At 43.0% G+C, this 72,089-nt stretch overlaps 1 protein-coding gene across 1 annotated transcript; it reads left to right on the plus strand.

The window, feature by feature from the left end:
- Positions 1-13,926: 13,926 nt before the first annotated feature.
- On the plus strand, positions 13,927-49,278 carry LOC142209725 (proton channel OTOP1-like). Its single transcript, XM_075281552.1, has 6 exons — positions 13,927-14,305; positions 20,287-20,423; positions 26,834-26,892; positions 38,977-39,107; positions 41,581-42,452; positions 49,099-49,278. Exons 1-6 carry the CDS (start codon positions 13,927-13,929, stop codon positions 49,276-49,278), a joined length of 1,758 nt encoding a protein of 585 aa, XP_075137653.1.
- Positions 49,279-72,089: the final 22,811 nt, after the last annotated feature.

Below are 72,089 nucleotides of genomic sequence, written 5' to 3' on the forward strand. Positions count from 1 at the left end.
CTTAGTAATGATGCAGTAACGCAGGAGGGAAATAAATTGGACCAGCATTGGGGAATAACAGGGTTTTTTAGGGAGTGATGGTTTGTTTGGGTTTTTGCATTTACAAAATTCACCTTGAGGTATATGTGACATGTTAATGTAATTTGCTGCATTTAGGCATCCAAGCTGCAACCAGCCCCTGGGTAGGCTATTTAACACATTCACAGTCTTTACACTTGTCGGCTCTGGAGATTAAACTTTTTTTTTACCCTCCAGATGGAGGAAGTGCCTCCTTGTCTTTTGAGGATATTTTACACGGAACAGATTTGTATGGGCCATTTATATTTCTATGGGTTAATTATATGGTCATTATAGCGATTGCTACCTCTGCATACATCCCAACCGTCCCAGATTCAGAATCATGTCCCGCAGTCCCGGTCAGTAGGATGTATGTCCCGGTTTCAACTCATCTGTGTCACTCACATTGTGCCCGGAGCTCAGCGCTGAAGCTGAGACTGCAGACAGAATGGCAGGGGATCGAGGAAAGATGAGTATCAGTGTTATAAACTTTGACGACAAATTGAGGAGAAACATTAACCAAGGGGCAGAGATGGAAGGGGAACATTATACTGTGGGCAGAGATGGAGGGGGTGCATTATACTAGAGGCAGCGATGGAGGGGGACATTATACTAGGGGCAGAGATGGAGGGGGACATTATACTGTGGGCAGAGATGGAGGGGGTGCGTTATACTAGAGGCAGAGATGGAGGGGGACATTATACTGTGGGCAAAGATGGAGTGGGGACATTATACTGGGAGCAGAGATAGAGGGGGGCATTATACTGGGGGCAGAGATGGATGGGGGACATGAAACTAAGGGCAGAGATGGAGGGGGGGCATTATACTGGGGACAGAGATGGAGGGGGGGATATTATACTGGGGGTAGAGATGGAGGGGGGACATTAAACTGGGGGCAGATGAAGGTGGCAATTAAACTGGGGGGTTAATAGGGACATTAAAATGAGGACAACTGAAGGTGGACATTAACCCTAGAACGCATACCTGGGGCCTTTTAGGCCTGCATGCTTAACTTATTGCTCCATTATAATAAAAATTTTGCCCACTATTCAGATTTTAATTTACAATTTTGAAATAAACTTGTGAAAGTAATTTAAGTGTGTTTTTCCATAATATTTGCATGGGGGATAAAAGGCCCCCAATACGTTAAAATTTATGTATTTTTAACGTCATGCATTCTAGGGTTAAACAATGGGGGTCACTGGAGAAAGACATTAAACTGTGGGAGTAGATGGAGGGGGATCTGTTTGCCTCTAGTTGCCCCCAGTTTCATGTCCCGCTCCAGCTGCCATTAATTTATTTCCCCCCTCCAACTACCCCCCACTGTTTAATGTCCCCCTCTAGTGTCCGCCAGTTTAAACTGGGGCACCAGGAGAGGAACTGAAAGGGATCCTATCATTAAAACTCAATTTTTTCTGCCTACCATGTAGCAATAGCCTTAAGAAAGGCTATTCTTCTCCTACCTTTAAGCACAGTCAGCTTTGCCCTAGGCCTAGAAGTTTGAAGCCACCTCCGGAAGAAGACACAAAGAAGACCTGTTCCTGAAGAAGATGGAGGCAGCGCTGGAGAGTTCTCTCGCAGCATTGGGGACGCCAGTACTGTTTGAACGCTGGGGACCGCCTCCAGTGCTGCAAGAGAACTCATTTGCATACCGACAAAAACTGGGATTTCTACGGAACGGCGGCGCGGAGAAGATGTCTAAAGGTAGGACAAGAATAGCCTTTCTTAAGGCTATTCCTATGTGGTAGGCAGAAAAAATTGAGTTTTAATGATAGGATCCCATTAATACTGTGGGGCAGTTGGAAGGGAACATTATAATGTGTGGACATATAATTTACAGGTGACTGTAGGAGAATTACACTGTGTGGGGGCACCTGAAGAATGAATGAGAATGGACGGAGTCAATGCAAAAGTGGGCGGAGCTAAATATGCCGCGGAGCGCAACGCACGTCACACATTTTGTTCCTCTTTTAGTTCTTTGAAAGTTGGGAGGTATGCATATAAAGAATGTGATTAGAATGATGTCGTTATAATGTCCCAGTAAAGTACATTTTGTCCCTCTTTCTGTTTTTCAAAAGTTGAACGGTATGCCTCTGTATACACTATAGCTACATCTCTATATAACACCAAGTATCACTTCTGCCTGGAATATTCTATTAATCAAAGATGGAGCTTCGACTATGTTCAGTAGCAAGCCATAGGCTGTCTTTGGCACAAAGGCAACATAATGCAATAAATCTGGCTATATTGTAATGTCCCGGTACTGCTAGTCCAATTCGCTCTACTGCAGACCGAGATAGCATGGACATTTTCATATAAGGTAAATATTTTCCTCCCCCTTCATTCCTTCTATATATTTCTATTCTTCCAGAGCCAGCACACAGGGGGTCTATTAATGCGCCATCTTGTGGATGTTTTTGTGAACTGCACCTGCCTATACTTTGCCATTGTAATTTGAGTTGTTACTGTAAAGGGAGTGTCCATTATGATTAGCTGACCTCCAGGACCAATCAGGCTCCCTTGACTGGCCTGGAGGGAGAGTTGAGTGACCACCCCTCTAGAGGGGGTTGGGGACGTTTTTGGCTGATTTCTTTTGTGTGGGGCTACAAGTCTAAGACATGAGACAGCTAGCAGACTGAACACATGGAGTATGGATGATGGCTGCCCACTATCAGGGTACACCAAGCAGAGATGCCTTCTCCTCTGTCCTCAAGGCCCTTCTCAGAGAGTGTTTTCCTCTGAAGCTCTAATCTTACAAGCGCTGAAGTTGATGGACTTGTCTTATCCGTACATCTGGGACCTCACACGTATATCTCTATCCAAGTAAGTCCTTGGGACAAATCTATAGTAAGAAACCCATAGCTAGTCTGGCAGAAATTGAGGGTCTCCCGCTGCCGAATTGTATCTCCTCTTCTATATACGTGTACCCAGTTTGTGAGGACTAACCCCCTGGATACAGGCCATCTTTACAAGTATATACAAGTTAACTGCCAAGCAACTACTATCCAAAGCATTCTGCCCCATCCTCTGCTAATTGGACACTACCTACAAAGATCGCTGTATTGTATGTGAAGAAGTCCTCCATATGTACATTTGTATTACTTTGTCCTGCTAGTAAAAAGAAAAGCAACGATTACCCCCGAAGCCTGGTTGTCTGTTGTCATTGTCAGATATCACGCAGGGGAGGGTAGTCGGGGACATCAAAAAGGAGAGTTTGTGCACATTTGGGACCCAGGATTAATCCCCTGAAAGCCGGCCACATCGGATATATTACCTGTGATACCAGCCCTGGCCCTCCTGAGTGTTGCAATATCCTGTTTAGAGATGAGCGAATACTGTTCGGATCAGCCGATCCGAACAGCATGCTCCCATAGAAATGAATTACTGTTCACAGGCTGTAGTAGAAAATTTAGTTCCTTGTAGTTTGGATCACGTCTCCAAATATGATGTGCAAATCTAGTGATTTCCACTAGGTGGCAATGTATGCGTTATGTTTGCAGAATACGAAGGTAAACTGGAAGCTGCACTGAATGTGTAAGGTCAACTCTACGTAAGAGGAAACTAAACTGAAAAGAATTTTCCAAAGAAAAATGCATAAATAATACTCATCATCCGAAAAACACAGCTGGTATGACTGACGTCTCACAGCACTTATAACTCACCTTATAGCTCCTAAATAGAGATTGAATTATCATGAATTAAATTTGGATCCAAATTCCACAAAGATTGACGGATTCTCAAGAATCTGAAACTTTTGGATTCATTTAGAAGAAATTTTCTCAAAATGTTGATATTACTCTCGGTCATTGAACTTCTTTCAGTGACCAGATTGCACAGTTTAGTCATCTGGGGCCCAAAAAAAAAGTTTTAAAAAAAAGTTTAAATATCTATAGGAAAAATTAAAACAAAAATTCCCATTTTTGGCATTTAATACAATTTTTTTTAAAAAAGTCATATTTGGTATCACCGTGTTGATAACAAGCTGTAGTACAAAACGAATGCATTAAATATTCTGAAAATGCATTAAAAATGCCTAAAATGTTGTTTTTAGCTACCTTGCCTGTACCACAGAATGGCACCAATAAAAAGTACAGCTTATCCCACAAAAACTATACCCTTAAAAGTAAGGCTTCAGAAGATGTTCATGTGAAAACAAATAATTTTTTCCAAAAAATAGTTTTTATTTTATAAAATTACTAGCTATACCCGCAACTTCGTCCGCGGCCTCCTCACCCCTTTCGTGCCCCACCTGCAGTGCTGCCCCGGCTACCCCGCCTATGCCTTGTGGGCACAGTGGGCCCGTCCAACACCAGTGCGCCCATGGCACCCCACCTTGCGCCCCGCCAGCCCACTTCCTCTCCTCTCGCCTCTGGCCCCCCACTTTTTTCCCTTCTCACTCCCCCATTCCCTCGCTCCCTCTCCCCTTTCCAACCTGTGACCTTGGGCCCCCTTACCACCCCCCTTTCCCAAACCACCCCGGGCCCCCTTTCCTCCCCCCTTCTACATACCCTCCCCCATCCTGTGCCCCGTTTTTGCCCTCCCGAAACCAACCCTCACATGCGAACCTGCGACCCCAGGATCACCACACCCCAACCCAGGCTCCCCATGTGCCAAGGTTACAGGGGTGCATAGGGTTGGGAGACCGTGCAGCGCAGCGGCCATGCACGGCGTGCGGCACAGGTAGATGGCAGTTTGCAGGAGCTCGGCAGAGTTCCATCCACCCCTTCCAACCCCCGGGGCCCCGGTGGACTCACCAGTCCACGCTGTGCGCCGGGCTCCAGCGATGCCAGCATGTGTGGCTCTCGGCTGCCGGCATGCACGATGGCATTTTCTTCATGTCAGTGTGCGGCCAGATTGTGGCTCTATATCTCCGCCCCCGCAGTGGCCTGCTCCAATCAGAGACACACGCCTGACGTGGTGACGTCATCTCAGGTCCTTCAGCCTACACGGACCGTGAATTAGGTGCTCACAGATGGCCAAACCGGCAATATACGGGGATTGTGTGGTGCCTATGTTCTTTTCCGGGTGACATTCTATTTATGTGCGAAATTTCATTGAAATCCGTTTGGCCGTTGCGGCGTGATAGCAGAACTTTCACATTTATAATATTAGTAAGGATCCCCTCCAAAAATACATTGAAAAAAAAAAATTACATAAATTGGGCATCATTACATCCATAACAACCTGTACTAATACATTATATATCCTACACTGTGAAAAACAGGGAAAAAAAGGGTTAAAAAAACATGATCTTTTTTTGGTCATTGTCTCCAAAACGATGAAATAAAAATTTAAGCCCTTAATTGGTTTCATCAATGAGAAAAATTGAAGTCATGGTTTTTAGAAAATGGCAAAGCAAAAACTATTTTTTTTTTTATAGGTTTTTATTGTATAACAGTAAAACATAAATAAACAATATAACTTGGGCATCTCCATAATCCACCTATAGATGACAGGTAACATGTAGAATCGTTGGGGAGAATTTATTAACACTAGAGATGAGCGAGTAGTATTCGATCCAATACAACGCTCCCATAGGAATGCGTGTAAGCGGCCGAACACCAAGGGGTTAAGTGCAGTGAATATTCACTGGTGAGCTTTACTGCTTCTGTCTGACCACGGCTGTCAGAGCAGCAGATGGAGTTGAGCCAAGGAGTCAACCCTGGTTATGGTTTTCAGAACATGACAGTAACAAAATAAGGGTTGGTTCACATCTACTTTTGTATTCCATCCAGGGAGAGTCCGCATGGAGACCCCCCAACGGAATACATACAGAATTGCAAGCACTGTGCTGTAAAAGCACTCGGACCCCATAGACTATAATGGGGTCCGTGTGCTTACCGCCAGATCGTCGCACGAATCATACGGACAGGAAAGTAGATTGGGAACTACTTTCCTGTCTGCATGATCCCTGCGGAGATCTGGCGGTAAGCACACGGACCCCATTACTGCACAGCGCTTGCACTTGCGTTTGGTATTCCATTCAGGGGTCCCCATGCGGACTCTCCCCGGACGGAATCCAAACACTGATGTGAACGAGGGGTGAGTGCTGTAACTTGAAAGCCAAAAGTGCCTGTGTCCTTAAGGTGTTAAATTTCTGCCTATTTTAAGCCTTCAAGGCTTCATTTGTTTTAACAAGTGCAAGATCCTTTTCTCATTTTCCCATTGACAGAGCTGTGTGAGGGCTTTTTTTTTTTTTGCAGAATGAGTTATTTTTATTGGGACCATTTTGGGATATATAAATGTAATTCTGACACTGTATTTTGCAATTATTTTATAGTGGTCACTATGTGGTACAGGTTAACCTCATTCTATGTGTGATTATAGTGATATCAAATAAATATACATTTTTTTAGAATTTGTGTTCAATTAAAACTTTTAGGTTGCCACTTTCTAAGAACAATAATGTTATAATTTGTGTGCCAATGTGTTAAAGTTTGGGAAACATCATTTTTGTGATGAGGAATGTTCCATGCCACCCTGTGGTTTAAATATAGGCCTTGACTCAAGGGATTTTGAGATTGTTTTTTCGTGACACATTGCACTTTATGTTAGTGGTAAACATTGATCAGTATTTTTGTATCTATTTATAAACAAAATTGGAAATTTGGAAAAAAAATAATCACAATTTTCTTTCAAAATGTTCTAGCTTTTAAGTTACAGCACTTTTTCTCCACCGGTACAGGATTCCCTGTTAGTGAGCGATTGCTGCTTTCAGCGGTATGTGCAAATGCACATACCGCTGAAAGCTATCAGTGTAGGCCACGGTCCACGTGACCACGGCCTGCAGTGACTGCAGAGTGTGACTTCTGCCCTGACGCCTGCAGTCAGAAGATGGAGGAGGACGTGTGGCTGCCCTTCGGGAGACTTCAGGTAAGTATAAAACTCGGGGGGAGGGTTGAGGGGGGGGTGGCGGGCCCTATTGTGCACCATAAAATACTGTGTGTGGGGGACCCTACTGTGGTGCATATAATACTGTGGGGGGGGGGGGTCTACTGTGGTGCATATAATACTGTGTGAGGGACCCTACTGTACAGCATATACTGTGTGTGGGGATCCTACTGTGAAGCATATAATACTGTATGAAGGCTCAAAATGGAGCATTTAATACTGCGTGGGGGGCCACTGTGAAACATATAATACTGAAGGGGGGGGGGGCATGAACCTGGGGCAGAGATGATGAGGGAATATTAAATTGGAGGCAGATGAAGAGGGAACATGAAACTGGGGATAGATGTAGGGGGGACATGAATCTGGGAGCAGAGATGGAGGGGGGGGGCATGAAACTGGGGCAGAGATGGAGGGGGACATTAAAAGGGGGGCAGACGAAAGGGGGGCACTTAAACTGGGGGAGACATTAAGACAGACATTAAACTTGCAGATAACTGGAGGGGAACATTAAACAATGGAGGTCACTGGAAGAGGACATTAAACTTTGAGAGTAGCTGGAGGGGGACCAGTCCGCCTCTAGTTGCCCCCAGTTTAATGTCTCCCTCCAGCTATCCCTACGTTTTAATATCCCCCTATAGTTACCCCCAGTTTAATGTCCTGCAGTGAAGGAAGCCAATAGTCTGGGGAACATTTAAAGGGGTTGTACAGGATAACATTTTTTTTTTTTAATTACAGGTGAAAAAAAAAATATATATTTTCTCTCCTGTTCCCAGTGTCTCCCAGTGCGGTTCGGTCATCCAGCTCTCTTTTCTTCCAGCTGAAGTTCCCTCTGCATGTGACTACCTGTGACGTCATGTGACCCCTGAGGCCAATCAGCAGCCTAAGGGAAGGGACCTGGGAAGTCACAGCTTATGAAGACTTCAGAAGACAGCAGAGCTGCAGGACTGGACCGTGCTAGGAGGACACTGGAGCACTAGGAATAGGCGAGTATGTTTAGTACGTTTTTTTTTGGATTTTTTGGGGGGTGAGATGAGATCACCTCCTCCGGACTAATTATAAAGATGAATAAAATTATACTGCACAACCTCTTTAAAGTGCTGTGCATTGGGGGGGGTGGGGGGGTGTTATATGTTATATTAAAGGAGCTGTCCAGGCACAATTTGTTATGGTTTATTCTCAGGATACCCAGTCCCCGGACCGATCAGCTGTACAGAGCCACTTCTGGCATCAGTCCTGTACAAAAAACGGGGCCATAAGCAGAAAGCTCTGTCCACTGTTTATCAGCTGGCACCTTCACTACATCTCGGCACTTATTGAAGTCAGTGGGAGGCACCGGGCGACTAAACAGCAGATGGCGCTTTCTGCTTCCAGGCCTGCGTTGTGTACAGAACAGGGATCCAGAAGTGGCTCCATACAGCTGATGGGGCCATGTGTCAGCCCCCTACTGATCAGGCATTTATGGCCTATCCTGAGCAAAGGCTGTAAAAAAGATTAACCTCGGACAACCCCTTTAATATATATCGCACAGTTTTTATAATCCCCATCAGAACTGAAGTGGTCCCTAAGAAATTAGTTTGGGAAATTTTCTCGTAAGTCTGGAAAATTGCTGTTACACTTGTAAGCCTTGTAACATCCAATCCAATTTATAAATTAAAGGATAATTAAAAGATGATGCCAATATAAAGCAGAGATATGGTAGATAATGTTTATTGATGTATGTGTGTTGTATGTGTGAAAAGCAGAGAATTTCACATTTTTAAAATTGTGAATTTTTCCAAATTTCCTAATTGTTTATAAATATTGATCAATGTTTACCACCAACATGAAGGACAATGGGGCGCGTTTATCAATACTGTTGATCTTTGCCCTGTCTTAAATTACAAATCCTGTTTTAGTTTTAGACTTAATTATGAATCTGATGTTCTGACCTTCATAAGTATGGAGCATTTCTGGAAGCTCCAAAATTCTGACTCACCTTGAGACAAATATTTGGTGCAAGACTTGTACATACAATCTGTAGACAAAAAACTTAACTTGCAGTTACAACCATACAATTTTTGGCACAACATAAGCAAAAATGGTGAAAAAATGAAAGCTATGCTCTGATTGGTTGCTTTGAGCACAAAGACAGTTTCCTTATAACCAGTTTTCAGAAATGTTTCTCATTGTATCCAGTCTAGACAATATATCAGCATCACAAATGTCTTTCCTATTGTAATTGGAGAAGTACAATGTATTAAGCTTCTGGGTATAGTGAGAATGTTCCAGTTCATTGACAGCAAAAGCAGATCTTGGAAAGTGAAGGCTTTACAGTTCTATGAAAGTTCTATGACAATGGTACATTGGAACATTTCAGGATATGGCCTGTTAAGATACCAGTCAGTTTTGGAGTGAAGGACACAGTATGTATTTTGTCTTGCCTCTTCACATTTTAACAATCATAACTTGTTTGTATTTTGTTGACTTTTCTCAATGTGGACTTGTTTTTTGTGGGACAACTTGTTTTTTTAGCAGTATCTTTTAAACTGATTTCCCCTCATTTACTGTACATGAACATCAATATCTCCCTACTCCCATGGACTTTAGTAGCTCCCTCCTTCCATGGTCATTATTATCTACCTTCTTCCATGGTCATCAGTATCTCCCTACGTACATGTTCATAAGTATCTCCCTCCTTCCATGGTCATCAGTATCTCCCTACATACATGTTCATCAGTATCTCCCTAGTCCCATGGTCATTAGTATTTCCCTCCTTCCATGGTCATCATTATTTCTCTCCTTCCATGGTCATCAGTATTTCCCTCCTTCCATGGTCTTTAGTCTCTCTCTACTCCCATGGTTACTAGTATCTCCCTCCTTCCATGGTCATTAGTATCTCCCTCCTTCCATGGTCATCAGTATCTCCCTCCTTCCATGGTCATTAGTATCTCCCTCCTTCCATGGTCATTAGTATCTCCCTCCTTCCATGGTCACCAGTATCTCCCTCCTTCCATGGTCATCAGCATCTCCCTCCTTCCATGGTCATCAGTATCTCCCTCCTTCCATGGTCATCAGTTATCTCCCTCATTTGGCAACATTTGCTAAAGCATCCATTTTATCCTCTGGATATCACAAATGTAATAACTGACGGGTCCCAAATAGAGATGGGTGAATCTGCGAAGATTAATTTTGTTCCAGATTTGGGTGGCTCGGCCCAAAGATTAGTTCTGGGTTGAATAAGATTTCAGACCACAGATGATGACAATTGGAGGCCCAGGGCAGGCGTGGAAAGATAGCGGTTATATTAACCTTCCCTCACCTCTCCTGGGCATCCTGGCTATCCCTTGAGGTCTTCTTCTGGCCTCTTCCAGCCTCCAGGACCTCAGCTGAGGACTGTGATTGGGCCTCAGCAGTCACATGGGGCATGCCAATGTCATTATGTTGTCAAAAGAGCTTGGTTTTTGTGAGGTGACCTGCAGTTTTCTTTAGTAATATTTTAGGGTACATACAAACTTGGGCAATATTTTTCTAAAAGGCAATTAAAACTTTTGAAAATTTTGGTGAAACACAATTCATCCCAAACCGGTTCAGTCATCTATAGTCCCAATGTGTAGTGACCACAGGTGAAAAACGGCGCTGCGATAAATGCAGCCATGCCCCGATCTCATTTGCACGAACAAAAAACTTGATTTTCATGGCAGCAAATTTGCACTTTGACATCAAAAAGTATGTTTACCGTATTTAAGTATCTTTCCTTGTTTAAGACAATGGGATATTATGGAGGTATTAGAATTCGACATCTTTTTATGGGCTTTGCTGCTTCAGCTCTGCTTGCCTAGCATATATTATACAGTATGTACAATCACAAGTCCTAGTTCTAATATCCTTGTTGCAATCTTATCCTATTATAAGTGACGCCTTTCTGCTGACGTCACTCAACAAACCTATTTAAGAGGGATCAAACATAGAAATTGCTCAGAACACCTGAACCAGCCCTGCCACAATAGAGGATTCATTGGGGAGTTCTGAATCACATCAGCCAGGTAAGGGAGATGCATTACTTCGAGCCCAGGACATGATCTGCTGATCTTTTCCCTCGAGTACAAGTTCAAGTGCTGACAGTGATACAATATATCAAATGTCCCTGATAAATGTGTAACCGTAGAAGAGACATAATAGAGCTTGTGTTTGTTAGGACAATTTATTTTTTATTGATCTATTTGGTCCTCAGAATCATTTTCACACCACAAGACGTCTTTAGTGATGGATCACACATTTTCTAATAATGACACCAGGACCAGAATCCAAATCTTTCTTGCAACGTTCTAGGGAATTTTCTTTCAAGGAATGATCCATCATGGACGAAAGATGTTTCATTCCACAAAAGTCAGCTTTTAGACATTTTAGATAACTATTGGCCATCACATGCACATGCTTGGCCGTCTCTATATTACACATGCACCCTACTGAGCTCGGAGAGGGGACAAAGCCACCGCAAGACTCCCTTACAACAAAACAATCAGGCAGATGAGGAGGGTCGGGCAGCCCTCATATACATTAGATGGTCTTCCCAAACCCATTGGTGGGGTTGGCTGCCATCTCATGTGTATAAATTGCTTAAAGGTGAAAAATTTCCCACCAAAATCTTTCTTACAATAAGAACATGAGCTAAGGTGATTAAAATCCTTATTTTCCAGATTCCTCCATTCTTTAAAAAAAAAAAGTCCTAAAATTTTTTTAAAAAATAAAGTAAATTAATATATTTCGGCACCAGTCACGTGCCTGAACCCTAGGAAAATATTGAGATTGTAGTAATCTTGGGAATTTTTCATGTCAGCAAATTACTAGTGCAAATTTATGTCATTTTGTCAACATTTAGTTGAGGCTTCCCAGAATTCTAGAATTTATTTTTTATTCTGATCAGCAAATTGAAATAAAATTTACAAATGGTTAAATATATAAATTGCCCTCAATATGCAATAGTCCATGTAGTAACAAGTCCAATTTCTTTAAGTTTATTTTTGTCCATTAATTTATTTTTTATGGTCTGTCCTTAGGATAGGCTATAAATATCTGATTGATGGGGGGCTGACATGGAGATGCTTCTGATGCCTGTATTATAGACAACACGGGGCCGGAAGCAAATGGCTTTGTACCCTGTATACAGGACAGGAGCCCAGTATTGCAGCTCAGTGCCTGTCCACAATATGGGGATCGGAGCCAACTGCTTCCCGCACTGTGTTGTGTATAGTACAGGAGTCAGAATTGGCCCATATAGTTGTTTCATGGGAGGGCATCCTGTCCCATTGATCAAATATTTATGGCTTATTCTAAGGATAGATCTTAAAGCTAAGGCCCCATGCAGTGGGCTGCAGCCCAAAAGCACTGTGGGAAAAACCGCAGCAGAAACGCATTGCGGTTTTCCCGCAGCGCTTTTCACAGAAAGTCCGGTTTTCCCCTGCGGACTTTCTGCTTCCATTATATCTATATGAAAACTGTCAGTGTTTCTGTAGGTATATTTGACATTCTGTGATTTCCAAAAACGCAGCGCTTTTTTTCCTCTGAGTTTGTCCCACGTGAGATTTCATCCTAAACGTAAATTCTTGGACAACCTCTTTAAAGGGATCCTATCATTGAAACTTATTTTTTTCTCACTAACATGTTGGAATAGCCTTAAGAAAGCCTATTCTTCTCCTACCTCTCAATGTCTTCTCCGCACCACCGTTCGCTTGAGATCCCGGTTTTTGTCGGTGTGCAAATGAGTTCTCTTGCAGCACTGGGGACGGACCACAGCGCTCAAATAGCACTGGGGGCGTCCCCAATGCTGCGAGAGAACTCTCCAGCACCGCCTCCACCAACGGCCTCTTCACGTGTCTTCTTCCGGCGCGCGGGGGAGGGGTCAAAATTCAACGCATGCGCAAGTCGGCTCTGCCACCGGGCCTCGGCAGGGCCGACTTCACATGCAGGCAGCCCTAGAACTACAGGAGCGTAGTCTGCATGCTCGCGTAAGCGGCCATAAAAAAATGGCCACCCGCATGTGAAGTGAGCTCTACCTGAGGCCTGATGTCAGAGCTGACTTGCGCATGCGTTGGATTTTGACCCCCGCGTGTCAGAAGAAGACGTGTGAAGAGGCCGTTGCTGAAGAAGATGGAGGCAGCACTGGAGAGAGTTCTCTCGCAGCATTGGGGACACCCCCACTGCTTTTCCAGTGCTGCGAGAGAACTCATTTTAATACTGACAAAAACGGGATGTCAAGCGAATGGCGGCGCGGAGAAGACATCAAAAGATAGGAGAAGAATAGTCACAATTTGTAGTAAAATCCAGCTTTGACTGTAATTCCATATATCCAAACGTGTATGGTAAAAATTAACTTTTAGGGCCCATTCACACTACGGATACGCTGACTGATTCTGAATGTTAAAACACGTTCAGAATCAGCGCGTATAAAGCAGATCCCATTCATTTCAATAGGAGCCGGCATACGAGCGCTCCTCATTGAAATGAATGGGCTGCTTTTTTCTCTGCGAGCACTCCTATTGAAGTGAATGGGATCTGCTTTATACGCGCTGATTCTGAACGTGTTTTAACGTTCAGAATCAGTCAGCGTATCCGTAGTGTGAATGGGCCCTTATTTCATTTGAAGATAAAAAAGTCACATCTTGACTAGGAAAATCATCATACAGCAAAGGCTACGTGTTTGGGACTATCATGTCATGGGTCATCATGGCATTTGTGTATTAACTAGGAGAAGAATAGCCTTTCTTAAGTCTATTCAGACGTGTTATTGAGAAAAAAATGAACGTAAATATAATATAAATTATGTAAATTATGTAAAGAAGATGTATTAATTCATTGGTGCTGCAATTAAGATAATGAAGTTGTTGCTTTCAGTACTGCAATGATATGATAACAAACACAGCTCTGCCATACTGTCCGGAACACATATATTTAATCCCTATGGTTCATTACAGGTATTTCCTATCGTGAATTTTTCGAAACATGATCGAAAAAAGCGGGCATGCTACATGGAATGGAATCCCTCTGGAAATAATGGATGAAGTAATTCCTCCTCCTCCTCCACCTCCCATAATAACTGACCTTCATATAGGAGCCTTTAGAAAGATATCTAGTAAGCGGCATAAGAACAGCGAGGTTGCCAGCAGTCAGTATGGCATTAATATTTTCATCGTTGGACTTCTTCTTATGTTTGCTACTTACTTAAATATCATCGGCCTGACGGAAAGCGAGCGGCTGTCCTTCCTCATCGCTCTAATGCTCATTCAGGTTCTCTGGATGATTTTTTATATTGCTAAAGGTATTAGAAAGAAATGGGCTCCTGCTGAGAAAGATGGGCACGCTGGCGCCAGGTGGTTAAAATGTAAGTAAAAATATCTCTATTATTTTAGTTGCTACAACATTCCGCATGTCCCACTAGCGCTCACACAGCAGGCTAAGGTTGGACTCACAGAAACGAAAATCCTGTTAGGTAGGGCTAGACACTGGCATAACTAGGAATGGCGGGGTCCCAAGGCGACCCCCGAGTATAATAATAGTGGTAGTGGGATCGCGGCCTGGGCCTATTCACTGCCACCCTCCGTGGCCTATAGTACAAGGGGAAGCGGGGGCAGCAGTGAATGGGTCCGGGGAGGTTGGTAAATAGGCCGCTACCTGCTGGGGATACTCCAGCAGGTAGCGGCCTATTATAAAACAAAAAAAATAGTTATTTTACTTACCGACCTTGCGCTGTTCCTGCTGCCGCCGCCTCCTCTTCTCCCAGCAGTAAGACGTTTGCGTCTCAGCGTAGGCGGTGTGATGACGCCACCTGCGCTGAGACGCAGACATCTGGACCAGCAGAGGAGAGCGGCAGCCTCCTGCATTAATATAGAGAAAAAACGAATAAAAAATAAAATAAATAATAGAGGTACGGGGCTGTCTGGGGTCTCTTCAGACCCAAATGGCTCAGTTTAGTTAAAAACTGAACAACATGTAATATTTGCGTCGAACCCAGCTTGGGCTGAAGTGGTTCGCCTATCTCTAGTTGTTAGTGGAGAGAAGGGAATAAGCCCTTCCAGACACAAAAGGGTAAAGCATTGAAATCGTACATATAGCATCTATCAGGGAAGAGTTGGCCATTCCTGTTAACATCCATGGGTGTAGGCCTCAAATTTTTCCTGGGGGTAAAAAAAATATTAAGGAAGTGTGTAATAGGACAGCTGGAATACTATTCATAACTTATAGATTACACCAAAGCCTGACTCAGTCCTGGTTTTTATAAGAGCATGTGAGTAAGATCTTGAGGTTTCTTTCTCGCATGAACAAAGGCAGAAGATCTTTATATTTTCTCTTAGATCTTTTCATGGCAGTCAGACGTGAGAAACAAATGACAGTGAAACATCTCCTAAAAATCACCTCTTTTAGAAGACCATCCCCTTACCCAGATTTTCTTTTTTTTTTTTTTTTTTTTTAAATGTAGATTGTGAGCCCCACATAGAGCTCACAATGTACATTTTTCCCTATCAGTATGTCTTTTTTGGAATATGGGATGGAAATCCATGCAAACACGGGGAGAACATACAAACGCCTTGCAGATGGTTTTTTGCCCTTGGCGGGATTTGAACACCAGGACTCCAGCGCTGCAAGGCTGCAGTACTAACCACTGAGCCACCGTGTGGCCCCTTCTAGATCACATTTTCTGATACAAAGTTCTCCATACTAGCCATCTTCTTTGAGACCACCCCCTAGAAGACCTCTTTTTAAGGCAATTTTGGGTGGTCGTCTCAAAGAGTTTTCACTTCATAAGGTAGATGGTATCCAGTCTTTCAAATAGACTCAAGAAGTTGTATTCTCCTAATTGTTGTGGAGGGTACAGAAGCCACCAATGGTTGGTGTTTGGGTAAAATTATGCGAATGGAAGATTTAAAGGGATTCTACCATTAAAAACTTTTTTTTTCTAGTTGACACGTCGTAATAGCCTTAAGAAAGGCTATTCTTCTCCTACCTTTAGATGTCTTTTTCACCCTGCCGTTCGGTTAAAAATCTGTTTTTCGGCGATATGCAAATTAGTTTTCTCGCACTCGTCCCCAGTGCTGCCAGAGAACTCTCCAGCGCCGCCTCCATCTTCTTCTGGAACATTGTCTTCATGCATCTTCTTTTGGCGGCGAAGGCGGTGAAACTTGTAGGCCTCAGGAAGAGCCGACTGTGGCATTTTTACAATATCCAAGTTTCCAGACTGAAAATATTTGGGATGGGAAGAAGCATCAGATGAGTTTTTTTATTTTGTAATCCAGGTTTTAGGTTTTTATTACAGCTGTGAAAATTGTCAGTGTAAAAGTTAAAAAATACTAGAGATCTAGAGAAAGTAATGGAGAACAGAAAACACTACACAGTCTGTATATCAAATATTTCCTAACCCATTGTATTAATTCAATACAATATTGTTTCTCCACATTAGATCATATAACACCATAATTGTTGGCAGCTCTCCATATTTCCTAGTATTTCATGTAGTAAAGACAGGGGGAGGTCCAAGGTAACAGACATACCCAATTCAGGGTTGCTTATGCTTGCCCATTAATAGCTATTGGCACTACAGTCACCAGCAGGTCAGTAAAGCATTGACCAGGTGGGTGTTGAATACATTGTCCACTTGAATGGGAGCTGAATAGCAATAGTCCAGCTCAGCCACTACACAGACCCCTACTAATCTGATCATATGGAGAAGCCATCAAATCGATCAATTTCTTGTGCCCGACACTTGTTTCTCCGACATTGGTAGAGCAGAGAGACCAACAAACCCATTAGATGGTTGTCCATTTTTCTAGAGATTGGCAAGTTTACCCTAGATTCATCTTGTGTGTATGACCATTCAAAAACAGCTGAGGGACAGTTATTGGTCCCTTGCTTACCCAATATCACAGAATAGAGTTCCCCATTACATTTAGCATTCTCCCAGTAAATGTTACCCATGAAGTTCACTAGCTTAGTCATTTACTTGCAATTTAATGAAGACTTTTCACCACTTACTCCAACTTTTTGCATCTTTCAATAGAGACCCCACCATTATATTCCAGCACAGTTGGATTTTTTTTTCTCTAGCCCCCACTGTTCCACTGTGCACTGTTGCACTGATTGCTGGTTCAGCACTATAGACTGCAATACACATGAATTGCAGATGCATAGGCGGACTTCCTCACTTCTGGGCATGATCAACCAGGTACCCGGGGCTACTAGCAGTCTGGGTCACTGGTCAGACCCCAGGCTGCAGAAGATGCATATCGGCGCCCTCTGGTTGAGATCGGGGGGACATGTAGCATGGCAGAACCCCTTGGATGCTTCAGTCATGTTTGACCGCGTCATCCAAGGGATTAAAATACCCAATCGGAGCTGTTGGGGTTATGGAGCAGGATGTTAGTTGTCAGTTACAGCTCCCGATGCCGTGGGCAGTCGCAAAGGGACTAAAGGGCTGTGACATCACAGGGCTGCTGATTGGCTGCATGGATGGCATTGTGGGTGATCCCGCGTTACCATAGTTCATTGCCCCATGTTCTAACATGTGCAGCAGCCATTTTCAGAAAAAATTAGATTGGTTTCCAGGAAGCGTGAGAAAATCCGGATTCAATGGAAATCGGATCGAATTCCACTTTGCCAGCTTTGATTCGTTCATTTCTATTCCTGGGTAATAATTCATATTAAATTAATCTAATACTATACTATTATTTTACATTATATTATTAATATTAATATTTTGTGTTAGCTTCAGCTCCCAATATGCTAGTTAGGCTCTCTTCTGTCAGGTAGGCGGTCCCAGAATTTGTGTTCCAGCCTAGGACTGCCCACCTGACAGTAGAGAGCAGAAAAGAGAGTGCCTATTGGAGGATGCAAAGAGTCAGGGTTAAGGTGATAGGGTTCCCCCTGACCCACAGCACCAATGGTATGTCCATCCCCGGTGTGGAGTCATCCTATTATAAAGATACTCCCGTTTCTTTTTTTTCTTATATGTGCTATTTTGTGACTTTTATTGGTCAAGATCACACCAAACAAAAACTCTCAAAACCAGCACCAGTAAATACACTGTATACTTAGCCAGTAGTTTTGGCTAGGTAAAGGTGGGGGTGTGTTAGTACACAGGAAATTTATATGCAACAAAACACATTGTGACATTGTGTGAATTTAGCCCAACAAAGGTACTGCCTGAACACGCACCTGTCCCAGGAGACCAAAACCTGATCTAGTCTGATGGAAAAATCTATAAAGCACTGAACTCAAGAAAGGAAGCTTAGGTGGTGGCCTGGCCTCTGGGCAAATGTGACCAGTATTAAATGTACACGATGAATGCTACACCTCTCCGCTTCTATTTCCACCAATTTGGCTTCGTATCTATAAATAACAGCTACAATTGTAGGCTATATCTTGTATATTTTTTGTGAGGAACATTATATGTGAGCCAAGTGAAAACTGATCTGTAGTGACATTAGGTGTTAGCTCTGTACAGATATAGCAGAGATGAATATGATTCTTAATACATTGTGTAATAAAACAATACAACCATGGATCAAACATGAAGCTGTGCCCAGTGACCAACTTGGCTCTGCTGCGTTTATAGTTTTTGGTTTTGTAGGATACAATGATCACATCCTTCTAATACAGACAATGAAGGGTTAGGAGGAGGCGGCAGGCAATATGATGCTACCAGTGGGATCATTGTGTCGCTGGCGTTAATAAGGGCGACACCGTATGACTGGCCTAAGACTTATTTCCAATAACATGGTGGCACTGTGTCACTATTTTAATTTGACTAGTGGATTGCCCCTCACTTGACCATGGCAGTTTGTTAGTGAAGTCGGTCACGTCCTTGGTTAGTATCTCTGTCAATAAATCTCTTGAAAATTCTCCAAGGTTGAAGATAAGATCTGCAAAATTGCATCTCAGGTAGCACGAGATTAAGATCAAATATAATGAATCCACTATGGCCCTCATCAATAAAGACTGCCCTGTGGAATACAGAATAGTGCCAGTGTTCAGTGTCACCAACCAATAAGAACTTCCTAAAATGAGAGAAGAAATACTGACATCTTTCTTGGGGTCATCTTTTGTGCAGGAGGCATAGTTGGGACCTTGTTAAAACTGACTTTATAAACCCATTGTAATTGGAATACAACATTTATCTGACATTACTTACATGTTTCACTTTTCAGAACAATGCCCCCCCCCCAATAGTGTTAGTAGAGAGTACCCAATAAATATCACTACCAGCATAGTGTCTCCCAATAAACACCACCAGCAGAGTGTGCCACAATAAATAACACCGCCAACAGTGTCCCCAATAAACACCACCAAGAGAGTATCAAATAAACAACACCACCAGCAGAATGTCCCACAATTAACAATACCACCAGCAGAGTGTCCTACAGTAGAGTGACCCATAAAAACAATGCCACCAATAGAGTGTCCACAATAATCAACACCACCAGAAGAGTATCCGCCAATAAACAACACCACTAGCCGTGTCCCCAATAAACAATACCGCCGGCAGATTCTCCCAAGAAACATTACCATCAGAAGAGTGTCCCCTATAGACAATACCACCAGAAAGGTGTCCCCAATAAACAATACTATCAGAAGAGTGTCCCAAATAGACAATACCACCAGAAGAGTGTCCCCAATAGACAATACCACCAGAAGAGTGTTCCCAATAAACAATACCACCAGAAGAGTGTCCCATATAGAAAATACCACCAGAAGAGGGTCATCAATATACAATACCACCAGAAGAGTGTCCCCAATAGACAATACCACCAGAAGAGTGTCATCAATAAACAATACCACCAGAAGAGTGCCCTCAATAGACAATACCACCAGAAGAGTGTCATCAATAAACAATACCACCAGAAGAGTGCCCTCAATAGACAATACCACCAGAAGAGTGTCATCAATAAACAATACCACCAGAAGAGTGTCCTCAATAGACAATACCACCAGAAGAGTGTCCCCAATAGACAATACCACAAGCAGAGTGTCCCCAGTAGACAATACCACCAGAAGAGTGTCATCAATAGACAATACCACAAGTAGAGTGTCCCCAGTAGACAATACCACCAGAAGAGTGTCCCCAGTAGACAATACCACCAGAAGAGTGTTGCCTATAGACAATACCACCAGTAGAGTGTCTCCAGTAGACAATACCAGCAGTAGAGTGTCCCCAGTAGATAATACCACAGGCAGAGTGTCTTGCATCTCTTCTCTTTACCGGAGAGTAGACAAGCATGAAATAAAGTAATTTTCGATTGTGCTGTTTTCTACAAACACATTCCTGTATATTCCAGTATATTAAACCTGTCTGTCTCTGGCTCCTGTGTCTAGGTGGCATAGGACTCTTTGCAGGAACCACGATAGGTATGCATGCACTGAAAATAGGATACTATGTTGGATTTGGAGAATGCAAGCCGGTAATCGAAGGAATATACCCGGTCACCCACATCATTCACACAATTTTCCAGGTAGGCTATAAGAAAGAATTGTCTTGTATTTGCTGTATTAGTTAAACCATGTACATAAATGTCAGAAAATGTTCATAAGTAGTCTAATAAGTAGTCTAAACCTATGGAAAGATATTGATTCACACGGCAAGATTTTCATGGCAAGAATCTTTCTGTATATGTACTTATAGACAAATAAATGCAGCCATATAGAAATGTCGGGTTGCTGCAAAACGTGGCCTGCAGTTATGTCTCAGGCAGTACCGATAACAGACCGTTCTGGCCTATCTGTTGGGAGTTGTTGGGAGCAGTGGTAATATGAGGGCAGGTATACACAGTGACCAGGTTCAGGACAGCCCAGACAGATCAGTTGAGAAGATCTGACCACGAGCAGATCCCACACTTTCCTTGTCCACAATCTAGATCCAGGAGACATCTTCATTGCACACCCCTGTCTCTGCCCGGACCATTCCTTAGCTGAAGGAAATTTGATGTTATGGCATGGATTATATGTCCTGCCATTTGTCGTAAATAAGAAACCTGGACTGATACGGATTGGAACGATATTGTCTTTAGTGACATATTTGGGTGGCTGACAATCGGCCACAAGTAGCCAATCTTTTGAGTGGCAGTAAAATTTCCAGCATGGCTGATCTGGCTAATCTGCCTTTGGCCAGTCAAAAACGACCATTCGAGGTATCTACTTGTCAAATTTCCAGCAGTTCATTGGCCGAAGTGAATGGTTTTGGTCATTTCAGCCAATGAAAAATGAATGTGTATGGCTGGCTTAAGTGGTGGAACTGTTAGGCTACATGCACACAACTGTGGTGAAAATGTTTCACGGTCATTTTGCACTTGAAGGGAAGTCTGTGAAAATAGGCAAAATTAGAGAATTACCTATATTTTCACAGTCCATGACAATGGACCATCAAGATATTGGTCAGTCCGGGCCGCAACATATAGGACTGGTCCTATCTTTGCAACCGGTCATAGTGTGGGTTCTACACAGTCTGATTTTTATGTCTTAAAACTAATACCATGAAATAAATGAGAGAATTATCGCCAGTTCTCTATAGTTTTGCTCCTTTTTTGACACACACCTGATTGTGGGCTTTGAAAACTTCATGTGAAAATTGGAATGTGTGAATTTACCCTTACAATGATATAGTGTTAGGCTCAGTCGTACCAGTCTATGATATCATGTTATCAGTACGTGTTTGCCAGGAAGACATATAAATGGGCTGATGGTAAATGGGATTAGAATCATGCAAGTAATAGGGCCTTTAGAGACTGCCAAGTACCCAGGAGTGAACATTAAAAAAAGTACTGGGAACTACGGTACATATTCCAGAAACAAAGAAGACTTTGGAACAAGAACATTACTGGGGAGTCAGTCACAGGCTAGCTATGGTCCCAGGTGGAATGGTTGGATCACAATGGAAAAGGGAAGAGAAGAAGAGAGGTTTGATGGAAAAATACGGTAAATGCTGCTCCTCCTAGACACTGCGCCCTCAGTTATTTCTGCAGACATAACACCTACCCAGTTACTCAAAGAATACATAAAGTATATTGAAAAGAATATTAAGTAACATAAAATAATTCTATTCTAATTCTATATTCTAGTCTTGGGATAAGTTCACACGGGGATTTCTGGTCCGGAACCTGAGGCGTAGGCTGACTCAGATTCCGGACCAAAAAACGGGTAGCCGAGACTGAATACCATTACACTGCACCGGCATCCAGTCATGCACTCCACTCCGGATTAGGCCCAGTGAATGGGCCTAGTCGGGAGGGAATGTCTTCAGGCCGAATCATGAGGTGAAATGGCCTGAAGAATGAGCATCTTGCTTCTTTTTCCAGGAGCAGGAACAAAGAACTCCCGGAAAAAAGAACTGACCGGTTCCCATTGATTTCAATAGGAGCCATCTTTTTGGTCAGGATTTAGAGGCAGATACGGCCTCAAAATCCTGACCAAAAAACTCTGTGTGGACTTACACTTAGGCTACATTCACACAACAGTGAATAAGGGCCATGTGATGTCCGTTTGTTTATAATGGATGTCACACGGCAACATTAATTTCAGTATCAGTGAATGGGGCCTGTTGTAATGGACTATCAAAATATAGGCCATGCCCAGTAAAAGCTATGGGTGCTTCTCGGGTGCAGAGCAGCCATGAAAAATTTACTTTTTTCACCGTTATTTTACACCTCTTTTATGTGAATCTAATCATACAATTACTAGAATAAAAATTGAAAAAAAATAAATGTGATAAACGTAATATTTGTAGGAAGCCAGAAACAACTCAGCTGCACCATTTTCTTATGGATGTTGTTATCTCAGAACGAAAATTTTTTTTGCATTCTGACCCCTACATTTTCTAATATTTCAATCTACAAAGCAGTGCCAGGTTTCTTTTGCTCCCGTATTGCAGTATATTGTATATATACCACATTTCTATTACACCCTGCTAGGGTGTAATACAGGCTCCATAATGACAAGCTTAGGAGACTTTGATAGAATTCCAGCTGTCATGATAACCAATCACCAAACCCCAGGATTTTATAAGCGACAATAATCCATTCCAACATGGTGATGTTCACACTGTAATGTCTTGAATGTTGCAATTGCAATTGACTGTAGTGTCAAAGATGTTAACAGTGGTTAACATCAGTGCTGACACCATTCATAGTTCTTATGCTAGGTTCACTCTTGCATTCAGGTTGACATTCCTGGGATCTGCTTGGGGACGAATGGATATTTAATCTGCCTTAAAAAGTGGTTACGTGCGGACACCTGCAGACCCCATAGGTGATAATGTGGTCCGCCGACCCTCCGCCCAGTTTCTGCCTGAAAGCGATGGAAAAATGCAGAGAGAAAAATCCTGATTCACAATTTTTAGGGGGCATTCATATGGAGTAAAGTGACTCTGATTCTGGCACGATAACTCGCAGCAGAATCAGCACTGATAAAAAGACTCCCATTGAGTTCAATGTGTTCCGCACGTAAGACAGAACCCATTGAACTCAATGGGAGTCTTTTTATCAGTGCTGATTCTGCTGCCAGTTATCGTGCCAGAATCAGCGCCACTTTACTTCGTGTGAATGCCCCCTGTGGCCAGGGTCCACGGACCGGAAACGCCGCGATTTGCCCGCAGCGGAGACACTGTGGGAAAAATCGCGGCGTTGTACAGTGTACGCAAAGTGGATGGGATTCATGTGAATCCCATCCCCATTTTTCCAGAAAAGATTGCAGCATGTCAATTATATCTACGGAAACGCCGGCGGCTTTCCTGTAGATATAATGTTAAGAGAAAGTCTGCAGAGGAAATCTCTGTGAACTTTCTCTTAAAAGCGCTGCAGAAAGAACCACAATTCGTTCATACAGCGGTTCTTCCCGCAGCGCTTTAGTGCTTAGCCTTATAGAGGAATGGGGAACAGATTCCCTGACCGGAGACCGGCCACAGGTGTGAACCTAGCCTTAGTGGTGTCTGCTGCCTGTATAATATTAGCACCCATTGTATATGGAAAGGGCTCAGTCTCTTCATACCTCCTGCCCCATATTATGATGTGAAAGGACAAAAACAAGTGGAGAAATCAAAAATTGCAGGTACATATTTACATTGTCTCAGCAGTTGTAGATTTTATTCCAACTCCCATCCTGCAGCTGCTGTGGTGGTTGCACCTTCTTGGCCCAAGACTCGGCCTTACCTCACTTTATAGTTTCTTTTAGACCACACACAAATTTAGATTCTTTTGTGTATATACCTTTTATCCCCGGAACTGTTGAAGGTGAGACTGGGTTGGGCTTGTGAAAGTTGTGTTAGGCATGTACAAGTTGCTCCCTGGTAATTCTGCTCCTTTATACGTGATTATATTTCACTTGCAACACAATTACATTGGTGAGACAATGCTGCCATAGACTATAGCGAGCTTCAATGCCTGCTCTATGTTTAGATTCCTCTTACTTTGTAAGGAGGAGATGCTTGGAATAATAGGGAAAAAAAGAATCGACTGTAATTCTAAACTTTTCAATAGGACAGACTAAGTTAGGCAAATCTTATGAAAGAAACTTTAAAGTTCATTATATAAAACATGGCTGATGTCATTCGGTATGTTAAAGCAGAGACTATTTTTTTTTTGATCGGGTCATTTTTAGGACTCTATGGGCTGAATTATTTCTTAATATATAATTAAAGGAGTGCGGCCAGGGCCCCACGTGATGTAAATGCTGCACCAAAAAACGCAACGCTTTAAAGTCCCTGCAAAGTGGATGGGATTCTAGAGAATTTTTGGCAACCAGTATGTTCTTACTTAAAGGGAAGTTCCAGTCTTTCTTTTTTAACAGCATAAGAAGGCTTAAAATAGCAAAAACTTCATAAGTTCCTCTCTGTTTGGCTGAGGATCTAGCAGAGAGTCTCCATTGAGGTCCCCGATCTCCCTGACCTTTAGTTGAGCAAGGAAAATGTTTGTTTTTGTACCGTGTTAGCCAGTGGGTATGAAATATATATATAAAAAACAAAAAAACTTGCAAGTCTTCAGTAGGTGATACCTTTTTTAATGGCTAACTCATAATGATGACAGAATATGATGTTTCAAAGCTTCTAGGCTTCTTCTTCAGATATATCTAAAAACACTTTCTGAAGGCTGCATATTTATGTACAACTGGACACATAGGGACAGGATTTCAGGAGGGAGGGGGGGAAGAGGCTTATTACTATATACATATAAAACAAATAATCAATTCCCAGGTTCTTTATCTTTATGGCTGTCTTAGTTCAGTGATTTGTATAGAATGACATGAACCCATGTGAAACATTCATTCCATTATCCAGAGTGTTAAGTAGGGTCATGCACTTGTATTCTTGAATCAGTCGCTGTTTCCTTGATTTAAAATTCTCTCTTAAAATCAAAATTTTCATGTCATTGGTGATATTATGATCTTCCTGACAGAAATGTTTTGGCATGGGAAGGTCCATTCTCTGTCCTCTAATTGTATGGCGATGTGCGTTCATTCTCATTCTGAGTTTCTGGCCGGTCTCTCCAACATACAGATTTTCAGTGGAACATTTGGTGCACATGATCAAATACACTACATTAGGTGTGTTACAGGTGAACGTATCTGGGATTTTATATTCCCTGTTAGAGTTTGGTATCTCTATCCTGTCAGTGGTCAGTATGTGACGGCAGGTTTTGCACCTTTTCTGTCTGCATGGAAATGTTCCTGTGTTAGTTGGAGGTGACAGTTAGCTGCTCACAACCATATTCCTGAGGTTTGGTGGCTGTCTATAGCACAGGAGAGGGGGGTCTGGAAATATGGATTTTAGACGGTCGTCTTTTTGCAGTAGTGGATGTAATTTGTGTGTGATTCCTCTCAGCGTCTCCAGGTGTGGGTTACATGTGACGACCAGGGGCACCCGATTGTTCTCCTGTTTGATATTGTATTTTAATAAATCCGATCTTGATATTCTGGTGGCCCTGGTGATTTGGTTATCAACTGTTCTTGGATGGTAACCCTGCCTTTAGTTGAGCAGTGATGGTCTGTTCGAATGGAGAATCAATGGTCGGCCACTTATTGGCTGACATACTCATGCATGGACACAAGGTAAACATGGACTTGAATGGAGACTTTCCACTGGAGCCCCAGCCAAATGGACAGGCAAGTATATAGTGTTTATGAGAACTACAAGTCATCCAGCAAAAAAATAAATCTTCACACAGCTCCATCAATGGAAATTAAAATGACCTGCAATATAAAATCAAGGTGGCATTTACAGCATTTTATTTCCTTTGTGGAAGCGCTAAATGGAAATTAGACTTTTCCTGCGTAGTATAGCTGATGCTGGGGGTGGAAGCAATGGCATATATTGTGATCATTTTATTGTTGAAATTGTCTAAAATGAAGAACACCTTCAAGGGTGTGTTCACACTCGCATTCTATAAAAACAAATTAAAGAAAACCTTTCACCATTTCCACGACCTCCAACTTTTTGCATCCCTTAACAGGAGGTGCTCCACTGATTCTGGGACAGTTGGAATTTTTTCTCTAGCCCCTACTGTACCTGAGCAATAGTTTCTGTTACTTTCAGCACAGTTATGTGGTTTATTGTCAGGTGGGCAGCCTGGGACTGCCCACCTGACAGTTAAGAGCCTAATTAGCATATTGAGTACTGAAACTAACAGCAGTGATTTCTCAGGCTTGGCAAGGGCTAGAGAAAAAATTCCAACTGCATCTGAATCAGTGGAGCAGCGCCTATTGAGGAGTTGGAGTTGGCAGAAGCAGTGATATGTTCTCTATACAGTGTTTTTTTTGGGCTTCTTGTCTATATAGAGCTTAAGTTAATTACGTGTTAAAGTATAATTTTATTTTTCCAGAATGATTTTAAGGTCCATTTTCCAAACATAAACCATTTGTCCATGTTTATGGGTTACAGGTATATTTTCTTTGGCGGCATTCAAAAGACATTATCAGATCCTTCAAAACAGTGGAAAGGTAAGAGTATTCGCTTTCATGTTAATGCTCTTCGCGGGAGGGTTTTCTTTAATCTGTTTTGATTTTCTGATTTCAGATTGTTTTTTGTTCTATTTTGTTTTTGTTCTATGATTATGAGGGCGGCCATATTCTCTGCACTGCAGATAAGGTATGAACAGCACTTCAGAACTTTGCTTTACAGCAGTGACATGGAGAAACGAAACCTCAGTCAGAAACAGTGGCGTAACTAGAGTCTTGTGGGCCCAGTGCAATCTTTTGTCCGGGGACCCCTACCTCATCCCTACAGCGAATTCTTGATACTGATGGTTACGGATGCTAAGGAGTTTAATCCACCTTAGTGTGGTTAGGGTAATCTGTAGGTCTCCTTGGTTTATGGGCCAGATGGAAGCTGCAATCTCAATACTGATGTCAGTGCTTATGGGCCCCCTAAGGCTCCTGGGCGCCGGTGTGACTGCACCCCTTCAAGTTATACCCCTGGTCAGAAAACAACCTTCTGGGGCAGATTTATGTAACACTCATCTTCATATAACCTGCATTGGCAGAGGGTGCACCCCACTTATAAAGAGTTGCACGTCTCTTTATAAACTAGGTGCACTCTCTGCACACTGTTATTTTTACCTGTAGATTTCAAGGATTATTGATGCCAGTTATGCCATGTTGCACTCCTGGTTTCGCCCTCTTCCAGAAAAATGATGAGGGCGACTTTTTGACAGCTTTTCATGGGCAGTCACATGGGCTGCTTGCAGCTCAGTCCATTAGGACTGGCCTGCAGTACCAAACACAGCCACCATACAGTGTTGGCCAAAAGTATTGGCACCCCTGAAATTCTGTTATATAATACTCATTTTCTTCCAGAAAATTATTGCAATCACAAATTATTTGTTGTTATTATCTTCATTTAATTTTTTTTCAATGGAAAACCACAAAAAGAACTGTCAAAAAGCCAAATTGGATATACAGTCCTATGAAAAAGTTTGGGCACCCCTATTAATCTTAATCATTTTTAGTTCTAAATATTTTGGTGTTTGCAGCAGCCATTTCAGTTTGATATATCTAATAACTGATGGACACAGTAATATTTCAGGAGTGAAATGAGGTTTATTGTACTAACAGAAAATGTGCAACATGCATTAAACCAAAATTTGACCGGTGCAAAAGTATGGGCACCCTTATCATTTTATTGATTTGAATACTCCTAACTACTTTTTACTGACTTACTGAAGCACAAAATTGTTTTTGTAACCTCACTGAGCTTTGAACTTCATAGCCAGATCTATCCAATCATGAGAAAAGGTATTTAAGGTGGCCAATTGCAAGTTGTTCTCCTATTTGAATCTCCTCTGAAGAGTGGCATCATGGGCTACTCAAAACAACTCTCAAATGATCTGAAAACAAAGATTGTTCAACATAGTTGTTTAGGGGAAGGATACAAAAAGTTGTCTCAGAGATTTAACCTGTCAGTTTCCACTGTGAGTAACATAGTAAGGTAATGGAAGACCACAGGGACAGTTCTTGTTAAGCCCAGAAGTGGCAGGCCAAGAAAAATATCAGAAAGGCAGAGAAGGAGAATGGTGAGAACAGTCAAGGACAATCCACAGACCACCTCCAAAGAGCTGCAGCATCATCTTGCTGCAGATGGTGTCACTGTGCATCGGTCAACAATACAGCACACTTTGCATAAGGAGAAGCTGTATGGTTGAGTGATGAAAAAGAAGCCGTTTCTGCAAGTACGCCACAAATAGAGTTGCCTGAGGTATGCAAAAGCACATTTGGAGAAGCCAACTTCATTTTGGAAACAAAGATTGAGTTGTTTGGTTATAAAAAAAGGCGTTATGCATGGCGTCCAAAAAGAAACAGCATTCCAAGAAAAACACTTGCTACCCACTGTAAAATTTGGTGGAGGTTCCATCATGCTTTGGGGCTGTGTGGCCAATGCTGGCACCGGGAATCTTGTTAAAGTTGAGGGTCACATGGATTCCACTCAGTATCAGCAGATTCTTGAGAATAATGTTCAAGAATCAGTGACGAAGTTGAAGTTACGCCGGAGATGGATATGTCAGCAAGACAATAATCCAAAACAACGCTCCAAATCGACTCAGGCATTCATGCAGAGGAACAATTACAATGTTCTGGAATGGCCATCCCAGTCCCCAGACCTGAATATCATTGAACATCTGTGGGATGATTTGAAGCGGGCTGTCCATGCTTGGCGACCATCAAACTTAACTGAACTTGAATTGTTTTGTAAAGAGGAATGGTCCAAAATACCTTCATCCAGGATCCAGGAACTGATTAAAAGCTACAGGAAGCGACTAGAGGCTGTTATCTTTGCAAAAGGAGGATGTACTAAATATTAATGTCACTTTTCTGTTGAGGTGCCCATACTTTTGCACTGGTCAAATTTTGGTTTATTGCATATTGCACATTTTCTGTTAGTACAATAAACCTCATTTCAATCCTGAAATATTACTGTGTCCATCAGTCATTAGATATATCAAACTGAAATGGCTGCTGCAAACACCAAAATATTTAGAACTAAAAATGATTAAGATTAATAGGGGTGCCCAAACTTTTTCATAGGACTGTAATTCCACACCAAACATAAAAAAGGGGGTGGACAAAAGTATTGGAACTGTTTGAAAAAACATGTGATGCTTCTCTAATTTGTGTAATTAACAGCACCTGTTACTTACCTGAGGCACCTAACAGGTGTTGGCAATAACTAAATCACACTTGCAGCCAGTTGAAATGGATTAAAGTTGACTCAACCTCTGTCCTGTGTCCTTGTGTGTACCACATTGAGCATGGAGAAATGAAAGAAGACCAAAGAACTGTCTGAGGACTTGAGAAGCAAAATTGTGAGGAAGCATGAGCAATCTCAAGGCTACAAGTCCATCTCTAAAGACCTGAATGTTACTGTGTCTACCGTGCGCAGTGTCATCAAGAAGTTTAAAGCCCGGGGCCACACGGTGGCTCAGTGGTTAGCACTGCAGCCTTGCAGCGCTGGAGTCCTGGTGTTCAAATCCTGCCAAGGGCAAAAAACCATCTGCAAGGAGTTTGTATGTTCTCCCCGTGTTTGCATGGATTTCCATCCCACATTACAAAGACATACTGATAGGGAAAATGTACATTTTGAGCTCTATGTGGGGCTCACAATCTACATTTAAAAAAAAAAAAAAAAAAAAAGTTTAAAGCCCATGGCACTGTGGCTAACCTCCCTAGGTGTGGACGGAAAAGAAAAATTGAGAGATTTCAACGCAAGATTGTGCAGATGGTGGATAAAGAACCTCGACTAACATCCAAACAAGTTCAAGCTGCCCTGCAGTCCGAGGGTACAAGAGTGTCAACCCGTACTATCCGTCGGCGTCTGAATGAAAAGGGACTGTATGGTAGGATACCCAGGAAGACCCCACTTCTTACCCAGAGACATAAAAAAGTCAGGCTGGAGTTTGCCAAAACTTACCTGAGAAAGCCAAAAACGTTTTGGAAGAATGTTCTCTGGTCAGATGAGACAAAAGTAGAGCTTTTTAGGAAAAGGCATCAACATAGAGTTTACAGGAAAAAAAAAAAAGAGGCCTTCAAAGAAAAGAACACGGTCCCTACAGTCAATCATGGCGGAGGTTCCCTGATGTTTTGGGGTTGCTTTGCTGCCTCTGGCACTGGACTGCTTGACTGTGTGTGTGGCATTATGAAGTCTGAAGACTACCAACAAATTTTTCAGCATAATGTAGGGCCCAGTGTGAGAAAGCTGGGTCTCCCTCAGAGGTCATGGGTCTTCCAGCAGGACAATGACCCAAAACACACTTCAAAAAGCACTAGAAAATGGTTTGAGAGAAAGCACTGGAGACTTGTAAAGTGGCAGCAATGAGTCCAGCCCTGAATCCCATAGAACATCTGTGGAGAGATCTCTTGGTGGCAGTTTGGAGAAGGCCCCCTTCACATCTCAGGGACCTGGAGCAGTTTGCCAAAGGATGGTCTAAAATTCCAGCAGAGCCTTGTAAGAAACTCATTGATGGTTACCGGAAGCGGTTGTTCGCAGTTATTGTGTCTAAAGGTTGTGCTACCAAGTATTAGGCTGAGGGGGCCAATACTTTTGTCCCGCCCATTTTTGGAGTTTTGTGTAAAATGATCAATGATTTGACTTGTTTTTCATTTTCTTTTGTGTTTTTTCGTTGCAAGCAAAATAAATGAAGATATTACCAAAGAGTTTGTGCTTGCAATCATTTTCTGGAAGACAATGAGTATTATCTGACAGAATTGCAGGGGTGCCAATACTTCTGGCCAACACTGTACAATGTACAGTACTGTGCTTTGTAAGCAATAAAAAGGCCCAAATGCAGCAGCCTCTTAAAACATGGTTGGGGTGCTAGATTTTGGACGCCAACTGGTTTGATATTGATAACCTATCCTAAGGACAAGTTTGCAGTAAAAAAAATCTACTTGTGACCCCCAACCTCCTTTTCCACATTCCCTAGTACTGTATTACTGGTTCTCTATGACTAGGGTTGAGTCGATCTTGAGATTTCAGGATTGTTTTTAAAATCTGATTTTCGATCATTTTCCAGCCGATCCCTATCGTGTGAAATTTGCTCGATTGCTGATTGGGATCCGATCTTTCCCGATTGCTTAACCCTAATATTAGCTTTTCCCACAATGATTGGCCTGTAGCCAAGCATCGTGGGAAATAACTTCCGACCTCGATCCTGTCGGAAAAGATCGGGATCGGAATTCCGATCCTGATTGTGAAATTTACTTGATCGCCGATCAGAATCAGATCTTTTCTGATCCCAATGAACTCAACCCTGTCTATGACCCATTGATGTAGCTACAGGTGGGAACACTGTAACCCCTGTATTGCAGCTACATCAGGGGCTCAGAGTCAGCACTGACAGGTGCAGGACAGGTCTATAGAAACAAGAACTGGAAGAGGCCGGTCTATACAAGCGGAAAATGAGTGTCAGTGACTCTCAGATTAGAATTTTTAATCCTATATTTAACAAGAAGAAACAGAAAACTCTTACAAACTGCAAAGGGCACCTAGAAATTCTTGAAATCCACACCTCATATCAGGTACCTGACCTGTGGCACATCCGCAGAAAAGCAGGAAGAGGCTAATAGTGAAATAATAGGAGGGAAGCTATTGTGGTAGTGGTCAGATCAGAGAGACTCTGGAATAGCCGCAGGGGCTGCAGATCTTTGGTGTTTGGTTCTGGTTACTGATTTTGTTTACCCTTATTTTTCCTTTGGACATTGAGTGTACTGAGAAAGCAAGAAATGTAATATCCTGCAGAAGTCTCTCTAGGCTTGCTATACAGTATACACTGCAGGTTTATTGTGGATTAATACTACTTTGTGAGGATGCATTAGAAGGTTATCAGATATATTAGCATTATCTATCTATCTATCTATCTATCTATCTATCTATCTATCTATCTATCTCCTAACTATTAGTAGCCCTTGCACTGTATAGGGAAAAGGGCTTTGACTGCTGGGATGGGGGTTGCTATGTTATGTTTTGAACCAGCCTGCCTCCGCCCCATGTTTTGATTAGTCATATCATAAATAAAGGTAACTCTATAAAATAACTAGGGGGCACGTGGGTCAGGCACTCACCCTCCAGCAGTCGGCTGTGAGGAAACGGCTTTCCAGAACCCATTCATCATGGCAGACCTGGAAAAGCTCATTTTTGAGAAGGTGCAGGCAGGTGGTGGTAGCTGGCTCCAGGAGGTCTTCCACAGGGCTTCCTGCCCAGCTTTGTCCAGACGAAGTTATGGTGTCCCACGATCCCCAGGAGGTTCCTCAGGCTCCTACTAGGCCTCACTTCCAGGTTTGGCAACCTGCCTGCCTCAGCCCCAGCCCGCTGGCGAGTGGTGGTAAGCGGAGTGAGGTCTGGGGCAGGGGGGACAGCGCCACACCTCCCATGAGGCGACCTGAAGTGACCGCTTCAGGCGGCGCTATGCCAGGGCCCCAGGGAGGGTGGCATTTTTGCTTACCTAAGTCAGTCCAGGACAGGCTGCCCTGGACTGGCTTAGCACCGAGCAGGGGATTGGGGAGGCCGCTGGAGCAGCGCTGCTCCAGCGGCCTCCCCTCACGCTCAGGCAGAAAGCAGGTCCTCTCCCTGCGAACGCTGCTATGCCCGCCCCCTTCGCCTCGCCCGGGGGGGGGGGCGGCTTTCTGTCGTCCGCCTCGGGAGGCGAATAGGCCAGGTTCACCCCTGAGGGGGGAGCATCCTCCGGTCACGTTGGGAATAGGGGCCGCCGTCCCTGACACGCTAGGCCGCAGGTGCGGCCTACTTCTTCACCCGGCAGCCGTCCAGGGGCATGCCGGAGCCAGGCCCAGAGCGCCACCGAGAGGCCTCCCGCAGGAGCGGGAGGCGAGGACCCGCACACTGCCAGGCTGGAGCCTGGCAGTAGTACTCACCGCCATATCGTTGGCGCTCCGGCGGCCCTGCCGCGTGTGGGATCCCAGCCTCCTGCTGGAGCAGGAGGTGAAGTCACGCCCCCTATCAGGCCGGAGCCTGGCAGTAGTGTCCGGCGCCATCTTGCTGAAGTCCACAGGGACCCGTGTCAGTCAGGGGCGGAGTTTCTTCGGCAGCCATAGCCACGCCCCTCACTAGGCCGCCTCGGTGCCAAGTAGGCCGCAGGCCTGAAGATACCTTTCTCCCTCACCACATGGATCACAGGCCTCTCACAAGAGCGGGAGGTGAAGACAGAGTGCCGGAATCAGGTGAGCTGTGTTTACCCGGGGCAGGTGGTCAGCAGCCCCTGCTCCCGGTTGGTGTAGATGGGCAGTCACCGGGTCAGGAGGGGGGCGGGGCATACTCCACTCAAGACACAGATGCGGGGAGCTTAGACCTGATTCCCCCCCTGCCCTGTCTCTCCCCCCGCTGCCACCAATACAACACACCAGTTCCCCCAATCAGAGCCAGCTTACATATATTGCACGCTACTCCCAAAGTGCACCGGTGGGCTTTTCAATTCAGGGCAAGGAACCCCACCGTACGCACTCCCGACCCCCTCGGTACCCACACTCTCCAGGGTCAGAGGTTACCTGGGTGGGTTCACCCTATAGGAGGAACAGCAGACACTCTCGGGGTGGTGCTCCTGGAGGGTGTTTCTCCTTTTCCGGTAACCTTCGTTCTGCTGTGGCCAACAAGCCTTTGGCTTGGGACAAGGTGATGAAGGAAGTGGCTTTGGCCAGAATGGCGGCCCATTTGATGAGCCCCCCCTTTGACCACTTCAGGGTTTCTTCTTTGGGATTAGTGCCCAAGCGGGAACCCGGTAAATTTCGCCTCATTCATCACTTGTCCTATCCTAAAGGGGAGTCGGCCAACGATGGTATCGCTAAGGAGGTGTCGGCGGTTTCTTACACGTCTTTTGACAAAGCGGTTGAGTTGGTCCTTCAGGCGGGAAGGGGAGCCCTGTTAGCGAAGTCGGATATCGAGTCCACTTTTAGACTACTCCCCATTCATCCTGTTTTCACCTCCTTGGCTGTTCATTACGCAACAATTTTTTCGTGGACATGTGCTTGCCAATGGGGTGCTCAATTTCTTGTTCCTACTTTGAACTTTTTTCCTCCTTCCTGGAATGGGTTGTGCGCTTCAAGACAGGATATCAATCCATTTTGCATTATTTGGATGATTTCCTTTTTTGTTGGGCCGCCTGATTCCCCAGTTTGCCATTTTTTATTACGGTCTTTTCAGTTGTTAATGGAGTCGTGTGGGGTTCCCCTTTCCGAAGAAAAGACGGTCGGGCCTTTGATCTGCCTTTCTTTTCTCGGCATAGAAATCGATTCGGTCGCCATGGTCTTCTGCCAGACGACAAGCTAGATCGCTTAGTGCAGGAAGTTCATTCGGCCGCGCGTTCTAAGAAGGTCACTTTGCATCAAATGCAGGTCCTTTTAGGTCTCCTAAATTTTGCATGCAAAGTGATCCCTATGGGTCGCACCTTTTGCCGTCGTTTGTCCTTGGCCACTAAGGGCGTTGCGCAGCAGCACCATTTTATTAGAATTACTAGGACGCTGCGAGAAGATTCGAGGGTGTGGCACTCACTCTCCAGCAGTTGGTTGTGAGGAAACGCCCACCCACCTTTGCCCTCGCGGTGTATGGTTTGTCTTGTTGTTTTCTTTCTTTGCTGTTACAGCAGGCGGGAGTGTCCCATATTCCGTGGGACGAAGAGCAGTTTAGCAGTCCTGCTGTCTACCAGCGGACTGCTTTGGAGGAAGACAAGAGGAAGTAGTATTTGTTTTCCGGAGTTATATGTTAAAATTGCGTTAATAAAAGCTGTGGCCAACCCACTTAAACCACACTTATTGTACTTGTCTTGGCCTTCTTGGGGTATTTCGGGGCGGAGGTTTCTGGTTTTTGTAAAGTTCATTCTCAGCAGTCCTATCTATCTATCTATCTATCTATCTATCTATCTATCTCCTATCTATCTATCTATCTATCTATCTATCTATCTATGTATCTCCTATCTATCTATCTATCTATCTATCTATCTATCTATCTATCTATCTCCTATCTATCTATCTATCTATCTATCTATCTATCTATCTCCTATCTATCTATCTATCTATCTATCTATCTATCTATCTATCATCTATCTATCTATCTATTATCTATCTATCTATCTATCTATCTATCTATCTATCTACAGTCCTATGAAAAAGTTTGGGCACCCCTATTAATCTTAATCATTTTTAGTTCTAAATATTTTGGTGTTTGCAGCAGCCATTTCAGTTTGATATATCTAATAACTGATGGACACAGTAATATTTCAGGATTGAAATGAGGTTTATTGTACTAACAGAAAATGTGCAATATGCATTAAACCAAAATTTGACCGGTGCAAAAGTATGGGCACCCTTATCATTTTATTGATTTGAATACTCCTAACTACTTTTTACTGACTTACTGAAGCACAAAATTGTTTTTGTAACCTCACTGAGCTTTGAACTTCATAGCCAGATCTATCCAATCATGAGAAAAGGTATTTAAGGTGGCCAATTGCAAGTTGTTCTCCTATTTGAATCTCCTCTGAAGAGTGGCATCATGGGCTACTTAAAACAACTCTCAAATGATCTGAAAACAAAGATTGTTCAACATAGTTGTTCAGGGGAAGGATACAAAAAGTTGTCTCAGAGATTGAACCTGTCAGTTTCCACTGTGAGGAACATAGTAAGGAAATGGAAGACCACAGGGACAGTTCTTGTTAAGCCAAGAAGTGGCAGGCCAAGAAAAATATCAGAAAGGCAGAGAAGAAGAATGGTGAGAACAGTCAAGGACAATCCACAGACCACCTCCAAAGAGCTGCAGCATCATCTTGCTGCAGATGGTGTCACTGTGCATCAGTCAGCAATACAGCGCACTTTGCACAAGGATAAGCTGTATGGGAGAGTGATGAGAAAGAAGCCGTTTCTGCACGTACGCCACAAATAGAGTTGCCTGAGGTATGCAAAAGCACATTTGGAGAAGCCAACTTCATTTTGGAAACAAAGATTGAGTTGTTTGGTTATAAAAAAAGGCGTTATGCATGGCGTCCAAAAAGAAACAGCATTCCAAGAAAAACACATGCTACCCACTGTAAAATTTGGTGGAGGTTCCATCATGCTTTGGGGCTGTGTGGCCAATGCCGGCATCGGGAATCTTGTTAAAGTTGAGGGTCACATGGATTCCACTCAGTATCAGCAGATTCTTGAGAATAATGTTCAAGAATCAGTGACGAAGTTGAAGTTACGCCGGAGATGGATATGTCAGCAAGACAATAATCCAAAACAACGCTCCAAATCGACTCAGGCATTCATGCAGAGGAACAATTACAAAGTTCTGGAATGGCCATCCCAGTCCCCAGACCTGAATATCATTGAACATCTGTCGGATGATTTGAAGCGGGCTGTCCATGCTCGGCCACCATCAAACTTAACTGAACTTGAATTGTTTTGTAAAGAAGAATGGTCCAAAATACCTTCATCCAGGATCCAGGAACTGATTAAAAGCTACAGGAAGCGACTAGAGGCTGTTATCTTTGCAAAAGGAGGATCTACTAAATATTAATGTCACGTTTCTGTTGAGGTGCCCATACTTTTGCACTGGTCAAATTTTGGTTTATTGCATAGTGCACATTTTCTGTTAGTACAATAAACCTCATTTCAATCCTGAAATATTACTGTGTCCATCAGTTATTAGATATATCAAACTGAAATGGCTGCTGCAAACACCAAAATATTTAGAACTAAAAATGATTAAGATTAATAGGGGTGCCCAAACTTTTTCATAGGACTGTATCTATCACATCCATCAGCTCCATGATGTTGTGGAAGAGAATTCCACAGGCAACCTGTGACACTCTAGTGAACTTCATGCCCAAGAGGGTTAAGGCAGTGCTGGAAAATAATGGTGACCACACAATACATTAACACTTGGGGCACAATATGTCCATTTTCTCTTAGGGGTGTACTCACTTTTGTTGTCTGATTTTGATGACACAACAAATTTACCCTGTTATACAAGCTGTACACTGACTACTATATATTGCATCAACGTGTCATATCTTCAGTGTTGTTCCATGAAGATATATAATGACATAATTACTAAAATGTGAGGCGTGTACTGACTTTTGTAAGATACTGTATATAGTTTGAACCTTCTTCTCTTGTTCATGAAGTGAGGAGAATAAACCCTCCCTGTGCCAGATGGGGCTGCACATTACAGTCCATGCCATGTCTTTAGCCTTTCTGCAATACTTTGAGCCTTCACTTTCTGTCTGACTTGTGTGCCCTCCCGGGAGGCCATAATACTGCCATTGTCTACATATGTTGTTGCTACCAATTACTTGCAATCAATGCGTATAATCTAAATTGTAGGTTCTTCGAATAGTTGCATGTTGTGAAATCCCTCGTTCCATGAATCAAGACTAGGCATAGGGAAAAAAAAAACATGAAACATGAGTCTTTGTCATAATAAACCTGGACCGATTGACTGAAATGGCCCGGACAATGTAATTGTAACTGGATACATGGAGCTATAAGCTATAACTATAAGGGTGACGTGAAAAATAAAGCAATTCAGTGAATAGCATTCCATGTGGTCACGCTGTGCTGGAAATAGCCTATAAAGTTGTTGTAAATGTCAGTAATTGTTAGATGACCGGGACCAACCCAAATTCTCATTATTCTATGACGTCTATTTGCATACTATGAAAGCTACTTAAGAGTATACTGTATATCCTTTTGTATGCTGGAATAAGATATTATTTTCTTGAGGATGTATACATTTTGTCCATGACCATTTAGAGATCGTGAGCACTAGTAAGTGAAGCTGGCCATAGGAATCATATAATAATACAGCTACTGGGTCTGTGGCTAGGACGCAGGATCTCCAGGGACACACAGCAGCATGTTTCACTGAAAGCTGCTGCAGGAAAAATCAGCTGCGGCACTGGTATCAGTATGGGGGTCACAATGATTGCATCTGTGACTGGGCCCAGAACCCAGGGGGGCCACGGGTAACCCTCGCCACACTTGAACAGGATAAACTTCACTGATCTCCTTTCTGGCTCTGGTGACATCATACGCCCAGGGTCCCTGCTGAGGCCTGTGATTAGGCCAGTGGTTACAGTCATGACGTCATGATGCTTGGCATGCCCATGTCACCGGCCTCATGGGCCTCAGTGGTGACCCTGGGTGCATGAGGAGGCAGAGAGAGGGTGCCGGATAGGGATCCTCCTATTATACTATTACTATGAAGTATAATAATTCCCCTCCCTGTTCTATTCCATCTTATTCGATCCGAAACAAATCAGGAAACTGAGACACCTGGACCCGGATCGATACAAATTGCGTGAGGTTCGCCGATCTTTAGAGTCAGCTTTGATATATGTGTCTCGTATACTAGTGCTCAGATGGCAGCCTTGTTCTTTTATCTGGTTGTGACGCTCCTTGGCAACTTCTAATGTCGTTCTGATCTATGGTAGGGGGAACAGTGAATAACTGATAAATGGTGTAACTGAAATAAGAAGCTTTTATCTGTCTCCACATCTATGTAACCGTCCTTAATATTCTTATTGTTCTTTTATTATTCTGTTTTAGATTTGGTTTAATCCATTCTGTATACACAAATTTACTCCTCTGGGCCAGTGCGGTGGCTACAGAATCGGACCACCAGCTGGAAGAGCACATGGGTAGACTGACGTCACTCGGCTTTGTGAACATAACTTTACGTAAGTTACAATACTGTGAGAGTCACTAAATATACAGTAAAATTCATGTAATTCACCATAAATAGGATGTGTTAGGTGTCAGTATATCAGATAGTCTGGATTATTGGCTGTGTATACAGAAGTATACAGAACTAACTTTCCTTTCAATGCAAACAATAGGCTAAGTATAAAATATGCTATCCTGCATCTCTTTAATATTTAGACTAGGGCTAGGCGGCGACTTCAGTCACATGACGTAAAGATCACAATGTCACATCACAGGTAATGTTTGTGTCGTTGTAATGCAACATGTAAGGCCTGTTCACATCTGTGTTCTGTATTCCATTCCGGGAGTGTGCTTGGGGACCCCCCAAATGGAATACCGAACAAGTTAAAAAGCGGTTAGCAAAGAAAGCACATGGACCCCATAGACTATAATGGGGGTCCGTGTGTTTTCTGCACGGAGTCCACATGCTTGAAGGTAAATGTGAACAAAGCAATTGTGAAATAGTGATCAAAAGATGGCGGGCAGGAGGGAAATGTTTCTTCCATTCCTCGTGGTAATAGAAAGAGGAGAAGAGGGGGGAGTTACATCTATTCCTAAACTCCTCCCTCCCTACAGTAACCCACTAAGCACTATATACTCCTATAGCTGAATATACACAGATATATTGTTAAAGCTGAACCAGTCTGTATAAATCTACACAACTACTGCACGAAGAAGAAACTGCAGGAGTTATTGGTTCCCCCATTCCAAAGTCATGTTCCCCTTTGCTGTGGCTCCGTGGATGTCTAACTACAAAACAACGGTCGCAAGAAATCCATCCAATTTAGATTTCTTGTGACCTTTTGGTGACGTCGTTCTAGCAATGGCGGAGTCACAACCAGACCACATTTACTTTCATTAGATTTAGTGCAGGCAGGGTGACATTTATCCGTGGGATGTGTAGGGATAAGAGAATTGATGTGTATGAATTTTCCAGGCCATACCTGATATTTTTGAGGTTAGCCACCCGTAAACAACTATTATACTCTGAGGTCTTACCACTCCTGGGCTTCATTGTGGTATCTGGTGCGGGGTCCCCCTTCTTTCGGCCTCCTGAATTACATCAGCCACCCAGGGAGCTGAAGTGTATGCTTTGGCCTGAATGGTGAGGTGGGATGCATCAGTGTCTTGATGCTGGGAGGCCAGAAGGTACAGGTACCTGCACCGGATAACACAATGGAATTCAGAAGAGGTGAGTACCACTGTTTATTATATTTACTCACCTCCTCTGGGCCTCAATTTTTATACTTTGGGGACTACAGAGACCTCAGAGTAATAATAGCAGTTATGCTATTAGGTCCGAAACTAAACTGTGAACCTAGCAAATATTCACGGGACAAATCTTGAACGGTTCACCCAACATTAGTAATGTTCGTCAAAGCCAATGTCGCCCTGTATACCTAACTTAATTGGGGTTGCATAAAACTTGTAGACAAATGGCACCAATGGCACTTAGATGTGACCTCCTGTTCTGTGTAGCTCTTAGAGGAGTTTTCTGTTTTTTATTGTTCAGTTTTCCACTGTAGCGTTGTGCTCCATCTGCTTCAAGGATGGCACATTGGTTAGTGCTGGAGTCCTAGGTTCAAAGAGGTTTGCCAGCAGCAAGTCACCATAGTAAGGCTCGGTTAACACTACTATTGGGGGCTCCTTAGTCAGATTTGATGGCTAGAACAGCTCAGCTTGTTGCAATTTTAGACATCACAAAAGAAGTGGTTCCAATGGGGGGTCTGTTGTGTAATGAATCCTCTATTGCCATCATAGTTGCTATTTTATATCATTATAAAAATGATGTAGTCAGTGTGTACAGAACCGTACCTCTATAAATATACTTAGACTGTGGCCTCATGTTATATACAGTTACTATAAAGAGCGTTATACTGATAAGGTCAAAGCCGTGTTTATGATTAATTGACCAATAATCCTGGGTAACTGTCGTCGTCCTAATCAATTAGGCTGAGTGCCAGCAGTAAGGAAATGACACCAGTCACACAATGTTGGTATTAGTTCCTCTCTCAACCAAGGAGGAAATACTGATGCACTTTTAAACAACACATTAAAACAACGTGGGGTTAAATAGTAGCAGAGAAAGGAAGAGAGATAACAACAATGTAAGATTGGTATGGTACATCTAAATCAAACAGATAAAGTTTAAGCAGTGCCATATATAGCCAGCTACTCCCGGTCCTGCATGGTAACCTTGGGGAGCTGTCTTCTGGCAGCAAGCCAAACACTTGTTTTTCTTGCACCCATCTTGGATACAGGCGCCATCTTATCATATATCATTATACCAGTTTCAAGCATAAGCAACTATACCTAGCATTCAGCTTTTAAGGATAACAATGTTTTTCATACATTACATGATTATAACCTTCACAATACTGTAATGTATCTGATCATGAATACCTTCACATTTCCCATACTATTATTTCATATACCTTTATCTTACAGATGAAGATCCTGTCGTGTGTAACTGCACCTCTGGTCTGTGCGAAAGTTTTAGGAAAGGAATCTATTACCTATACCCATTCTACATTGAATATCAGGTTTTAGCCTCGGCCATGCTGTATGTACTGTGGAAAAATATCGGAAACAACCTTGGACATCGTCATCATAGAACAAAGCTTAGTTTCAGAGGGGTGGTCCCTGGCACCATTTTAGGTTTTAGTGTGTTGGCTGCGACAATTGCGACAGTGGCCATATACCTACTAAATATTGGACTCTCGAAGAACAAAAGCGAGTCTGCTCTGAGTATCTACTACATTTATTCAATCGCTGTCTTGAGCTTCATGTGTATAATATCATTTATTGGCCTCTTAATACATATACTGGATAAAATGGCTATGATGAAAGAGAAAAGCCCAGCTGTCAAACTGGATGAAGACTTACTGGTGGGTTCTGCCGTCGGATCCTGGATTACATCATGGGGTTCCATTATTGCTATAATAGTTGCCCAGAGCCACCCCTCCTACACCTGGTACAGTCTACCCTACGCCATACTAGTGATATTAGAGAAGTACCTACAAAACCTGTTCATCATAACATATATACACCGAAAAGAAAAGCATAATACTAAGAAACCCCACATGGAAATATCAGTGATGCCAAGCGAAACCAAAATTCCTACTGAAAGTACCGAATTTAGGATGGTCGATGGAGGAAAGATGTTAAACCCCAATAACAAACTGCAAAACAACGCCAACGCCAGCATCAAAGAACTAGCCTGCAATCCGCCTAGTGATGTGTCTACAAATCCCTGGGCAACACTTAAGAAAGCAATGTTGAAAAATATTACAATTGCCTTGTTTCTTTGCAACATTTCGGTAAGTATATTAAATTCAACGAGGAAGATTAGCTTGACAAAATGTGGCAAATTTGGGGCTCAAAAACCGGAATACAAGGTTTATGCCACATTTATTATGTGTTTTAGACACTTTTGCACCTTAGTATGGCATGACATCACATCCATTCATATAACTGTGCAATTTTTTTGATGATCCGTTTAATGGACCTGAAAAAAATAGGTCATATTATATTACTTAAATAGCGCCCGTCCACTAGAAGCTTCCAGTACCTGAAGGCTACTAGAACAGATGATCTGTGAGGAGTTCGGGTGTCAGACCCAACAGATCAGATACTTGTCAGACTTCTATGAGATAGAATGTTGTATATAGAAGTGAGGACACGCAATGTTATTGTCCCCATCACAGAGACTGACCCCCATAACACTTAGGACATTATGCCATGGAGTTATATGTGACTTCTCTTGGTATATAGCGCCCCCCATAGTCCCCGATCCTGCAGCAGCTGCCACCATGTATGTAGGAGAGGTTACACTTTATTATGTACTGGATCAGTTCTGGATTACTGAGCGGCAGCGATCACTCTCATCATGGTCAGTATGTAAGGAGAGAGACGGACAAAAGACAACACAATATAGATTTTTTTTATTTATTTTTTATTGAATAGCAATAAGCAACATTGTAATAAAACCAGTGGCGTAACTACCGTGGTAGCAGCAGTAGCAGCTGCCACAGGGCCCGGGCCATTAGGGGGCCAGGTGACAGCCGCTACCGCTGCGGTTTTTTTTCAATAGGCAGTTACGGGCCCTATTCACTTGCCGATCCTGGCTGGGCCGGGATCGGCAAGTGACACCGCGGGCCCCACAAGGGCTATCATTATACTCGGGGGTCTTTGCAGACCCCCGAGTATAATGATCGGCGGACCGGAGAGGTAAGGGAACATAAAAAACTGTTACTTACCTCTCCGCGATCCTGCCAGGCCTCCGTCCTACTGCTGTCTGACGTCTCTGACGTCACATGAACCCGGCATGCTTCCCGGGTCATGTGACGTCCGACGTCATTAACGAAGGACGCGAGAGGAGGACAGCACAGCACAGGAGCCGGGGAACAGGTAAGAAGCAACAGTGTTTTTTTTTTTTTTTAATGTTTTTATTTCCCGGGTCTCCGATTATTATACTCTGGGGTCTGAAAAGACCCCAGAGTATAATAATTGTTTATGGGTGTCCACAGAGGAACATAATACTGTGTACAGGGGACACTATTGGGGTTAATACTGTGTGTGCAGGGGCCACTATTGGGGTTAATACTGTGTGCAAGGGACACTATTGGGGTTAATACTGTGTGCAAGGGACACTATTGGGGTTAATACTGTGTGCAGGGGACACTATTGGGGTTAATACTGTGTGTGCAGGGGACACTATAGGGGTTAATACTGTGTGTGCAGGGGACACTATTGGGGTTAATACTGTGTGTGCAGGGGACACTATTGGGGTTAATACTGTGTGTGCAGGGGACACTATTGGGGTTAATACTGTGTGTGCAGGGGACACTATTGGGGTTAATACTGTGTGCAGGGGCAAGTAAGGGACATAATAGAGTGCGGAGGAGGGGGTCGGTCGAGGTCTTCGGTGTCAGTTGGGATGGGGGGGGGCCCCATGTCAAAAGTTCGCCACGGGGCCCCGCCATTCCTAGTTACGCCACTGAATAATATTACTGGCCCTTTAATATATTATAAAATGGGTGACAGTGACTCTCAGGTAAGGCTGGGGGAGATCACAGAACTCGCTGCATTCTGACCACCATGTCCTGAGATGAAAGCCACCAACCCAAAGATCCAGAGGAAGGCGAAACAAACTCCCCGGAGCGTTATACCTCAGGGGGGCCAAAAATTCCTTCCTGACCCCAGATATGGCGATCGGATATCTTCCTGGATCACATCTGTCCTGCTGCATATTGCTGTATATTTGTATATTCTTATATGTGCCTGTAAGGAGAGAAAGAGACATCTACATCCTGCCCCTAAGAGCTTACAATCTAATCAGTGGCGTAACTACCACCATAGCAGCGGTAGCAGCTGCCACAGGGCCCGGGACATTAGGGGCCCGGTGACAGCTGCTACCGCTGCTATCATTATTCTCGGAGGTCTTTTCGGACCCCCGAGTATAATGATCGGGGCCCCCTGTTGGTGGAATACTTTCCACCAACAGGGGGCCCCGAAGCTGCAGCAACGGCTGAGACACAGGAGCTGCAGGTCTGGCTCCTGTCAGCGCTGCAGGACGCTCCCCCTCTCTCCCCCCTCCCTTTCTCTGCTGTCCTCTGCCCACCAATGAGAGGAGGAGGCGGGGCTTATCCCTGCCGTCCTGCACAGAAGAGAAAAGGAAGAAGCTGCTCCAGGAAAATGAAACTGAAGCTACACAGGTACGTACTGGGGTTACTATACTTATTACTATCAGGCATTTGGGGGGATTACTTGTGTTTTAGTAACTCCATGTGCCTCATAGTAATAGCAGTTAACCCCATCATCTCCCTCACATTACCCCTGTGTGCCTCACCATAAGAGTTACTGATATGTGAGACATTTGGGGGTAATAGTAATGAAGATACTTTATTATTACCTCCATGTCTCTCACATATCAGTAACTCTTATGTGAGGTACACAAGGCTTAATGTGAGGGACATGATAGGGTTAACTGTTATTAATATGAGGCACATGGAGTTACTAAATTGTAATGCACAGGACCAGATTTTTTTTTATCCACAATTTGTCCTGGTATAGCGGTCAGCGGTGACAGTATTTAGTCCTGTAGGGGCCACTAAGGGACATAATACTGTGTGCAGGGGCCACTATTGGGTATAATACTGTGTGCAGGGGCCACTAAGGGACATAATACTGTGTGCAGGGGCCACTAAGGGACATAATACTGTGTGCAGGGGGCCACTATTGGGTATAATACTGTGTGCAGGGGCCACTATGGGACATAATAGAGCGCGCAGGAATGCGTAGGAGGGACTCAGTCGAGATATTCGGTGTCGGGGGGGCCCCATGTCAAAAGTTCGCCACGGGGCCCCGCCATTCCTAGTTACGCCACTGAATCTAATACAATACATGTCCTGCCCCTAAGAGCTTACAATCTAATGTACAAGTAAGAAATATAATGTAATGCAATAGATATTCTACTACTTAGGGCATGTTCACAAAATGAAAATTTCACATGAATTTTGAGGCATGTTCTGCGCCAAAATCCATTTGAAAACTGCAGAAACCGTAGGAGGTAGCTATTCCCTGTATGTACCTACAGTAGATCAAAATGGAAATTTGTTTAGTATATTCTACTACTGTGCTGTGTGTGAACGCACCCTAAGATTGTCCATACACCATAGAACTATCAGGTACAATTTCTGTGTCAGTATGAGCATGAAAAAAGCTACTGCCCCCTATGGTTTCAAAAGAAAAAAGCAGCCAATTCTATCATCATATGAATTCAATAACAAAAATAGCGCTAAAACTGCGCCGAGAGATCGCACACAACATAGCCCAGACGTTATGTCAAAACTATAAATTGTGGCAGAAACGCAAAGATTAGCCTCAGATTTCTGCTGCACGTTCCAAGGGAAAAATACACCTTGGATGTGAACTTAACCTAACAAAATACGAAAATGTTCCTGAAGAATATCCCGAGTACGGAACCAATATAATATAGCCCACTGTACTATTATATACCACAAAAATGCCATACTGGCATGTTCCAGTCTACGGCTAAGGCCCCACGGGATGTCCCACAGCAATAAAGCACTGCAGAAAAAACCGCAGCGGCAATGTACCGCAGTTCTTCCTGCAGCGCTTTAGACAGAAAGTTCGCAGAGCTTTCCTCCACGGAGTTTCTGTTACAATTATACCTATGGGGAAACTACTGATGTTTCCGTAGGTATAATTGACATGCTGCAATTTCCAAAACTGCACCGTGGAAATCGCGGCATGTCCGTACCGAGGTTTTTTACAGCAAAGTGGGCATGGGATTTGCTAGAATCCCATCCACTTTGCCATTACTGTAAAACCCTGCGATTTTTCCCACTGTATTTCCGCCGTGGGAAAATTGCGACGTTTCTGTCCCGTGGGTCCCCAGCCTAAAAGAGACATAGGAGCACTCCTTTGGCTTCCATAGAGTGAATGGTCTTATGGATATGCCTGGCTGACAACAGAGAATAACAGCATTGTGCAGCCAGGTTTAGATTATATACAGAATGCTTTGTTAATCTCTGCTATTGTAAAAACTACCTAATTGGGGCACATAGATGTCACAGTTTGCGACCCACCCCTCCCAACTTAGAGCAGAGACCCTGTGATAAAAGCAGTCCATATTCTGGAGGACTCCAAGTGATTACATAGTCAGCCATTCTTTTAAAACGGGGCCATGTAATACCTCATGCTTCCTGGAGAGGGCGCAACTTCCCCAGTGATAACAGCTGGGGGTTTGGGACTAGACCCGTGACCATCAGCAGATTGCCAGTGGGTCTCCATTTAGAGCAGGGGTTGTCCAGTTAGGACAACCCCTGTAAGGCCTGGTTCACACATGGAAAGTTTTATGTTTTTTGGAGAGGTAATAAAAAAAGAGTCCAGATATGCTCATGTTACATAATATCAGGACAAGAATCATCCTGACAATCTCTGCACGAAAGAAGGAAGGGCTTCTTACCCAGAGTTTTGGGGGCTAATGGTTCAGTACTGTACTTCACCACATACCCCAGTAATACCATGTGTGAACAAGGCCTTAGCATGGAGAGAAGAGACACCTACCTGGACATACTGTCCTCTTCAAGCTATCGAGCTCAAGTGACCCAAGATGGCGCCAGTGTACAACTTTACACATTCTATAGCTATTGTGATGTCATGTGGAATCTGTGATGTCACCACTGTCGTGTTATGTATCAAGTTCACCACATTAAGGAACAGTTGTGCTGATAAATTGGAAGGGAGGGGGTTAATAACAGCCGGGGACTCCTTTATAACCTATTGTCCTGGGTTTAGTGTCTATTATATTGGGCTGCATTCACACTATTGTTAGAGGATCAGAAGGACGTATATACAATGTATACTGTATCTATCATATGGTATAACTGTATAAATATCACAATTATCATTTTCACTGATTTTCACCCAATCCTGCTTGGTCCAGTTTATCTTTATGTGCCCATAACGTGGATGGATTCTCTGTGTACATGATACATTATACCCTATGGGGCGGGTTATTAAAATGGTCTAATAGCTAAACTGTTGCTCATAGCAACCAATCACAGCACAGCTTTCATTTTATATTCATCTGCTGAAACATGAAAGCTGCTCTGTGATTGGTTGCTTTACCAACCCAGACAGCTTTGCTTTTAGTCCATTTTAATGAATCTGCCCCTATATGTATAACAGACAATAAATCCTATATAAGCTACGTATATATGGCCGACTAATCAAACTGTCTTTGTTGTCCATAGCAACCAATCAAAGCGCGGCTTTCAATTTCCAGACACAGGATCCAAAATGAAAGCTGAGCTGTAATTGGTTGCTGTGGGCTACAAAGATGGTTTCCATTCAGGCCAGGGTACGCTGTGTGATAAGTCCTGCAAACAAAATGATTTCTGCGACATTTCTGAGACCTTCTGGATCATAGAACTTTTTGTCCTACAAATATTTCCCTGATCTCCTTGGAAGGTGCTGTTGGTACTTTGTCTGCCAATCCACAAGTAGGCTAAGGAGCCTTAGGGGCGTTTCTTCTCCTGCCAGGGCTTTGCTCTCTGCTCCAGATAACTGCCCCTAAGAGCAGACAAAGTGTGACAAAGTGGGAGATGTCGCTCACATAATGGAGACAGAGCTGGGTGGCAGGCGGGGTGATGATCTAGAGCAGTGAGCGAGGTTTCCTGGGGGTCTCCAGTTTTCAGGTCTTCTGACCCCGCCGTCAGTTCGTTAGTATTCGCAGCACAGTTTACATTTATTGATAATTTTCATTAGGTATCTGCACAGTCAGTACATTCCATGGGAGGATTTTTTTTTCTTATACCATGCTGTAATAGTAGTGTACTATCCCTACATAATACGTATATTGGTATATAGGGATGTCTCTACATGCCAGTACATTGTATACTTAAAAATATATTTTCGGAGTCAACAATATAGTGGCACATAAACAGATTCCATTATGTATCATACGTATGAAGGGAAAGAAAAAGTTTGGTAAGAGAAAAAAAATGAAAAAAATTATTATAATAGTGCTTTTATAATTATAATTTTTTATTGTTAAGTGATTAGAATTATATATATATATATATATATATATATATATATATATATATATATATATTTTAAAGTATTCGCTAAATGGCATAAATAAAAATGGCGCAATTGTTTATTTTAATTAATAAGTAATAATCCTGGGTCTAATATTATTATATGGAGTCTGGATATATGTAACTGTGCCCTTTTATGATGGACACACCCCTTAAAAAGGCCATTTTCCTTGCGAATGGGACTGCTGACCACCACCAGTCCTGACCACATTCAGCTTGGCTGTGGTCAGGTTGAATTTGAAGTGGAACAACCCCTTTAATACTATCTACTAAGTCATACTTACAATCTTGTATTATATATTTGATACTAACGCAGATCATCTTTTTGTTTCAGCTCTGGGTTCCCCCGGCCTTTGGATGTCGCCCTCAATATGATAACGGATTGGAAGCCATTGTGTTCGGGTTCACGCCTTGGATTGTTGTTATTGATATTGCCGTCCCCTTTTCCATCTTTTACAGAATGCATTCTACTTACTCCTTGTTTGATGTGTACTGTAAAATAGGATCTTCCTAAAATGGCACTAAGAAATTAGGGGATTCTTTTTAAAAATGATCAAAAGTTCTTTGTAGGGTGAATTCAGAAATCATAGCGCCCCATAGAAAAACATGTAATGGGCACCACTCCCCAGTGATCTAAATGTACTATTACATGTACTATATGTAGTGTTACTATTAGGGTTCCCACAATCACTTTTTATTAGAACAATCCCCCCAGTAAGGAACTGTTCACAAGGTTTCCCTGTGCCAGGACCCTTACAGATCCAGTAGTGTTCCACTTTAGCCAGTGTTTAATTCCCCCGTAGCCCCAGCATAGGATATATTGTATGAAGCATGACCTGACAATGGGTTTTCTAAACTAGCTGTTCAATGTCTATGGGCATAGCTAGACTTTACTTCACCCTGGGCAAATATTCAGTTTACTGCCCTCACCCTTGATTTAATTAGCCTAACCCATACAAAGTGGCTTGTTATTAGCACCCTGAGTACATGTTCCAATTGCCCCGTTAGCTATACCCCTGCTATAGGATAGCCAAATACTGTTACCCTAGGTCTCAAAATGGTCTCTTTGTTTGCAATGACCTTTACCTAGGTACTGTAGTCATAGAAAACAAACTGCATTTATAAAAAAGAACAGTCTAAGGTTATGTTCACATTATGCAAAATACACATCATAAATATGAATAAGTACATTGGCTGACAAACTTCAGGGGCAGAGTGTAGGGTTTGAGCTGCGGTTCCTGTCAAGATATGGTGGTCTTTATGGGGCAACATGGTAGCTCAGTGGTTAGCCTTGCAGCGCTGGAGTCCTGGGTTCAAGTCCTGCCAGGAAAAACATTTGCAAGGCGTTTGGATGTTCTCCCTGTGTTTGTGTGGATTTCCTTCCATACTCCAAAGACATACTAATAAGGAAAAATGAACATTGTGATCCCTATATGGGGCTCACAATCTACAAATAAAAAAAAAGAGATGGTGGTCTTTAGCTCCAGACAATTGGACTTGGATGTGTGGCCATCCACCATGGTATCAGCTATCTCCATTGCTTAAACCACTGAAAGATAGGGCAAGCTAAGCTTAAGTTCACACAAGGCAAAATACACATTAGGAATATTCATATGCATTTTGGTTGTCAAACCTTAGGGGCTGAGCCTAAGACTTGTGCCACCGTTACTGTCAAGGTTTGGTACTCATTAGCTCAAGAAAGTTGGGTTTATCTTCGTGTGGCCATCCGCCATGGCTTCAGCACTTTTCCGAAATTGTTTAAAGGGATCTTCTACACAAAAGATATTGAGGACCTATCCTTGAGATAGGTCCTCAATATCAGATCAGCAGGATTACAATAAGTGGGACCTCCACTGACCAGCAGGCAACTGCGAATTCCACTGATCAACAGCTACTATACAGAGAACAGAGCAGGCAAGGGTACAACTGGGATCCCCACCGATCAGCAGATACTATATGGAGAAGAGAACAGGCAAGGGTACAAATGGGACCTCCGCCGACCAGCAGCTACTATATGGAGAAGAGAACGAGAATCAGATAGTGCTATTCTCTGTGTAATGGCCGCAGTGAGTTACTGCAGCTCAGATCCCATCTACTAGTATAGCAGAGCAGACTTGAGGAGTTACGTCTCCTGTGAAGTACCCTAAGAGAAAAGCAGGTTCAGGTTTTATTTTAAGAAAGAGAGTTATTTAAGAGAATTTTTTTTTACCTTTTATGGATCCTTCATCTACAATATATGCAAGTGAATAGACAGAAGTGAGATGTGCTCTCTTCCCACTGAAGTGTATGTATACCAACCTATGTTTATCTTTCTGATAGGTGGGTGTTGCATGCGTGGCACGCCTACATATGAGGCATTGGATGGGAAAATCCTTTTGAATGGAAAAATGTACTTGAAACTCCTTGAATGTAACTTGTATCCCTACTTATGAACAATATACTGTAAAGTACATGCATCTTAGATCCATTTACAGTCACGGACCCTGCTCGTTATGTCAGAACCCCTCCCTCTTATGCTGTCAGATTTCTGTAGAGATAACCCAAGAAAATATTCTCAAATGCCTAATGTGTATATTGTATGTGGCGTATAATTATATTCTATTATTAATAAATGTTTGATTTACCTGTAATCCAATAGATAAATATAATCTATCTATCTATCTATCTATCTATCTATCTATCTATCTATCTATCTATCTATCATCTATCTACTGTATCTATCATCTTCCTCATCCATACAATTGTAGTTTTCATGTTTATATGCTGTATTTATAACTATTTTATATAAATAAATCAATAGTAATACAAGGATTTTACCATAAACTGCAGTACAATAGCATTGAGGTCTATGGTATAAGTGACCTGTTGATTCCAGGTTCAAGCTCCTAAAAAAAAAAGTTTAAGATTAAGGCCCCATGGGACGATACTCCATAGAGCTCATTTGCATTTCGAAAACCATGTTCTCTCGGCAACGGAGGCAGCGACTTACAAGGGGACAATACTTTTTCACTCAAGTGACCCTAACCTATCCATCAGCATAGTTGGGCTATGCCAGGGCCCCGGGGGAGGGTGGCATTTTTGCTGACCTAAGCCAGTCCAGGACAAGCTGTCCTGGACTGGCTTAGCGTCACCGTCACCGAGCGTTGGATTGGGGCGGCCCTGTGGACCTCTCCGTGCCTGCTCTCTGCCTGCTAATGACGCTCGCTCCACCCCGCCCCTTCCACTCGGCCCCACCCCTCAGTTCCCCCCCAGTTGCCTCAGATGGCAGAAACCCTAGGTTCACCCCTGGTTGGGTTGATATGCTGGGTTCTGGTGAGAGACTCCCTTTGGGTGCATTCACACGGAGTAAGGGTGCATTCAGACTACGTAACGCCGGGCGTGTATGAGAGCCGTACACGCCGGCATTACGGCAGACTGCCGAACACTTCCCATTCACTTCAATGGGAGCGCTCGTAACAGCGGCGTTTACGAGCGCTCCCATTGAAGTGAATGGGAAGTGTTCGGCAGTCTGCCGTAATGCCGGCGTGTACGGCTCTCATACACGCCCGGCGTTACGTAGTGTGCATGCACCCTAAAATGGAGTGTAATTTGGAGCGTTTACGGAGCGTTTACGGTCCGTAAACGCTCCGTAAACGCTCCGTAAACGCTCAAAATTACACTCCATTTTATTCCGTGTGAATGCACCCTTTGGGTGCATTCACACTGAGTAAACGCTAGCTTATTTTGTAGAGTAAAATTACACTTGTAAATTTTGCTATCCCATTGACTTCAATGATATTTTTTTACAAGTGTAAAAATACGCCTGTAAAAAATACGCCTGTAAAAATACGCCTGTAAAAATACGCCTGTAAAATGTCATTGAAGTCAATGGGATAGCAAAATTTACAAGTGTAATTTTACTTTACAAAATAAGCTAGCGTTTACTCAGTGTGAATGCACCCTTTAAGTAACATACTACTCCTCACCTACAAGGAGTTAAATACCTCAGTCCTGCCTTCATTGTATATACTATTGAAGAACATGGGCCAAGTGAATTCATGAACAGCCGACAGCTTGAATTTCATTTTATTATTTTCTTGTAGGAAATGTTCTCACGTACCAAAGAGTGGGCAGGTAAAGGTAAAAGGAACGCACTTGTTTTTTTGTTTTTTTTTTATACCCAATTAATTCCTTTCACCACTATTTTTACTATTTTTATTGTGTTGCACTCATAATGTGACTCCCATGTGCACAACCTGTACCAGAACTGCACTGTGTGAACTTTGGAAACAATCACACTTGCCTTATATTTTCTCATGCTTCCTGCTTTATAACATGTAAACTCTCAGACACGTCTTCCAAGTCATGCCCAGAGATCGACCCCTGCAAGTCATCCAAAATATCCAGGACACACACTGGATATGAAGGACACACATTCTTCCCTGTAATCCTCTTTACTAAGGTAGATGTACCACTTGAGTAGCATATAGCTGACATATGACAGGTAACCCTCTCGGCATCCCTTCTCATCCGGTTGCATAGTGTTGACTTCACAGTTGTCTGAGCAGACTTCTAGGTGCTCCTCCAGCTCTCCCTTCATGTTGAATATTCAAGGAGCACGCCATCATCATCTTATATAATACAGGAACCTCCATCAGCACATCCTGATGTGGCTGCAGTACCACCACAAGTTTACCAAGTGGTTGAGAAAATATGGACACTCGCAATGGTGGACTTGGTGGTTGACATGAAGCAGGGGACAGCAACCTTCGGCACTCCAGCTGGTGTGAGACTACAACTCCCATCATGCTCCATTTACTTCCATAGAAGTTCCAAGAACAGCAGAGCAAGTATGCATGCTGGGAGTTGTAGTTTTACAACAGCTGGAGTGCTGAAAGTTGCCTATCCCTGCTCTATATTTTCAACTCAGGCCAGCACCTTCTGCCTATTGGACGCCTGGCTTCACTTCAGTTCCTGGGTCTGCAGCCTCTGCTCACTTCTTTGCCTTGGTCTCTGGAACCGAGGCACCTCAGGTCCCCCTTCTGACATTCCTTCACCTGTGCTGACCCTCCCAGTGACACTGTGGATTTTGCAATCTACACCATGTGGTAAACAGACATCAATGAGCAATTGCCTGTATCAAGAGAGTGAACATATGACTTCTCTGTTGCGGCAGAATTCGCCTCTGTGTTCAGTCTGTCTTCTTCCAAGCTGCCCCCCCCAGATAACGACCAAGTCACCCACAGTCTCCCACTGACAAAAACACATAGTCCTCTTTACTGAGGCAGATGTTGACTGTACAAAGCAATTCTATCAACTTTGATTGAACTTTGATGAAACAGTTGACAGATGACAGGTGTGAAACTCATTTGTAGGCTATGCCCAGTTTGTAAGATGGCAGGCTGCGGTGACAAGAAGCGCTTCCACTGTTGCAGGAATTACTTCAGAGAAACCCATCCCCTTACTCTCAGGTATCTGTAGGCAGGACTTCCAACTTTCATAGGACAGAAAGAGGGACAGAATGTATGGTGCACCATGGCGAGTTTAGGTCTGCCCTTTTCTATGTTGACTCGCCCAGTCTCACCAATTTTTCTTTGTGCCCCCACACAGTATAATGCTCCTTAGTCACCCTAACATTATAGTCCCCCTCAAATTGCCCCACAGTATGAAGTTTCTCTCCTCATGCCGCAGTTTAAACTGGGAGCAAATAAAGGGCAACATTAAACTGGGGCAGCTGGAGAGGGCATTATACTGGGAGCAACTAGAGGCAGACATGTCCCCTTGAGCTACCCCCGCAGTTTAATGTCCTCCACTTGCCCTCAGCTTAATGTCACCCTCCATCTGCTCCCCAGTTTAATGTCCACTCCTCCATCTATAAAGATTGGAAAAAGCACAGGCCAGAAAGAATTAAAAGTTCACTCAATCATAAAAATATATAAATTTATTAATTATGAATATAAAATCACAACCTAAATAATACAGCAGGGCCAAATGAAAAATGCCAAGGACAAACAAGACACTGGGAGTAGAACAGAATAGTCTGACGGGCACCAACTGTATACAGTATCACAAAAATATCTGTAAATACAATAATTAATGGTACAAAATGTGTCAAGGTAACCAATATTAAAGAATGTATATAAATATTCAACCGAATATAATGTTATATATAGCAGGCCAATTTCATGTATACAATCATGTATTAGGGTAAATTTCCCCTATATTGGGTTAAATGTGTATATCTCTCATGCTGCCATAGTTAAGGTCAGGAAGTCAAAACGGCTTGAAATATCACATAAATAACAAATAGCCAGCAGAAGGAGGGAAAATTCCCAACCCCTATAACTTTATATATACTATACAAGGCATGTGCTATATGGTCATAAGCTGAGTTATCTGTGGCCATAATGGAGGGTTAGTAAGCCCAGACAGACAAGGAGGACATTTAGGTAAACTCAATCCTACGCGATTCGCCGCAACAGGGCTTCTTCAGGAGAATTTCTCCATCTATACCCAGTTTAATGTCCCCCCTCCATCTGTCCCCAATTTAATATCCCCTCCATCTGCCACCAATTTAATGCCCCCATTTCAACTGCCACCAGTTTAATGTCCCCCTTCATCTGCCACCAGCTTAATGTTTCCCCTTCATCTGTCACCAATTTAATGCCCCTTTCATCTGCCCCCAGTTTAATTGCTTTCTCCATCTACCATCAATTTAATGGACTCCCTTCATCTGCCACCAATTTCATGTCCCACTCCATCTGCCACCAATTTAATTCCCCCCCCTGCATTTTCCCCCAGTTTAATGTCCCCTTCATCTGCCACCAGTTTAATTGCCCCTTTATCTGCTCCAGTTTACAGTCCTTCCTTCATCTGCCCCCAGTTTGATGTCCACCTTTATCTCTCCCCAGTCTAATGTTCCCCCCACAGTTTAACGTAACAAAATCACTGATCCTCTCCTCGCTCTCCTGCTGCTCTGTCTCTTCTCCTGGAATGTTAAGGCAGAAGCAGGCACGATGTGAGTGACGTTATCACATCGCGCCTACAGCTCCCGGGGCTGGAGCATAGGGAGATGAACAGTGTTGAAGCAAGAGCTGTGTAATCCTGCTTCATCATTGCATTCAACTCATTTGCGTCCGCCCCGGAGACACACCTCCCACTGACCAAGACTGTGGGACAGGATCAGGGGCATTACTTGAGGGGGTGCAGTTGCAACGGCACCCAGGAGCCTTAGGGGGCCCATAAGCACTGGTATCAGTAGTTAGATTGCAGCTTCCATCTGGCCCATAAGCTAAGGAGACCCACAGATTACCCCTCACCACACTAAGGTGGATTAAACTCCTCAGCACCCGTAACCATCACTATCAAGAATACGCTGTAGGACTGTTAGGAGGCCCGGACAAAAGATTGCATCAGGGCCAACAAAACTTTAGTTACACCACTGGACAGCATCCGCAATATAGGACTGTCCCATAGAATCTGGGACAGTTGGGAGGTATGCGTAGGTGTTTGGTTCTTGAAATGCATTTTTGGCTAAGAGGAGGCTGAGCATGTCCAATCATCTTTCAAGTTAGTCATGCTCCAATCTTTCCTCTGCTGTCACAGTCAGCCCTTTTTGTAAGCTGTCATCCAAATTGGCCCCCTCCTTCTGAGCAATATATTTTACCATGACCACCTTAAACTGGGGAAACAGGAGATTACACTGGGGACAACTAGAGGGGGACATTAATGTCCTCCTCTAGTTGCCCCAGTTTAATGCCCCCCTCCAGCTGCCCCCATGGTTTATTGTTCCCCTCTAGTTGCCCCAATTCAATGCCCCTCAAACAGTTAACCCAACAGTTTAATGTCCCCCTTAGTTACTTTCAGTTTAAACTACATTAAACTATAGAACAACTGGAGGGGGACATTAAGCAGTGGGTGCACCAGGAGAGAGATTTTATACTGTGGGGTCAATTTCAGGAGAACATTATAATGTGGGGGCATAAAATATTATTATCACTATTGCACCCTAGGACTCAGTGGAAATGGCCCCTTAGTTGTTGGACATCATATAAGCTGCCATGTCTACCACTCTGCTACTTACACCCATGGTTTTAAAAGTGCTACTTACGCTAGGTTCACACCTGCGTTCAGGGTCTCCGTTCTATGGTTTCTGTCTTCTGCATGCCAGAAGATGGAAACCATAGACCGGGTCCGGCCGTGAGCGGCGGTGAGCGTTTTATGCTCTCCGCCGCGAAACCGGTTTTTTAAATCCGGACACAGAGTACTGCATGTCCGACTCTGTGTCCAGATTAGAAAACCCGGTTTCGCGGCGGAGAGCATAAAACGCTCACTGCCGCTCACGGACAGACAGCTTTCTCACCCATTCAAATGACTGGGTGAGAAAGAGTCCTGCAGGCTTCAGTCTCCTGCCTCTGTTTTATGCAGGAAACAGAAACCTGCAGTACGGAGAGGAGAACGCAGATGTGAACGAGCCCTTAAATGTCCCGAGGCACCGGTCTGTTGTGGGCTGCAACAGGTTTCGTCTGGAATTTTGTTATTTTGTTAATTTATTTCACTTTTCACCTCCATACGCCTTTGCATGTTTTATTATTATAGCAGATGCAATATCGATGATTAAAGATGTACTCCCACCTTAAAGGTGATGCCATATTGCTTAATGATCACAGAAGTCCAAAATCTAGACTCCCACTGATCTGGAGAATGAAGGGGCTGCTACATCTCCCATCTAAGTTTTCCCTACACTGCAACAAAATTCACTTTCACAAAGTGTATCAATTTTATGTATATGTGACTTTTCTCTTCGGGCGACATTTACCCATTTCATGAACAAAATTTAACAAAAATAGGCATTCCCTTTCTATCTTCATGTTATTATGGTACATGCACTTCTGTGGTTGTCCAATAGAGGGCAGTGTGGTATTGGAATCTATTTCCTAGAGCTTTGGATGTAACTGTCTGCACACTTCTAATAGAACAAGTAACTTCCTAGCAACAAATTTAAGCAAAATCTCAAAGTAGTGATATAAAGCAATAATGGCCGATAATATATGAGCTGTGATCCATTAGTGACGGCTGAGCGGATGCCTTCAGAAGACGGACTCCAGTGAGTTATCAGAGTTGCACAGCTTGAGCTGTGTTGGTTGAAGTAGTAAAATGTTGCCAGCATTGGCGAGCCTCCCAAACATGTCACTGTCCTCCTTAGTTTGCAACTCTTCTGATTCCTAGGGATAGTGCCAAGTCTAAAGATGTGTCCCAGGGAATGTCTAAATTTCTCAGACCAGTATATGGAATTATGTGCGGTATAGTATGTTCACTGTATCTTACGTCACCTTCGGCTGTAATAGTTGATATCCAGGGTATAATTAATAGGGAGTATTGTTTTCGAACGACATGTCCTTAGAGCATGAAGATTCTACTAAAATATATAGTATATGGAGGCATGACTGGGTTGTTCTTTATATCTACGAGGATAACTGATTGCCCCTTGATACTGATTATCATGAATGGTTTCATGGTAAACCTGATTTAAAGGAAGTCACTATAATCCAACATATCAACTCAGCACCTCAAATTGATAGGTTAAGGTCACCAGAACCCAGCATATCAATTCAGCCCTACAGATAGGTTAAGATTAGAGAAGAGCTAGTAATGAAATATTCGAGATTCGATATTCGTTTCGAGTAGAGCCTCAATATTCAATTACTCGATCGAATATCGAATCCCATTACAGTCTATGGGGAAAAAATGCTCATTTCAGGGGAAACCACTATTCGACTAAAGGAGAGTCACCAAATCCATGAGTAGCAGGAGGAGAGTGTTTAGGAGAAGTGCTGTGCAGTTATAGCGCACGGACCCCATAGACTATAACGGGTCCATGTGCTTTAACTGCACAGCGCTTGCAGTTGCGCTGATATTCCGTTCGGGGGGTCCTCCTGTGGACTCCTTCTGAACGGGAGGCAAGCGCTAATGTGAACTTACTTGTTCTGCAGAATCAGCATTGATTCGCCGAATGCTATACAGTGTATAGCATTTGGAAAATCAATGCTGGTTCTGCAGCAGGCTCGTCTTTGCTAGTCGGGAGAGCTGGCAGCTTTCGGTTATGCGCAAGCTGACTTTTTCTCATAGGAATGCATTGATCAGCGTTGATTGGCCGAATGCTATACAGTGTACAGCATTCAGCCAATCAATGCTGATTCTGCCGGAGGCTCGTTTGTGACAAGGCGGAGTCTAAGATCGGACCACAATGGAGACTGCTGTGGTCCGATCTTAGACTCCACATCGTCACAGACGAGCCTCTGGCAGAACCAGTGTTGGTTGGCCGAAAGCTGTACACTGTATAGCATTCGGCCAATCAATGCTGCTTCTGAATAGAATCTTTACTGCGAATAAGAATAGTATTTGAACGAGTACGAGTATTTCGAATACCGTAGTATTCTATCGAATACTACTCGCTCATCTCTAGTTAAGATCACCAAAACCCAGCATATCAACTCAGCCCCACAGATACATAGGTTAAGGTCAACAGAACCCAGCATATCATCCCAGTCCTGCAGATAGATAGGTTAGTGTCACCAGAACCAGCATATCACCCCAGCCCCGCAGATAGATAGGTTAGTGTCACCAGAACCAGCACATCACCCCAGCCCCGCAGATAGATAGGTTAGGGTCACCAGAACCCAGTATATCAACCCAGCCCTGCAGATAGATAGGTTAGGGTCAAATCATGTTTTTTATTGAGGTCTCATTGTTTTTATCAATATGTGATGATCTCTATGGAACAAGGAGGATGTTGCTGCTTACCTCTTTGAAGCAGCGGCAAACTCCTCATTGATCCAAGAGCTCATTTGCAGATTGACAAATCAGGTGATAACTCAGCAACAGAGGCAGCGATTCATAAGGGAAAACTGCTTGATTTAGGTGACCCTAACCTATCTATCTGTAGAGATAAGCTGAGTTCTTGTGACAAACTCCCATTATGGAAAACTCCACTTAACGGGTTCTTGAGTTTCATGAAAAGTTAAAATATTTGCTGAGCAGTCTGTACTGTATAGCTGAGAAAGACCAGGTGGCCATAATATAGGAGATCCAAGAATACTGGACTGTACATGTGAAGGGGGTTACATACATACTGGGCAAATACATGGCAAATGCCTGCAGCAAAGAGGATAAAACACCAGAAAAAAATATCTATGAGCACACTCAGTAAAGTTGCCGCTGTGTGTGAATAATATCCCATCTGTAACCACACAAGCAGCCAGAAGTAGCTAAAAATACATAGAAGACTTTTCTTACATTGTAATTTGTCAGTTCCCAGGAATATATGCGCAGCACGTCATCAGGGCCAGCGGGGATGCTATATTCACACACTGGGTCTTGGACATGTGTTTCACGGATCACGTCCTATTTTTTCATGGATCATGGACACCAGCGACTAAAATCTCAGTTGTGTGAATAAGGTGTAGATAATAATTTTGTACTCACATCATTCCCTACTTTTAGTCCATGTATACACTTTAAGGACACCACCTAGTTTGGATGTTAAGGCTCCGGTGACTTTTTTCCTCCTTCATAACATTCGCCGTATGGGATCAGTAACCTTATATCCTAATCAATGGGAGCCGCTCAGGAGTTTTTTCCGGGAGCCGTTTCTTACAGCTCCCGAAAAAAAGAAGCGAGGTGCTCCTTCTTCAGGCTGATTCGCCTCGCGATTCGGCCTGAAGACACTCCCTCCTTCGGACTAGGCCCATTCATTAGGCCTAATCCGGAGCGGAGTGCGCGGCTGGATGCCGATGCAGTGCACCGGCTTTCAGTCGCGGCTAACCAGCTTTTGGACCGGAGGCCACCTCAGGTTCCGGTCCAAAACACCCCATCTGAACTTACCCTCAGGGTTATCTTCAGTATCTTGGGCATTTCTAGCAGTGTTGTCTTGCAGTGCTGGAGCTCTGAGGTCCCAAGTACAACATCTGCATGGAGTTTGTATGTTCTCCAAGAGTTTGCATGGGTTTCCCTCCATAAACCAAAAATATTATATTAGGTAAATTGGCTTTCATTAAAAACAGCTGACCCTTGTGGGTGTAGAGGATGAGCGCCTGTATGGCCGCCACTAACTCCCCTATTCCACAACTCTTCCCATGCTTTGAGTCCAAGTTTGTCATTGTCTTCTGGCCTCATGGGTGATGTCATGGCTGAGACCTGTGAAGATACCATTACACTTGTGTTAATGTCATGACACTTGTGTTAATATATCATGATGTTGTCACGCCCCATGTGACTTTTGAGATCCAATTCTAGGTCTCAGGTGTCTCCTGGGGGTGTGATGTGATCCGGAAGGCTAAAAGGCTAGTGTCGGACTAATGTTCCTTGAGCAAACTTAATAAAATAAATTTTTGGGCCCACTCTCCAACAAGGAAATAGGCCATTGTACCCTTCACACTTGGTTGTCTTTTTCTGAACCATTATTGTGTTATATTCTGGGCCTACAGGAGGATCCTCTGGTACTCTGGTAGGCCAGTCCGACATTGACCCTCTAGTGAAGGGTCCAGGAGATGTGAAGGAAAAGGGGCGCTTACTATTTTTCTGTAACTTTCCTGGTCCTCCACCTATCATAAGTGAAGAGACCCCAGAGTATAACCATGAAACTTCTAGTTCTATGGCTGAAATGAAACAGGCGAGCGAACCTGCAAATATTCGGGAAAATTAATCTTATGACATTCCTTCATCTCTACATAGGACCAAAAAGGTTTGCAGGTATTGCTCAGTGTATTCGTGTATTATTACTGTCCTACTGCCAGGGCACCGAGATGAGCTATAGCATCAGATATCACATAGGAAGTATGAATTTCACTGGAACTTTCTTCTATTTTAACCACACATCTCAAAATTGAATAGATTAACCAAATGCACAATAAGCTCTGTAGTTTCTTGTAAATTACACCATTTTTATTTCCTGCATAACTACATTGTAATGATATCATATTTACATTGTATGCAAACATATATTGAACAGTACAGGTACACTGCTTTAACCAGTTCAAAACCATGCTATATAACCCAGTTCATAACTAGAGATGGGTAAACCTCTCAGGATTTGTTTTGTTTCAGTTTTGGGTGGCTCAGGTCCTACATTTGTTTGGGGTCAAACAAGTTCAGTACAAAACCACAGCTTAAAGTGGCTCTTACACTTTCAGGGCTCTTAGGAACCTATCTATAAAACATAGTGTAGAACACTGTCAGGGCTCCTAGGAACCCTAGGAATCTATAAAACATAGTGTAGAACACTGTCAGGGCTCCTAGGAACCTATCTATAAAACATAGTATAGAACACTGTCAGGGCTCCTAGGAACCTATCTATAAAACAGTGTAGAACACTGTCAGGACTCCTAGGAACCTATCTATAAAACATAGTGTAGAACACTGTCAGGGCTCCTAGAGACATATCTATAAAACATAGTGTAGAACACTGTTAGGACTCCTAGGAACCTATCTATAAAACATAGTGTAGAACACTGTCAGGACTCCTAGGAACCTATCTATAAAACATAGTGTAGAACACTGTCAGGGCTCCTAGAGACCTATCTATAAAACATAGTGTAGAACACTGTCAGGGCTCCTAGGAACCTATCTATAAAACATAGTGTAGTACACTGTCAGGGCTCCTAGGAACCTATCTATAAAACATAGTGTAGTACACTGTCAGGGCTCCTAGGAACCTATCTATAAAACATAGTGTAGAACACTGTCAGGGCTCCTAGGAACCTATCTATAAAACATAGTGTAGAATACTGTCAGGGCTCCTAGAGACATATCTATAAAACATAGTGTAGAACACTGTCAGGACTTCTAGGACCCTATCTATAAAACATAGTGTAGAACACTGTCAGGGCTCTCTGGAACCTATCTATAAAACATAGTTTAGAACACTATCAGGGCTCCTAGGAACCTATCTATAAAACATAGTGTAGAACACTGTCAGGACTCCTAGGAACCTATCTATAAAACATAGTGTAGAACACTGTCAGGGCTCCTAGAGACCTATCTATAAAACATAGTGTAGAACACTGTCAGGGCTCCTAGAGACATATCTATAAAACATAGTGTAGAACACTGTCAGGACTTCTAGGAACCTATCAATAAAACATAGTGTAGAACACTGTCAGGACTCCTAGGAACCTATCTATAAAACATAGTGTAGAACACTGTCAGGGCTCCTAGGATCCTATTTATAAAACATAGTGTAGAACACTGTCAGGGCCCCTAGGAACCTATCTATAAAACATAGTGTAGAACACTGTCAGGGCTCATAGGAACCCATCTATAAAACATAGTGTAGAACACTGTCAGGACTCCTAGGAACCTATTTATAAAACATAATGTATATCACTGTCAGGACTCCTAGGGACCTATCTATAATACATAGTGTAGGACACTGTCAGGGCTCCTAGGAACCTATCTATAAAACATAGTGTAAAATACTTTTATGGCTCCTAGGAACCTATCTATAAACCATAGTGTATAACACTGTCAGGACTCCTAGGAACCTATCTATAAAACACAATGTATAACACTGTCAGGGCTCCTAGGAACCTATCTATAAAACATAGTGTAGAACACTGTCAGGGCTCCTAGGGACCTATCTATAAAACATAGTGTAGAACACTGTCAGGGCTCCTATGAACCTATCTATAAAAGACAATGTATAACACTGTCAGGGCTCCTAGGAACCTATCTATAAAACATATTGTAGAACACTGTCAGGGCTCCTGGGAACCTATCTATAAAACATAGTGTAGAACACTGTCAGGGCTCCTATGAACCTATCTATAAAACACAATGTATAACACTGTCAGGGCTCCTAGGAACCTATCTATAAAACATAGTGTAGAACACTGTCAGGGCTCCTAGGGACCTATCTATAAAACATAGTGTAGAACACTGTCAGGGCTCCTATGAACCTATCTATAAAAGACAATGTATAACACTGTCAGGGCTCCTAGGAACCTATCTATAAAACATAGTGTATAACACTGTCAGGGCTCCTAGGAACCTATCTATAAAACATATTGTAGAACACTGTCAGGGCTCCTAGGAACCTATCTATAAAACACAATGTATAACACTGTCAGGGCTCCTAGGAACCTATCTATGAAATTTATAGTTCTCTGAGGCAAAGACAAAGTTGTGTCAATGTGAAAAATGACATTATTATGCTCAGGTGTAAAAAATAAAAAAACATTCATACTCATCTTCTTTTACCTCTTTTGGGACTCCTCACAGCTTCCGACGCACTCTTACCTCCTCCTCAGTGACATATTACTTCTGGGGTCACCATTGATGCCTGTGATTGGGCCTCAGCAGTGACATGGGGACGTTGAGCACATGATGTCACCAGGAGAACGCTGGACGCTGTGAGGAGGTCAAAAAGATATAACAGAAGGTGAGTGTGAACATTTTTTATTTTTTTCTCCTCCCCTGGGCCTGCACCTATTATATTTTTTGGGGGGTCTGAATGCAGCAGCCATTTTAGTTCACCCAACTAATCTCCATTTGCTTGGTTTCTTAAAAATATTAACAATTTGGAATATTCGGCTCGAACCTGGGTTGGTACGAGTCAGTTCGCCCATCTCTATTTATAACTAGACACATAATAATCCTAATAACCTGGAGTCTCTTTCCATGGTCCATGGAGCTTGGATGATCTCTGATATTTGTGTGTTGATGTCTGATGATCACCTAGCTTGCTCACTGGCTCTAAGATGTTCACAGTCTCTTTGGCTTGTGCTTAGCAATTCTTCATGTCAAAGTGCCCCCCCTCCTCCCAACCTCCACATCTTGAAAAAGCTGGGAAATGGTTATTCTCATCTGAGCCTTAGAAAGAGGGATACTTCATGCATGGTTAAGGTCGCTGTCTGGGTCAAACTATTATGCATGACCAACTAAGAAGTTGTAAAGCAACTTTCAACATTATCATTATATTTTTTTCTATTGATTATTTTGACTTTTCTCACTGCCGATTTCAATGTAAAACCTGTGGAAACCTGGTGGACTACATCATAGTCTATGGGGTCAGTGGGTGTCCATGGGTTACCGCTTTTTTTAGTGGACATGCTCTCTGTGGTCCGGATCCCAATGCAGACCTGAACGACAGAGAGACCAACGCTAGTGTGAGCCTAACATAACATAACGTAACGTAGGGTGGCGTCTACACTTTCCAAATATACCTACCTTATTCCGCATTGCAGATACATTTTTATGAAAATTAGCTTTTAATTATTATTACGCAAATTGGTTGAAAAGAACGTTAGGGGGGGGGGTCTGTCCTATCTACAGACAAAGTGTGACAAGGTGGGTTATGTCGCTCAAGCAATAGGGAGAAGCTGGACGGCAGTTAGGGTATGTTTACATGATGTAAACCTTTCCCACCGTGTGGCTTTTTGGCATGGCTACCCATGATGGGATTCCGTTGCAGTGCATCAGCATCCCGTCACGGCATCCCACTTCTCATTAGGCCCAGATAAATTGGCCTAAGCAGGAGGGTGTCTCGAGCTGCTGATGCCACGTGAAGATAGGGCATGTCGCATTTTTTTCTGCTAGCTGAAAAAAATCACTAGAGGAAAAAAACTGCGAGTGACTCCCATTGAAATGAATGAGAGGCATTTTTGCAGGTGGATTTTGAAGTGGATTCCACGTCAAAATCCACCTGCAAAAAACTCCATGTGAACATACCCTTTGGAGCGATTATCTAGAGCAGAGAATGAAGCCCAGGGAGAAGAAGACACGTCCCTAAAGATCTTTGCAGCTAATTTTCATAAGAATAAAGAAGAGGCACCTTATGAGCTCCTGGTCCCCGTTGCGACTGCAACCTCTACACCTCCTAAAGTTGCACCTCTTATTATTATTCTAAATGGCACATGGTAGGTGGAGGTCATTAATATAAGCATCACACTGCATGGAAAGAAACTTGGACAAGCACCAAGTCCTCCTTCTTTAGGAAGAGATGGTAGGGTATGTTATTGTGCCTCCTCTACTTGGCACACCTACAGACATCACCATGCTACATAACTTTGCGCCCACATAAAGTCTATACTTTATGCTAGATGTACTTTTAGGGCAGCCAAGAGATGGCATAATGAGAAAAGTGTCTAGGAAAATTCCATAAAAACATGCAAACACAGAGCTCAGAGAATGGACTATGGGGAATGAAATCTGTTCCTATCTCTGCCACCTGGCTGGTAACAGGATTGAGGAATGATTTGCATGCACAGAAGTGAAAGGTAAAATGGAAATGTACCATTGAGATCTCCATAGATTGTTCATTATCAGAGACACTGTGGGCGGCTGATCATTGCTATTCATTATCACAGGCCGCTACATCAACACGGCTGAATGGCTGCACAATACACAACACACTCTCACTCCATTGTATTATGGATGTCAGGTATTCTCCAGATGTTTGACGCTGGGACTATCGTCCCTGTTTACACATGATGCACACGTACCATTCAGTGTACTCAATACAGTGTCTGCATATATTGTATACATGTATCCCATATTAATATCTTCATTACACATGTGATTCCATACTGCTCGGACTGTGCCTCCTGTTTCATAATAGAAAGTCCATCTAACTATGAATCAGGTTCATTCTCTACTTCAAAGGAGTCGTTCACATTGGATGATTCTTTTATCCAATGATAAGTTGATTATAGGTTGTCTACCTGTTTGAACCCCTAGGTATGATATGTGGGGAAAATCCAGATGTCAGTGTTAAAATATCTTGCAGCACCACTACTCGAAATTGATCCACGATATATATATATATATATATATATATATATACCAATTTGGGTGGGTGCCTCATATATGGACATTATGCCAGCCTAGCGATGCTTATAGAGGTCCAAGTATACCAAACATGAAGATGAAATAATAACCCCTCAGCAGATCATTGATTTGGGGTGATTATGAACATTATGGGTCTAATATGCTTGGTGACACTGGCTGGTCTGGGTTCCTCAGCCATATTTGTTTACGCAGATGGTTATAAAACATGAATTATGATCTGCATGCCCTTGACCTTATGGTTTTCCTTATTTTGATATAAATTTGTCAGGTATCAGACTGAGAAAAGTAGATTTGTCAACAGGCCTACAAGTCAAACACACTTAGTTTCCTTGACAGTTATGTGGATAGTTAGGTAAGAGTTTGGTCCATTATGAAGCTTTCTCAAGTCATTTTTGAAAAAATATCACTGTGGGATCGTTACTCAAGTTTTGAATACACTTCACTGAGGGAGTAACTCTAAAACATAACTTTTAATAAATAAACATAAAAGGATTCTAAAATATTAGTCCAGCATACTTAGGTATATGGGGTCAGGTTAATTATCAGATGAGCCTATTGGATAAACTGGCTAGTAAATTTGCTACTGTTCCCTGTACCACCATATCACTACCCCTATAATGGCAAATAAGGGGTTAAATAATGTGTCACAGCCATATAATTTGCATTTAGGCTCTGACCAATTTAGCAGGCACAGCTAGGGTATTAGGCATAGCATTTCCCCAGCCTGCTCACCTATAATAAGGCTACATATCAATTGCCGATAACCTGCCTGCACTTCTATCATAAATCCCCTCAACGCGTTTCTATGTCCTTGTATCAGGACAGTTCATCAGGAGGAGTTTTGTGGTTAAATAGATGAAGTGCGGTGAAAACCGCAGTTCCCCTGTCCCGTGTGGTAGGACAGGGTACCGATGTATGCCGCCGAGCGCGGCGTTCCTCACGACTATAAACCCAAAGACACGCCCCTTCTCCCGCCTCCTGTGTCGTGGCGCGATTCTATTGGTCGCACCTTCCTATCTCTATTGAAGGCTGAAGCTGCTGTGTCATGCAATCATGTACATTGACCCCATGTACTGCGATCGTGTAAGATACTGACGTACCGCAGAAACGAGCGAATGACAAGTAAGTGAAGATAATTTCTCAAGCGGCTCCAGAACAGGATTGCCAGATATATCATATAAACGTCCAAATCAAGATTTCTCCTTCTACATATCCGTTTGGAGAAAATATCTACATTAAATGGCCACAGACTCTGTATCACGTAATATTTATGTGGATTACAGAGAAGGATGTCACGGATGTGTACAGTATGTCTAAGCCGCACCATATAATATAAAGATGTACCGCCAGAAAAAAACGCACTGTGTGAACAATGTTCTACTAACACCTTTACATATACCTATGAGAACAGGTGGGAATATATATAAATATGCTACTGTATGGTAAAGCATAATAATAGTAGTCCGGAAAATTTACATTGATGTCAATCAAATCCAATCCGTCTAAGAACTAATACACAGGTATAAAATGTGATAGTTTATTTAAATAAAACATGTATACCCAATGTTTTCATTTAGTCCTTTGGGACTCAAGGACTGTAACCTATATATCCACGCAGCCTCTTTCTGAAGAATTTTCTTATACAGATCACCCCCTCTTGGACTGGGTCTCACAAGTTCAATGCCTTGAAAATAAATCGCCTTTATGTCACCTCCATGATGCTCCCAAATATGTCTACTCAATGGTCTATCTTCTTTACGTCTAACATTCCCCACATGTTCTAAAATACGTTGACGTAATTGGCGTGATGTCATACCCACGTAGTTTTTTGGGCAACTACATGTTGCCAAATAGACGACTCCCTCACTGACACAATTAATAAAACTGCGGATGTCATATTCCTTTTCAGTGTGAACACTCCTGAATGTGGAACCAGGTTTCACATGTTCACACGCCTTACAGTTACCACATCTGAACATTCCGTTGGGGATATGTCTATTTAACCATGTATTTGCTGTCACTGGTGCCAAATGACTATGTACTAGTCTGTCACGGAGGTTCCGACCCCTCCGAAATGTTATCGAGGGTGTCTCGGATATCATTTGTTCAATATCCGTATCTAGTCTAAGAACATTCCAATGTGAGTTTAAGATAGACCTCACTTCCTTATGTTGGTGATCATAAGTGCCGATAATTCTCAACTGACCAGTCAGATCTTCCTTCGGGCAGATCTTCCCTCCAGAGCGACTCAGATCCCCCTCCTTCATGAAAAAATGGGAGGAGGAGGTTACTATGGGTTCAATAAACCTAATGAAACTCCTGATTGAGGAGGAAGAAGCTGCTCTTGTCAGGTACACGGCTAATTTAAAAGAACTAATTTCAAAGGCTAAAACATTCAGCAGTGAATCAGATTATGATAAGTTGGAGACTAACCTTCAGACTAATATTGAAAGATATATTTCTACCATAAAAAGTAGAAAACATCATCAATACCAACGAGATCTGAATGATTTCAAAGATAACAGAGCATATTTACCTAAGTACACAAATGCTGAATCTGAAGTGTCTATGTCTGATACAGATGCATCAGACACAGAGAGACGTAGCCGTTCACAAAACCGACAAACAAGAGGGAGGGGTAGGGGAAGAGGAGGAGGTTTTCAAAGTAATAACAGACAGATATCACGTAACCCTAGGGAGAAATCAAGCAATAGAAGGGATCGACCTGGTTTTTTATCCGAGGGTCCCCAGATTTCCACATACTTCCTGAGGGGCAAATCGAAAACAACCCCAACAGAGAAGTAGAAATTGAAGGAAGTGGGGAGGTGGGGACTTCGGATGGGGATGTTAATTCATCTGGTTCAATCTATGTAGATAAAAATCTCCAAGTTGTTAATCTCTCTAAAAGGAACATCACATTGGCTGAGAAGGAGGTCTTAACTAAAGGACTATCCTTTGTACCTACATCAAGGTTCAATGAGTTTGGCTGGGTGAAGGATATTAATCTCTTTACCCGAAAATTACGCTGGGCTAAATTCATGAAAATAAATGATGCCAACAAATGTAGAGAGCTTGGCATAAACCAGGAAGACTTACCAGATCTAGCTGTACTAGAAACTATGTGGGATGAAGGACAAGGGGGAGTGATTAAACAAACGAATCTTAAACCAAAAAGTCGAAAGAATCCACCTCTCTTTGATACCAGACTGATAGATATTTTTGAACAACTGGTAATGAAAGATCTGGCATCACTTGGCCTACAAACCCACCCCATTCATAATAACCTCACAAAGAAACAAATCAAAGCGCTTAGGGATTTGGAGACAGATACCTCAGTTGTAATAAAACCCTCAGATAAGGGGGGGAACATCATTATCATGGACCGTGAGCACTATAAAACCATGTGCTACTACATATTGAGGTATCCTAATACTTATCGGGTATTAAAGGAAGATCCAACTGACATTTTCATCAAAGAGTTGGTCACCCTATTAGATCGAGCTTTGAATGAGGGGATTATATCTCATACAGAATGGGAGTTTCTAGTACCTCACAAACCTGTAACACCTACCTTCTATTGTCTCCCGAAACTACATAAAGGGACCTCCCCTCTCAAAGGGAGACCCATAGTATCTGGAATTGACAGCATCTCCACTAACATCAGTATATATGTGGACAAAATTTTAAGGCCGTTTGTATTCTCTTTACCATCATTTGTGAGGGATACAATGGATGTGTTAAGACGATTGGATGAAGTAACCTTTCCCACTGGCATATTTATCGCCAGTCTTGACGTTGAGGCGCTCTATAGCTCCATCCCCCATGACAAGGGGTGTGGAGCTGTAGGGCGCTTCTTACAAGCTCGTGGCAGTCAGTTTGCCCAACACAGTCAATTCGTGTTGGACCTCATGGAGTTTATTCTGAAAAAAAACTTTTTTACATACGATGGTCGCCTCTACCTGCAGATGGTCGGGACCGCAATGGGTAGTCCCGCAGCACCCACTTTTGCTAATTTATATTTAGGGTGGTGGGAGGAACAGTATGTGTTTACGGAATCTATGGAGGCGTGGACTTCATTGGTCCACGTTTGGCTCAGATTTATAGATGACGTCCTGATTTTTTGGTCGGGAACTGAACAACAGTTTTTTGACTTCGTTGACACACTCAATGACAATGACCTCAATCTAAAATTTACAGCAAATATTGACAAATACCAACTTACATTCTTGGATTTGAGGATTAAGATAGATGAGGCAGGGGATGTGTCAACAGAGGTTTTCAGAAAAGATACTGCCACTAATAACATCTTGGCATGGGATAGTTATCATCCCCTCTCGCTTAGGAGGGGGATCCCTAAAGGCCAATTTTTGAGGATGAGGCGAAATTGCTCCTCATTCACTGCATTCCAGGATGCCTCACAAGATCTATCCAATCGCTTAAAAGCACGTGGTTACCCTGAAGACGTCTTATCCGCATCATATTTGAACGCACGTAACCAAAATCGCACTAGCCTGCTAAACCCCCGCCCGAAGGAAGATCTGACTGGTCAGTTGAGAATTATCGGCACTTATGATCACCAACATAAGGAAGTGAGGTCTATCTTAAACTCACATTGGAATGTTCTTAGACTAGATACGGATATTGAACAAATGATATCCGAGACACCCTCGATAACATTTCGGAGGGGTCGGAACCTCCGTGACAGACTAGTACATAGTCATTTGGCACCAGTGACAGCAAATACATGGTTAAATAGACATATCCCCAACGGAATGTTCAGATGTGGTAACTGTAAGGCGTGTGAACATGTGAAACCTGGTTCCACATTCAGGAGTGTTCACACTGAAAAGGAATATGACATCCGCAGTTTTATTAATTGTGTCAGTGAGGGAGTCGTCTATTTGGCAACATGTAGTTGCCCAAAAAACTACGTGGGTATGACATCACGCCAATTACGTCAACGTATTTTAGAACATGTGGGGAATGTTAGACGTAAAGAAGATAGACCATTGAGTAGACATATTTGGGAGCATCATGGAGGTGACATAAAGGCGATTTATTTTCAAGGCATTGAACTTGTGAGACCCAGTCCAAGAGGGGGTGATCTGTATAAGAAAATTCTTCAGAAAGAGGCTGCGTGGATATATAGGTTACAGTCCTTGAGTCCCAAAGGACTAAATGAAAACATTGGGTATACATGTTTTATTTAAATAAACTATCACATTTTATACCTGTGTATTAGTTCTTAGACGGATTGGATTTGATTGACATCAATGTAAATTTTCCGGACTACTATTATTATGCTTTACCATACAGTAGCATATTTATATATATTCCCACCTGTTCTCATAGGTATATGTAAAGGTGTTAGTAGAACATTGTTCACACAGTGCGTTTTTTTCTGGCGGTACATCTTTATATTATATGGTGCGGCTTAGACATACTGTACACATCCGTGACATCCTTCTCTGTAATCCACATAAATATTACGTGATACAGAGT

The sequence above is a fragment of the Leptodactylus fuscus genome, chromosome 1, assembly GCF_031893055.1.
Source record: "Leptodactylus fuscus isolate aLepFus1 chromosome 1, aLepFus1.hap2, whole genome shotgun sequence".
In the NCBI taxonomy this organism is placed as follows: Eukaryota; Metazoa; Chordata; class Amphibia; order Anura; family Leptodactylidae; genus Leptodactylus; species Leptodactylus fuscus.

Coding starts and splice junctions, on each gene's coding strand:
- LOC142209725 (XM_075281552.1), top strand. CDS start 13,927: ATGATCGAAAAAAGCGGGCATGCTACATGGAATGGAATCCCTCTGGAA. Junction 20,424..26,833: donor TCATTCACACAATTTTCCAG/GTAGGCTATAAG, acceptor TATGGGTTACAG/GTATATTTTCTTTGGCGGCA. Junction 42,453..49,098: donor TGTTTCTTTGCAACATTTCG/GTAAGTATATTA, acceptor TTTTTGTTTCAG/CTCTGGGTTCCCCCGGCCTT.